Source organism: Triticum aestivum, chromosome 7B (assembly GCF_018294505.1).
Source record: "Triticum aestivum cultivar Chinese Spring chromosome 7B, IWGSC CS RefSeq v2.1, whole genome shotgun sequence".
Lineage (NCBI taxonomy): Eukaryota > Viridiplantae > Streptophyta > Magnoliopsida > Poales > Poaceae > Triticum > Triticum aestivum.
In genome coordinates this window covers 694,517,911-694,589,999 of record NC_057813.1, presented here as the reverse complement: position 1 = coordinate 694,589,999, position 72,089 = coordinate 694,517,911, and the positions used below count along the sequence as shown (strand labels likewise).

The window sequence follows — 72,089 nt, the reverse complement described above, 5'->3', positions numbered from 1 at the left end:
CATTGCTACACACGTTTCCTCTCCTTGAACCCTGTCGGATTAGGATATATATCGCACACGCTGTGCTTTATTAACCGTGTGCACCGTAATAACCTGCACACCATAATTTCACCCTAATTTAAACTTGAAAGTAGGCTATAGCCTTATTCATATCCATCAGGTTCAAACAGCCAATGCATTATTCGATTCACAGGTACATATGTTTAAGAATTACATAAGCACCAAATAAAGAATGATGAACCAGGGTTCTATACTTGTACTATTACAGATGGTAAAGAAAGAGGCGACCGACATTCTGGTTGCTGAACAAGGTGAACCGGAATGGCCCTATTTTGCTCTCCTGGATGCGGAAGGCACGTACGACTCTAGTACACCCCCTTGTGATGGCCGACCGCCAATCATGTAGTTTGAGAGGTAATCTTGAGTAAACTGCTCCAGGATCCACTGTAAAGGAAAAAAGATTCAGACATTGTCATCTAACACAACTCATTATATGCATTAAAAAGAAGGCTACATGGTTCTTACTTACCATCCTGCAGTTCACTGTTGTCTTGCATAAAGTGTAAAAAAATAGTTTGATTGACATTTTTTGACCCATTTAATAACAATCTTTATCAGTTTCCTCACTTGATGCAGGTTCATGAATATCTCATTGCCCCATACGCAGAAAGGGTCGAAGTGTAGATCTTTCACAATGACATATGTACCTAAAAGCACCAAGTTAATATTAGAATCTAACCAACAATTGCAAAATGATGTAGTACAACACTCCCTCTATCCCATCTCTATCCATAAGGCCATCTCTAGCCTTATGGCCATCTCTAGCCATTTCTAGTTGATCCCTTAAACTTAATGTTGCAAACTTCAATTTGATCAAGTTCAAAGTAGGTTCAACCGGAAGTAGCATGCATTCAAACATAAACATAGATAGTTTTGCATAACCGAACATAAAACATAAATTTAAACTAAGCTAAACTACTTTCGGTCGAAGTAGAAGTCAAGCCAATCCTTCCTCGTCAGGTACGGTGTGCCGTGAGCCGGGTCCGAGCCGGTGCTGTCGTCGAGGTCGTTGGGGAAGACACTTGTCCACTCGTCGACGTTGATCTCCTCGTCCTCGCTGCCCACATCGACACCCTCCGCGCCGCCGTACTCGCCTCCTTCGACCTCGTCATCGGAGGAGAGCGGGATAACCCAGCCGCCCTCCGCGCCGGCAAAGATCACCCGCTCCGCCTCCATGAGCTCCGGGTGCTGCCGGCGGAGGTCTTGCATGTAGGCCTCGTCGGCGGCCTCGGCCTCGAGGCGCTCTCACGCCTCGCGGTCCTCCCGTGCCATAGCCAAGCTCACCACCCCTGGCTCCGGCGGAATGAGGTCGACCGAACTTGTGCCAAATGCGAAATTGAGCCTAGCCAGCGCGTCGTGGTAGCGGACCTGCCAGCGGTCGTACTCCATGACCGCGAGCTCGGCCGTGTGGAAGCTACCGATCCACCGGCAGGTGTGGGTGTCCCGATTTGTAATCTCGGTGACCCACGTCCCCCATCGCCTCTGCCGGAACCCGAGGTAGTACTTGTCGGCTGCCGGGTTCGAGGGAGGACGGGGAAGTCCTCGAACCGGCGTAGGGTCATGGCGGCATGAGGATCGGGGGACCGGCGAAGGTGGATCGATAAAGAGCCCGCGGAGGACGACAGGGACACCTCGGCAGACACCTCGCCGGCGTCGGGCGAAGAGGCCGCGACAAACCTCTTTTTGGCCATTGGCTCCTTGATCTCCCTGGCACACAGGCAGAGGTTGAGGATGGAGGTGGCGGCGATGGTGGTGACCTACTAATGGTTTCGGGGATGGTCTGTGTCTGTGTGAGCGGAGGTTTTGAGGAGTGTGTGGTGTGTGTGTGGAAGGGGGGGGGCAAGGTGGTGTTTGAGGAAATACCGTGGCAATTGAAAATTTTACTAGGCGGGAGTTAAAAGGTGGGGCTACTGAAAATTTGGATCAAGGGCGAGCAGATATTTTTGAGATTGTGAGGGATGCAGAGGCAGGACTAAAATGCCGGGTTACTGAAAATTTGAATCAAGGGACTGAAGCAAAGCTGGAGTAACAGACATCGCACAGGGTCCGCACATACTAATCATGTGCTATCAAACATTAAAACCTTCCAGGCAGTAGATATTTTCGAGATTACGAGGCAGTAGATATTTTCGAGACCGAGAGGCAAGCCTCGTGGATCCCAATCTACTATGCTGATGTGAGCGACTGTAGGGCACGAGCGTGGCACACGGGTAGTCTAACCGAACCGTAGCTATTGCGTACCCAATCACAAACGGTTTCTATTTCCAACTCGTCTGCTGTTTATAAATTTGGTAAAAGGAATAACGTGGGAGAGGGTCAGAACACGAACACACTTGCATGTGGACCAAATATATGTATGAAAAGGGTGATTTGATGTTTGAATACCCAATGCACAACTTTGATTTGGCACTTGTCGCACAAAAGCATAGTATTGCTAGTCAGCCACCCCCTACGAACCCCACTTCGTGTCGACGGTAAGGGAATCCTAGCTATCAATGCATGCCCCCAAATAGGTAGGTCTGAAATCTCAGCCTACCGTAATACAAAACCTATAGGAGTCCATATATACTAGTTAAGGGTCGCTAAAATTTTAAGGGTCGCCACAGAACTAGTTAAGGGTCGCTAAATTTTTAACGGTTTAAAAGGTGGACCACAAATGTTGACTGTGTGTCAAACTTCCCCTTTCGCTTTTGCTTCCCGACAAAGGTGGACTGTGTGCCAACCCACAAATATGTGCTTGTGGCGCGAGATGGGTGGGACCACATACAAACCACATGCGGGTGGCCCTACTATATGTATGAATAGGGTGTGGTGTGTGATATTTAAAACCATTCACAACTTTTGATGTGGCACATGTGCCTTGCAAATTAATCGGACTTCCCCGACCCCACAGAGGTTCCAGGTAGGGCGAAGTAGCCCCCCACACACACGTCGGGGGGAGGGCATTTCACCAAGACATACTGTAACACAGACCAAGCAGAATCCCACTTGGTTGTACAACCTCTCCCCGCTCGTTGTTGGTTCAAGTGATGGACGTCCACATGGCCTGCAAAATGGGCTAGCTTGTCGCCGATAACCTCGCAAGGGAGTATTGTATGAAGACAAACCCACTCTATGCATGTGGCCCAAGTATGTATATGGAAGTGGTGTGTGTGGTGTTTGAATACCCAATGCGAAAATTTGATGTGGCACGATGCTTTGGAACCATAAAATCCCCACACCGAGTGAGGGTTCACGACGCATAGCATGCGCTCAAACTTAATTAGGCTTGGAATGGATCGACCTACTATACAGTAACTTGAAGCAAAGAAGAAGAATATATCCATCCTGGTAACCTTTCTCATCGCTGGTCAAAATGATGGACGTCCACGCGGGCCCACGGATATATATAGGCTTGCCGCCCATAACCAAGCGAGTGAGAGTGTGTCTAAAGACAACCATTATTGCATGCGTGTGTCCCGAACATATTTATGGAGGCATGTGATGCATGCATATGTGTTGAATACCCGACCCAATGCACAACATTGATGTGGTGCATGCGTTGAAAATCACAGAGGTCCCCACACAGAGCAAGAGGTCGTTCATGACGTGTCGTGTGCTTGCCCCCTTCCCTTCGATCCAGCGGGATGGATTCATGTGTACAGATGCGCTATTATATATATATATGTAATGTCACATCATGATCTATATCAAGACAAACAAAAAATTAATCCCCTCCTAAGTCAAATTAGTTAACCTCTCTCGTGCTGTCGCTGAAAGTGATGGACCAAGCTGGTCAACCCCCTCGACACGTACTATATATACACCTAGTAACACAGCCCTAAAAGAATTAATCCTCCTTGTTCATAAAATGCGTACCTCTCCCTCGCTGGGTCAAAGTGATGGACGACGAACTCGCAGGCCCAACACAGAAGCGAAGTGCACGCCGCACGCAAGTGATCATCCTATATACACTACTAGGAAAAAGCCTATACACAGGATCTTACCAGCAGCGGGTTTTAAAATAGGGTGCTATTGCAATTTATCAGTAGCACGCTCCACCAGAACACGCTGCTGAAAGGAAAGTAGCAATAGCCCGGCACCTCTAAGACACGCTACTGCTATAATTCCAACGACCCCGCCACAGAGCTAGTTATAGCAGCAGCGCATTAAATAGAAGGGCACTACTGCTAGGTAGTTTAGCAGTAGCGCCTTTACATACACCACGATACTACTAAAACTAGCTATCTCACCACCCACTCTCCTCCCTATCCGATCCACACTCACTCGATCTCCCCTCAACCCCCCCGCGCCGGTCCTCCCCCGTCGGCCATCGTCGCCTACCCCTCCTCCCTCTACGCTGCCGTCACCTCCTCCTCCTCACTAGACTCGATACCACCCTCCTCCTCCGTCCTCCCTGGACTCGCCGCTGGCCGGCCCCTCCTTGCTCCGCCCTTCCTCCTCCGTCCTACTCTCTCCTCCCTCCTCCAGTCGCCCCTCCTTCTCCCTCCTCCCTCCTCCATCCACAACCCCTCCTCCCTACTACATTTTGATTTAGTAGGCTAGGTCATATGCAACATTTTGATTTAGTTCATATGATTTAGTTGATTTAGTAGGCTAGTTGATTTAGAACATTTTGATTTTGTTGATTTAGTAGGCAAGTTGATCTAGTAGGCTAGTTGATAGGCTAGTTGATTTAGTTGATTTATAAAACATTTTGATTCAGTTGATTTAGTATGCTAGTTGATAGCTCTGAAGATTTGGCACCACCTAGCTGTGAAAATATAAGTGAAGAAGAACCAAAAAAAGTCACATGCTACTGTTCTCGTGTGAAGTGGATCGTTAATCCTTTCCTCATATTGCTTTAGGAAAATGGCGCCACCACCACCACCACCATGTCGATTGTGCAAGTCAAGGTGCGCCAGCAGCCTTGCAACTGGCAAGCTGTTCGGCATCTACTTCCAGCCGAGTTTTCGTCATGCGGCGGTAAGAAATTATATGAAATGTAACAACTATTTTATTTTTAGTGTTGGCATTCCTGCATTGTGTCATTTTGCTTTTTTACACAGATCATCCCATGCAATGTGAGGTTGAAACTTAACAAGCTGACAGGAGACACTGTGACATGTTAGGCTCCTGTGTGGCCGTACACTATGGAGGTCGAGAAATGACGCAATATTTCACACATTGGAGGAGATGGATGGGCCCGTTTCCTCGCCCACATGCGTCTTACTGGTGGTGAGTTGATCAGATTCTCCTTCAGAGCAGAAAGACCCAAGCTGGCTATCATTTATATCAACCTGGTGGAAGATGATGAAGATGATGAATATGACGAAGATAATGAGGACCCACTCGATGAAGATGATGAGGACCCACTTCATGAAGCCATCATAGCTCGAAGAACGAGGCTGAGCGAGGAGGAGGTGTGCAACCTATGGGACATAATGCCGCCACATGCTGACTTTGTCGGGGTGCCATTCATGACCCGCCTGACAAGTACCATGGTCGATCGACATGATATGGTATGTTACACTTACAAATGCAAATTATCCGATGACATGCTTAGTGTAGATTCCAATGATATGTTGTGTGGAATCTAGTCGATGATATGCTTATTAGTGTAGAATCTAAGGAACTATTAATAGTGTAGATAATCCATATATACTTATTTGCAAGAGTATGTGCGAGGTATTTATTAATTGATATGTTTTTTCTTTTTCAAAAATTGGCAAAGAGCCTATCTGTGAGTTATGGTATCGAGCCTGATGAAGAAGGCTCAGCTGGACTACGCCTTACCGCAAGGGGCTCCGTCACAATCTGTAATTACCGCGTGGACACGGACGGTCGCACACACTTAAACTCGGTTGGGTGAAAGAGATTCCTCGATGGAAAGAATCTTCGTGTTGGACATGCCATCCTAATTACTATCAGGAACACCAACCGCCCAGGCTTGAGGATGATGATCGTCTTTGATATCATCTAGAACTACATATGTGTGTGTGGCTATATCATCTAGAACTACGTATGATAATCGTTGTCGATATAATCTAGAAATACATATGATGATCGTCGTCGATATCATATAGAACTACATATGATGATCATGGTCGATATCACCAAGTACTGCTTGAGGATGCATGTTGACTATATATGAAATTGTTATCTAGTACTCCCTTTGTTCCAAATTACTCGTCGTGGTTTGAACAACGACGAGTAATTTGGAACGGAGGGAGTAATACCTAGTACCTATCATGCTTTATGAAATTGATATCTAGTAGTACCTACTATCTAGACCGAAACCACCGAAACGGGGTAGGAACCTGGGAAAATGATGAAAGATATAGCAGTAGCGAGGGGCTAGGAAACCGCTACTGCTAACAAATAGTAGCACATTCCATAAAAGCGCTGCTGATATAGTCAGTAGTAGTAGCGTGGGTACGGACAGCGCTACTACTAAGAGTTAGTTGTAGCGCCTTACTAGTAGCGCCGCATCGCGCGCTGCTGCTAGTGTCAAAACCCGAGCTACTACTAGGGTTTTCCCTAGTAGTGATAGGACTACGTACCACCATCTGCATGTGGCCCAAAGATCTATTTGTGTGATGTTTGAATACACAATGCACAACTTTGATGTGGCACCATGTATATAGGAAACCCAAAAGTCCCCACAGAGAGCGCGAGGTTCATGACACATGATATGTGCTATATGTACGCCACTATTCGACGCATGATATATATGTACTTCTACTATATAACACAAACCAAAAAAGAATCATTCCTTGATGATCAAATTAACCTCTCTCTCATTGGGTCAAAGTGATGGAGGAGAACCTCGCATGGCCACAGATGGAAGCGCCACATGCTAGTGAGTTCCTATATATAGGGCAACCACCACCTGCATTGTATTGTGTGATGTTTGAATACCAATATAATGTACACCTTTGATGTGGAACCTGCTTCGGGAACCAAAGAGTCCCCACATGGAGCGAGGTTATGACACACATATATATAGAGTATTCATGTTGCCCCCTCTTTGACATGTACATACTCCTATACGATGCATATACTTAACACAAACAAAAAAAGAACCATCCTTGTTGGTCAAATTAACCTCTCTCACATTATATGTTCAACTGGTCGACGACGACCTCATGGGCCCACAGAGAGAGGCACATGCGAGTGATGTCATAGGACAAAACCACCGCATGCATGCGCCCGTGTGTTATGTGATCTTTGAATACCTAATGCGCAACTTTGACATGGCACATGCTTCGCAAACCGGAAACGTACTACACCATGCTGCGTCTAGCCCCCTCACTTCAAGCTGGTGGGAGTGTCTATGCACATCCTCGAACTTTGATATGGAATCCCACCATGATTCGATCAACATAGGTCTCTAAGAAAGAAGGTCATTTACTAGAATGCAACCTGAATTGGGATAATCAGCTTTAACGTAAGGCAACGCTGCACCACCGGCGAGGGGGAGATAGGTGGGAGGGGTGATTGGGGTGTGCATTTGCTAAAGGTTGGCATTCGCTCCTTTCAAAGTAAGTGATGCTTCCCTGTTTTGGAAAATGTAGCACTACCAAACCATCACATCAGTTGACAATTAGTGTTCTCAAATTCATCTAGTATCATTTGTTCTCGTTCTCTCAAACCAAATTTTAGGTAACAAGCATGATTCCACAAACATCATTGAGATTATCGTTATCCTTACGAGTTGATATTTTTAACGACCGGCCCTTCAGAAAAGATGAAATTCATATCGTTTGGAGAAAATTCATCCTCAAAGTTTATAGTTTACATTTTTCTTGTTCTAAAAAGGCCCTAAACATTCTTTCCTTCCATCTCCACAATATTTTTCCTTCTCGTTTGATCTTGAAGCACTAGTAGAAAAACCACCTTATGTTCACCTCATTAGTGCCGGTTCAATTACGAACCGGCACTAATGTGCCCATTAGTGCCGGTTCCAATGGCTAGGCGGGCGGCACTCATTAGTCCCGGTTCGTGTTGAACCTCTAGTACCGGTTTGTGCCATGAACCAGGACTAAAGAGGTGGTTGCAGGCTGGTGTCAGGCTGGGGCCCCACCAACACCTTTAGTGCCGGTTCGTGCCACGAACCGGGACCAGAGATGCACCTTTAGTCCCGGTTTGTATCATGAACCGGGACTAAAGATGTTCCTATATAAACCATTCGTCGAGCCGGAGCTCTCTGTTCTCCTCCCTTTCCTCTCCTCTCTGTTCTTCCACTCTTCTCGAGCTCATCCTTCATTTTCCCCAAAATTTGTCAAGATTTGAAGGCCTATCATCCATCCAAGTGATCACAAAGGTAGCAACTTTGTCCTTTCATCTCTCATTACTAGATTAGCTCTTGCAATGCTCTATAATTATAGTGGTTTGTGGGTTTAGTTTGGGAGTAATTATTATATATATGTGATAGTTTATTTGATTTATATGCGATTCGAGCTCAAATTAACTCTTAGTTCGCATATGTAGGTGTGGTTTACTTAGTGCCTTCCCGTCCTAACCACCGTCGATCGCCCGCATCGTCCCGTCGCCAGCACCACCTTGGTGATCCTCTTGTTCTTATCTTTTTTATACAAAAAAAATCATGTTTGCGTGATTTAGATATATAGTTACTTGTATAATTTTATTACCCGTACGTTGTTTGTTATACATAGTGCCCGTCGGCCCTCGTCCTGTTTATGATTCGGATGTGGTATATTCTCTTTCATAACTATTTGTTGCATTTCGTGTTTATGACAAATTATGCCCATCAAGTTGACATAGATATTTTTATCTAGGAGGTATGTGAACTGGAAATTCCAACCGACCCTCTTGTCGAGAGGTTAAATTTAGTTGAAAAAAGAAACGAGTATTTGAAAGAAAAATTGAAAAGCATTGAAGAAGACAAGATGAAACTGGAGTTGTATGTTGCCGATGTCGTTGATTATCACAAGATCAAGATGGAGAAAATGCGCTTGAAGATTAGAAAGATTAGAAAATATGCCATTGATAGTGAGCCTTGGTATCATTATGATGTTAGATCAATGGTTACCTTAGTTGCGATCTTGATCGCATTTGTTGTTGCATTTAAATGCTTTAGCTAGAGGGTTTGTATATGTTGTACTATGAGAATAAGTGTGTATGAACTTGTATTAATTTGGTCTTTTCGGTGCTATGTAATGAGGATGAGCCGGCAATAGATTTATGATGACCGATGCTCTCCCCACTTTGTTAATAGCATGCATACTTTTCTGCTTGCAGCCGAGGCAAACAAGCGGGCAAATGGTTTTATGTGTTGTCCATGTGCTGGATGTAAGAATGATCGGAATTACTCTAAGTCAAAAACCATTCACATCCACCTATTTGAGTCCGGTTTCATGCCCCGCTATAATGTTTGGACCAAGGACGGAGAAAGAGGGGTTAGGATGGAAGACAATGAAGAAGAAGAGGACAATGAAAGCTATCCTAGTCATGGGTTCCCTGAATACGATGGTACAACAATGGGGGAAGAAGATGAGCCGATAATGCGGGAAGAAGCTGAAGGAGAGGCATGATATGAGCCTGCTGATGATCTTGGTCGGGCCATTGCCGATGCAAAGAGAAACTGTGCAAGTGAAAAGGAGAGGCTGAAGTTGCAGAATGTTAGAGGATCACAAGAAATCGTCGTACCCATATTGCAAAGCTGACAAGAAAAAGCTGGGCACCACATTGGAATTGCTGCAATGGAAGGAAGAGAATGGTGTATCTGACAAGGGATTTGGAAAGTTGCTGATAATGTTAAAGAAGATGCTTCCAGAGGACAATGAATTGCCCGAGAGTACGTATGAAGCAAAGAACGCGGTTTGCCCTCTAGGATTAGAGGTGCATGAGATACATGCATGCCCTAATGACTACATCTTCTACCGCGGTGAGTGCAAGGATTTGAATGCATGCCCGATATGCGGTGCACAACACTATAAGATCAGCCGTGATGACCCTGGTGATGTCGCGGGCGAGCGCCCCAGGAAGAAGATTGCTGCCAAGGTGATGTGGTATGCTCCTATAATACCACAGTTGAAACGATTGTTCCAAAACAAAGAGCATGCCAAGTTGATGCGATGGAACAAAGAAGACCGTAAGAAAGACGAGAACTTGAGAGTACCCGCTAATGGGCCGCAGTGGAGAAAAATTGAGAGGAAGTGGAGGGAATTTGCAGATGACGCAAGGAACGTATGGTTTGGTCTAATGCAGATGGCATTAATCCTTTTGGGGAGCAGAGCAACAATCATAACACCTGGCCTATGACTCTATGTATGTATAACCTTCCTCCTTGGTTGTGCATGAAGTAGAAGTACATTATGATGCCAGTGCTCATCCAAGGCCCTAAGCAACCCGGCAACGACATTGATGTGTACCTAAGGCCATTAGTTAAAGAACTCTTATAGCTGTGGAATGAAAAAAGGTGTACGTGTGTGGGATGAGGACAACCAGGAAGAGTTTGACCTACATGCGTTGCTGTTTGTGACCATCAATTATTAGCGTACTCTCAGTTACCTTTCAGGACAAACAAACATGGGATACCGCCAATATATATTTGAATAATTGTAAGAAGAATGTGTACCTGGAACATCGTTGATTTCTTCCGAGAAGGCATCCTGTAAGAAAGAAAGGAAAGCATTTCAAAGGTGAGGCTGTTCATCGGACGAAGCCTCGCCACAGTACTGGTGATGATGTACATGATATGGTCAAGGATTTAAATGCAATCTTTGGAAAGGGTCCTGGCGGACAATCTGTTTCGAATGACGTTGATGGACGCGCACCTATGTGGAAGAAGAAATCTATATTGTGGGACCTACCCTATTGGAAAGACCTAGAGGTCTGCTCTGCAATCAACGTGATGCATGTGACGAAGAATCTTTGCGTGACCCTCCTTGGCTTCTTGGGCGCGTATGGGAAGACAAAAGATACACCGGACGCATGGGAGGACCAGCAACGTATGCACGGAAAAGACGGCATACATCAGGGTCATGCCAGCTACGCTCTTACCAAAGAAGAGAAGGAATTCTTCTTTGATTGCCTGCTCAGTATGAAGGTCCCGTCTGGCTTTTCGTCAAATATAAAGGGAATAATAAATATGGCAGAGAAATTTTTTCAGAACCTAAAGTCCCATGACTTCCACGTGATTATGACGCCACTTCTTCCAGTTGCATTGAGTGGGCTTCTACCGGAAAATGTTCGATTAGCCATTGTGAAGCTATGTGCATTCCTCAATGAAATCTCTCAGAAGGTAATCGATCCAGAAGTCATACCAAGGTTAGATAATGATTTGGTGCAATGTCGTTTCAGTTACGAGTTGGTGTTCCCACCATCCTTCTTCAATATCATGATGCACGTCCTAGTTCACCCATGCGAAGAGATTGCCGTTCTGGGTCTTATATTTCTACACAATATGTTCCCCTTTGAGAGGTTCATGGGAGTGTTAAAGAAATATGTTCATAACCATGCTAGGCCAGAAGGAAGCATCTCCAAGGGCCATGAAAATGAGGAGGTCACTGATTTTGTGTTGACTTTATTCCTGACCTTAAGACGATTGGTGTTCCTGAATCGCGACATAAGGGCAGGCTGGGTGGAAATAGCACGCTAGGACCGAATCAAATAACATGTATCGACGGGCATTCTCTCATTCAAGCACACTACACAGTTCTACAAAATTCTTCCTTGGTGGCTCCATATATCGAGGAACACAAGAATATTCTACGCTCCAAATACCCGGAGCAGTCTGACAACTGGATTACACATGAACAAACAGGGACTTTTGCCGGTTGGTTGAAGACACGTGCCATGCATGACAACGCTGTTGAAGATGGCATGTACTTGTTGTCCCAGTTACCATCTTCGAATAGAATGACTTTCAAAGTGTACGAGATGAATGGGAGTACATTTTACACGATCGCCCAAGATAAAAAGAGGACCAACTAAAAAAGTGGTGTCTGCTTTGATGCAGGAACCAAGAGGGGAAAGGACACATATAATTGTTACATAGAGGAGATTAAACCCGGGCATGGGCAGCCCGGCCCGATGACCCGGCCCAAGCCCGGCTCAAAAAACCCGGGCCGGGCTTGACATTCGGGCCGGGCTTGGGCTTTGTTTTGCAGCCCGGAAGATAGTTCGGGCCGGACTCGAGCTTCTATTTTTTTCTATTTCGGGCCGGGCTTTCAGGCTTCAGGGCAGGCTTACACGTGTGCATCCTAAAAAGCAACATTCGGGCCGGGCTTTCGTGCTCCGGGCTTGATTTCGGGCCGGGCTCGGGCTTGAAAATAGGGAGTATTTCAGACTTCGGGCCGGGCTCGGGCTTGAGATATGAAGGTTGGGCTTTTACAAGCCCGATCCGAAACCCAGCCGGGCCCGACGTTTGCTCGGGTTTAGAGGAGATACGGTAACTTGACTATGGAAGTGATTTGAAGGCCCCTTTGTTTCGGTGCAAATGGGTCAATCTGACAGGAGGCGGCGTAAAGGAAGACCCGCAGTACGGAATGACAACGGTGGATCTCAACAATCTTGCGCACGCAGACGAACCATTCGTCCTAGCCAATGATGTGGCATAGGTTTTTTATGTGAAGGACATGTCTACCAAGCCGAGAAAAAAAAGATAAGGAAGCAAATACATCATACGATGAGTCAAAGCGCCACATAGTTCTTTCAGGGAAAAGAAACATCGTGGAAGTGGATGACAAGACAGACATGTGAGTAGATTATGAAAAGTATCATGAAATAGCTCCCTTCACAGTGAATATTGACCCGAGCATCCAGTTAAATGATGAAGATTGTCCATGGTTACGACGCAAAGGGACATGCGAAGAATTTTTTACACCCAAAGCATGTCTCATGCACGCAGAGGAGATAAATAATGCTAATCAGACCAGATGTCCCACCGATAATAGTACCACCTCGCTAGACGGCTGCGACCCCCACCAGCTTATATACCTAGCACTCGCCAATAACTTCGGCTGAGCGTGGTGGTGCACGCTTGTCACTCCATCTACGGAGGGCTAAAGAGTTGTGGTGTGGGCTTGTTTGGGCTAGAAGCATTTTATTATGATGACATACATTGATAGAGTATGAAAAAAAAATATTACGTGGTAGTACTCTATCGCATCTGCTAGTAAAGTCAAGGGCAATAAATGTGGGTATCAAGGAACCATTATGAACTGATCAGATAATGTCGGTTCCTTATGCTTCAACTGTCATAAGCAATATGTGTATTCAAGTATGAACATGCCCTTGTTTTGTGATCGGGATAATTGGCAAATATAGAAGTAAGTCCAGAAATGGACCACTGGAAAAGCCGAGAAATGTCTTCCAGATATGCAAGAAAATAAAGTTTACATGCTCACTAATAAGAAGTCTAATAATTTCGATATCCTGGGATATTCAAATATTGTTTCTACGAGATGTGTGGATCTTAAAGTTTCCACGCTATGTTACATCCTCACTTTCGCACCTGGAGCTATATCGTGGAAAAGCTCTATAATAACACTGATGGCATTAGAAATAATGCACTTACTTATGTGGCATGTCAAGAGGCTATTGGGCAGGTTGTATGTCAAGAAGTTTTATTCCCGAGTTAAGAGTGGTAGACAGCATCTCTAAGCCACTTATTGCGATTATGAGCGTGCAGTTCTCTATGCGAGTAACAACAAGTCAAATGGCGTTGCCAAAACCATTGACAATATGTTTCATGTTGTGAAAGATAGAATCCAGGATCAAGCTATTGAAGTTGAGCGTATGAGTACGTCTAAATGTTTTACGGATCCGTTTATCAAACACTTACCACCCAATTGTACGATTATGTTGCTAGCATGGGTTGCTGGAAAGTCTTATTGATCCTGGAAATTAGGACCGTTGAATAATCCAACTCCCAGAAAGTTATATGTTTTCCATTTCTAGATAGAATGATATACTATAAGTATTGAGGTCCAGTAGCATTTGATAGGTCACTGTGACACCTTACTTTGGTATGTTATTTCTATTACGAGTGGGTTTATAATGTTTGATAACCTTACGATCAAGGGGGAGAATGTTGGAATTTGATCTCTGGTAACAAACCGAGAGAAGGGGGTTTGACCCAATACCTTTTCACGTGGGAGCCTTGATCGGAGGCCTCTAAACCAACTGTTGTGGACCCGGTCCCCAACCCCAGCACCTGATATAAAAAACAAGGAGATAGCACGTATCATGACCAACAAACACTGCCTATCGACCTAACTGCCCGATCCTAAAGAGGTGCTAAGGGGCTGGAAGACCGATGTCCTTCGCCGGCCGCCACGAGGGCAGTGCCCGCGGCACCGCTTCTGCTGATCGTCTTCAAAACGCCATGGTCTACATCATGCCTGCATCAAGCAGGCACTGTACTTTGCTCATACACATCCGTAAGTTCTCATGCTTCCGCTCTAATGAAAGGTGTTCTTATCACGAGATTAGGGTATGATAATGTTTGATCTTAAAGTGTTACTCCAACATTGGTATCTAGAGCACTCCTAATCTCTGTTAGAACCTCAATTAGCCCCTTTAAAGGTATAATCACACATGTCAGGGTCTAATTACTCATGATTTATGCTAATTGCTTGTAATTAAGATCTCAATTTGGTCTGTTGACACCTAAAGAGCCATGAGTAGGGTGAAAGTTTCGGTTAAGAGTCCAATTGCTTCAATCTAGTGCTAATCAGTGAGGTTTGGGACTTATGTTCTCTGTCGCTGTTTTATCACGTTCATGTTCAATTCGTACTAATTGGGCCTGGGTAGAAATTAGAAGGAGGGGAATTTTGGAATTGCAAATTTTGAGAAACCCTCTCATGCCGATTTTCCCCTAAGCCCAGAAATTTCCCATTCGAATTCCTCAAATTAAAGCCCCAAAAGAATGAAATCAAAGAAGGGAAGGATTTGGGGTTCACCTGTTGACGCCACGTCGGTCCCGGAGCGGCTGCAGCCGTGCGCCAGCACCGACGCCGCGACGTCGTCGTCTCTCAGGGCGGCGTGCGGAAAGGAACTGCCGGTGATGCCATCTTAAGGACGCGAACGCTGAGTGGCCTCCGCGCCACGCACGTCGTCGTCAACCCCTAAAGCTCAGGCGCCGGTGTTTGCCTCCCCGGTTTCGCCGCCGAGCACCATGAAGTCAACGCCGGCAGCCATGTTCGACGGAGGAGCGTGCTGGACTCGGTCCGCTGCGCTGCTCTGACGAGCACAGCCACCGCGTCGCCATGGAACCAGGCGGCCGGCGCCGTCGCGCGGTCGTCTCTCTCATTTCGGGAGCGGAGAAATCGGCAGGAGGAAGGAAATGGGCTAGGGCTTCCCGTGTTCGGGAGTGTTGTCCCAGTCGGGTTGGATCTGAACCATCCAATTTGATCGGACGATCTTGAGCGTCTGCGAGCGCTGTGTTGATGTTAACGGGCCTACATGCGATTACGTGATCTACCCCAGGTTAAAACAGCCCACCAGAAATGTTTCTTTTTTTTGTTTTTAAAGAAAATCAGCTTCTGGGCTGGGCTTTTAACCAGTTGCATTGGGCTGGTTTTTAGGCAGAAACTAAGTATTAAGCCCCTTTTTCCTTTATTTTCAGTTATTTTGGTGTGTATTAAAGTTTAGTTTTATGATTTACGCACTGAAAATTATGTGAAAAATAATTTTCATGTTCGAAAAGTTTATAATGGGAAACCGTGTGGTCCGATAATTTTGGGTCATTATGTTAAAGTATTGTGTTAGTGAATTTTATGTGCTTTGACATAAAGTGGCAAAGGAGATGAAGGCTCAAATTTTTGGTTAATTCTCTGAACATGAATATCTTTGTTTGGAGAATCTAATGCGATATCATGGTCACATGTTGTCATTTATTTGACTATTAATGTTTACTAAGTATTATTATTGATGAAGCCATGATGTAATTTAATGTGTTGATTCCCTTTGCAGAATATTTGTGATTAATATTAATGTCATACACACTTTGAATGTCACTCTATTGTTTCCCTGCTTAGTGAGATGGCATTTTTAATGATAAACTCTGACATGTTTGATTCGTGTTATTGAAATTATGGTGTCAAAGTTTGATGGCAAATGATCAGTGATGAATTATGAATCCATGTGTCTAATAACACGTTGAATTGTAGTATACATTGATGCTTTAATGCAATGTTGGCTATTAATTTAGCGAATTCCCTTACTGGACATTATGTAATTTTAAGTTTCTCTAACCAGAACAGAACCAACTTAAAGCTTTGATTAAAGATTTTATGAGCATATGATTTATGGTGCATGACAGTATTTTAACCAACGTTGATTATTGTCATGACCATTTTGAATGAATAATGTTCTTTTTCCGTTTTCAACCCAACGGTGATACGGTTTAGAACACAATTAGCTTGTTTTGATTCAGATCATTCAAGTTTTTTATTATGTTTTTTTTAATAATGATGATCATAAAATACCGTCTTTGTTTTTGCAATGGACTACAAAATGAATTCATTTACTTGATCACCGGCCTGATCTTCACAAATGGAAGGAGTGGACTTTCTTCATGTTTAAGTTTTCCTTTTCCTTCATCATGCACTATCTGAAGAGGCTCCGAGAGTTCCTATTGAGAAGTCTGTTGAGGAGGAGATAAATAGTGCAATTCCCATATTAGTACATGCTTTACAATGTTTTACCCATTGAAGACGGAATTTAAGGAGTTTTCTTATGAGGGCAATAATGAGTGGTGCATTACATGATTTTTTTTTGTTTATTCATATGAATCTTTTGTTCTTTGTAATGCAAACATTTGATGTTAGCCTTGCTAGTGGTGAGAAATTCATGCCCTCAAGAATGAACTATTTGTACTAATGATGTGTGTTATGGCACTCTTAAGACGTAAGGGAAGGGAATAATGAGACCTCGTCGAAATTGTGATCATGTTTACCACATTTCGAGGGGGAGAATGGTATGTCCCATTGAATATGGGAAATGATGAATTTATTAATTCTCCAAGTGAGATGGAACCAATGAGAAGTCTTATTTTGGAGAATGAATGATTATAGTGAATGAAAAATCACATGAATGTCATGACTCCTTTTTATGAGAATTATATGTACTTTCTCCCTTATGATAATTATGAAGCACACATGAATGTTAAAGTGGAAAGCTGGCTAATCTAATGTTGATTATGATGTGATTCGTGGTTATATTTCTAACCAACGTCGTTTATAATCATGTGTCACACTTCACTAAGTGGCAAGTTTTTCATGTGGCTCATGGTTATATTTCTGACCAACGTCGTTTCTAATCATGTGTCACACTTCACTCAAGTGGCAAGTTTGTCAGTATCATGTGGCTCATGGTTATATTTCTGACCAACATCGTTTATAATCATGTGCCACAACTCATGAAGTTCTTTTCCATCATCTGCCCAACGGTGTTGTGGTTTAGAGCTAAGATGATTGTCATCAAGATTTTGGATTTATTTTTTCATCTTCTAAAGTGATTATAGGGAAACTGGAGCATATGAACATGAATCTTAAGGATAACTCCATTAGATCTTTGTTCATATGCATTAGATAAGTTTAAAAAAATCCTAATGCAACACTTAGTGTTGAGCCTTAAGAATTTCTCTCTGATTGATTATGTATGTGAATGATCATCTTAGTGCCTTGTTGCCATATAGGATGAAAATTATGAGCTCTAATGATCTCTAAAACTCAATAGAGTTTTCTCAGTGAGTTGTTGTGACGCTTGTCTTGTTAGTATGACATGCCCTTATGTTGACTTATTTGAGAATGTATGTATGACTCAACCATACGGTTTCGTCATGGGTGAAGTTGACATAAGGCATGCTATCTAAAAAAATGCAATTATGAGATAATACAAGCGTTGGGACACTCATACTATAAGATGAGGGGGAGTAAGATCACTACCTTGTGAAGATGGAACATTTTGGCGAGCCAAGTAATTTCCATCTTTTGTTTGTAAGATGAAGGATCTTGGTGATGATTCATACTTTGCTTGTATTGAGTTTCGCCGAGATATATGTCCAAAAGGAGTATACATTTTATTATGATGACATACATTGATAGAGTACGAAAAAAAATATTACGTGGTAGTACTCTATCGCATCTGCTAGTAAAGTCAAGGGCAATAAATGTGGGTATCAAGGAACCATTATGAACTGATCAGATAATGTCGGTTCCTTATGCTTCAGCTGTCATAAGCAATATGTGTATTCAAGTATGAACATGCCCTTGTTTTGTGATCGGGATAATTGGCAAATATAGAAGTAAGTCCAGAAATGGACCACTGGAAAAGCCGAGAAATGTCTTCCAGATATGCAAGAAAATAAAGTTTACATGCTCACTAATAAGAAGTCTAATAATTTCGATATCCTGGGATATTCAAATATTGTTTATGCGAGATGTGTGGATCTTAAAGTTTCCACGTTATGTTACATCCTCACTTTCGCACCTGGAGCTATATCGTGGAAAAGCTCTATAATGACACTGATGGCATTAGAAATAATGCACTTACTTATGTGGCATGTCAAGAGGCTATTGGGCAGGTTGTATGTCAAGAAGTTTTATTCCCGAGTTAAGAGTGGTAGACAGCATCTCTAAGCCACTTACTGCGATTATGAGCGTGCAGTTCTCTATGCGAGTAACAACAAGTCAAATGGCGTTGCCAAAACCATTGACAATATGTTTCATGTTGTGAAAGATAGAATCCAGGATCAAGCTATTGAAGTTGAGCGTATGAGTACGTCTAAATGTTTTACGGATCCGTTTATCAAAGACTTACCACCCAATTGTACGATTATGTTGCTAGCATGGGTTGGTGGGAAGTCTTGTTGATCCTGGAAATTAGGACCGTTGAATAATCCAACTCCCAGAAAGTTATATGTTTTCCATTTCTAGATAGAATGATATACTATAAGTATTGAGGTCCAGTAGCATTTGATAGGTCACTGTGACACCTTACTTTGGTATGTTATTTCTATTACGAGTGGGTTTATAATGTTTGATAACCTTACGATCAAGGGGGAGAATGTTGGAATTTGATCTCTGGTAACAAACCGAGAGAAGGGGGTTTGACCCAATACCTTTTCACGTAGGAGCCTTGATCGGAGGCCTCTAAACCAACTGTTGTGGACCCGGTCCCCAACCCCAGCACCTGATATAAAAAACAAGGAGATAGCACGTATCATGACCAACAAACACTGCCTATCGACCTAACTGCCCCATCCTAAAGAGGTGCTAAGGGGCTGGAAGACCGATGTCCTTCGCCGGCCGCCACGAGGGCAGTGCCCGCGGCACCGCTTCTGCTGATCGTCTTCAAAATGCCATGGTCTACATCATGCCTGCATCAAGCAGGCACTGTACTTTGCTCATACACATCCGTAAGTTCTCATGCTTCCGCTCTAATGAAAGGTGTTCTTATCACGAGATTAGGGTATGATAATGTTTGATCTTAAAGTGTTACTCCAACAGGTACGTCTTCTTAGTATTACCAATTGCTTCACCCTGTCCCATAATGTAATATACACCGAGATGGAGGGTGTTTGCGTGTCATGAGCAAACGATGGTGTCGGTTGAGAACGCAGGAGGGCTTTCGTTCTTTCCCACTAGCCGCCGGTGTGCAGTGCGCTTTGTGTTTTTACTTGGTAAAAGAAGACCAGGATGGGAGGATCGGCAAGGTGGAAGGAAGATCGCAACACAGGGGGTGGGTGGTGATTTTGCAAGCTAGACTGCCCACAAGCAGGAAGCCCAGGAAGAGCCACGGGGTCTGTGTGTTTTGCACGTTAACGGGTTTGTCAGCGGGGCCGTAAGGGACAGCCGGCGCACAATTGTTACACAAATTCGACCGGAACCCAGAATGAAAATAGATGTTTTTGTTGTTGTTCCGAGTACTCGGCACAAACACGTGTCTTCATGGAACTGGTAGAAAAAAATGGCCCAAACAAAATAAAAAAATCCGAAGGCTGTTACTTAGACACTGCCTTCTTCTATCCAAAGTTGACGAATCCGTTTGCAAGCAAAAGCTCAACCAAAGTTTTGGCAAGCAATTTTTTGAGAGGGCAATCCTAGGCACAAACCAAACGGACCCTGCCTCTATATCTCGATTCTCAACTGCTGGGCTCCAATAGTAGCTAAAGAGGAGAAGACACTGATCAAGTGATCCCAACCTAAGAACAAGTGATCAAATTCCATGAAGAGATGTCTCGCTCTTCCAAAACGGAGAAAATGGAGCACCGCCGGCAGTAGCAGTAGCAGCTCAATTGTTGTGCTCCACTATCTTACATTGTTTAGGCCTGAAGTTGTCCTCCGACAGGAGCGACTCGACGAGCCGCTGCAGCCGTGCAGCTCCAAGGCCAGGATGCAGGAGTGTCGCATCCCCGACGGCCGAGCAATGATCATCGCCGATGCCAGAACCAACATTTCCCATGCACCAGCCGCCTGGGATGAGCATGTCGGGCTGCCGCGCCAGGAGTTCCTCGTCGATTCTAGCGAGAACCACATCGTTGGCGTCTCGACCAAACTTGCGTGCGAAGGGGGCGTCACTGCCGAGCATCCTGCCCCAATGAGTGGCGTTGATGAGCTCTGGGTGTTGCCCCAGGGGTTCACCCCAGGAGATGTAGTGCATGTCGTGGTTCACGGTGGTGTTCCGGAACTCGTTGGCGTTGCAGGCTACCGTTTGGAAGTAGCCCTCCGGGGAGGAGACGAAGTTGCCATAGTAGAGGAGCAGGGTGCGCGGGAGGTTGTCCCACCCCGAGATCACGTACTCCACGAATGGCCGCGACAACACCGTCCAAGCAGAACCTGGTTATTATATCAGACAAAAACTATCAATAGCTACAATAATAGTACATTGATAATAATATCGCAATATATTTTGCTATATTTCATTTAATTATACTAGTTTCATATTTCCGGTCGTTGATAAAATTTTCCGATGAACCAAATCATACTTAATTTGTAGGGTTTCATGTAGCCTAAGCTACAAAGAAACTTTGCGAATTTATATGCATTCTTTTCGAACAGAAAGGGAGTAGTATACTTGCTTGAGTCCTGGCTCCGCCAGGGCACCATGCTAGTTAACAGTACTAATTAAAAACACATTATGGATCCGTAGAGGGAGAAGTGCCGTCCATGCATGTTCCCACTACGAAGCATGAGCAGATTAGTTTATTTTTTGAACATCAGTACACACACAAGCGCTCATATACACACGCATATACTACTGAAAAATGATAACAGCCGGCTACTCTCTTACTACGTACGTACGGCCCTTTGCCGTACTCAGCTCGATCGTGCATATAATAACGAGATGGTGCTTAGGCGTCGCACAGACGACGTGGCCTGCAACTGATCTGCACGTATTTGAACGGGTGTTTTCAACTGAAACCTGAATTGCATGAACCTAACTGTTATTCTTTTTTTTATGAAGAAGAAGAAGAAGGAAAGGCCGTCCTCTTGCATAGATTAATTGATCATGCACGAGCAAGCATTGAAGTTCATGAGCAATTGGGAGCTTGGATCAGCCAAGGAGCAATTGGGAGCAAGAAGGATGGATGATGCAATGCAACCGGAGCAGCGTGCATGAATGATACGTACCGGTGAAGAGCGTGAAGGCGGTGGGCAGCTCCCGCTTCTGGGTCTCGGTGTTCATCCACATCAGATCGCGCTTCGTCTTGAGGTACAGCCCCGGGTCGACCACCAACGGCTTCGCCCTCGCATGCCTGCCATGCCAACAACGTCCGTCGTCAATGCCGCACCACTCAGCAGTTCGCGTCTTCAATGCTAGCTAGCCGCAGATTTGGTAACGAGAACGCGTACGCTTTCCAGCCCATGTCGCTCGTGTGCTCGATGAAGTTGAGGTCGCGCGGCAGCCGCGAAAACACGTCCATCAGATCTGCAGCAGTAGAATTCAGCACGAATGGAGGCATTTATCTATTGCGCCATGGCCATGCAATGCAAGGTGGGCCAATGGAGATGGTACTGACCGTCCTGCGTGACGAGCGGGTAGTCAGAGGCGGAGAGGTTGATGAACCAGTCCCAGCCCGCGGCGCCAGGGCCGTGCAGGAAGGCGGCGGCGGCGTGCAGCGTGGTGGTGACCATGGTGATGCCCCGGTAGGTCACCAGGTTGGCCTTCTCCACCACGCGCACGTTGCCGGCCGCGGCGAGGACCGGGTGCGCGGCCACGAAGGCGGCCAGCTCCGCGCGGTCCGAGTTCGGCGCCTCCGCGTCCAGGTGGAGGATGTAGCGGTTCCGCGGGTGGTAGAGCGCGAGCAGGCAGCGGCGCAGCCTAGCCGCGTCGCCCTTCGAGCCGGAGACGAGGTAGGCGAAGCGCGGTGGCGATGGGCGCTGGGTGGCTGCGGAGTACCGCTGGAGGAAGAGTGAGGCGGAGGGGAGCGCGGCCTGGGACGCCCCGAGGAGGAACACGGTGAAGATGCCACCGAAGACGACGGAGAGTAGGCACCGCAGGTCGATGCCGGCGCAGGAGGAGGGGCGGCCGCGCGGGGAGGAGGAGGGAGTGTCGATGTCGATGTCCATGGTGGCAAAGCATGGCTGCGACTCGGCTGGCTGGTGCTTGATGTGCGGCAGACCGGCGGCAACCATGGCGGCAAAGCACGCAGGGGACGTTGTTGCTGGTGAGCTGCTAGCAAATAAGTTTAAGTTTTGTAGCTGGTGGATGTGCAACGAACAAAGCAAACCACCGGCGGACTTGTGCCTCGCTCGGTCGCCGGATAAAATACCCTATCTTGCCGAGGACTTGACCCCACGGAATGAATGAGCGCTTAATTAGAAATCTGAGATGAGCGTCGACCGGACAAGCAATCGTGGGCAGTGGCACGTCGAGCATAAGCACCGGTGTCGGTGCTTCAGTAGTTGTACGTACGTGGTCTGTTTGGTCAGGAAGATGCGCTTGGGGCACTTCGAGCCAATCAAGGTCATTTCCTACCATACCAGTTAGAAAATTAGAAGTAGTATAGGATTTTGAATCATTACCACAAAAGGGATCCCTTACCACAATTATCCCTTCCAGCTACTCTTTGGGTCGCAAGATCTTCCACACTATTATGTTCCTTGTCTTTTTAAGTCTGATACACCTTCTAAGAGGACCATCACCATCATTCTCACCTCCAGCAGCTAGTTTTCTCCCATGAGTTTTCCCAGCTTGTTTTTTCTTCTTGTTAGCATAAGCACGCGAGTAATTAACACCAACACGCCCTTTTCCATGAAAATAATAATTCATTATTTTTTTGGTCCGCACAAACAACATACATATATAATCTTTATTGCAACCAAGTCTCTAACAATTTGCATCCAGCACCCTCAACTTTTCACCTCCTTACAAACAAGGCCAAAATTTCAACAAGTTGGGCAGATTTCCTCCGGAGATTTCGGCAGCATAACGTGTTCGTTCCGTTGGGTTGGGAACCAAGAAGAACCACAAGATGCATGCACAACAGCCACATCCATTTCTCTGCTTCACTTTCACTTTCACATGGAAGGGATGAAGGAAGGCAAACGACACCACATATGCCAGCCAGTGCAACTTTAGCTAGTCCACCGTCACCATCACCGTCACCGTTGGCTTCCTTATTCATTTCAAACAACTCATTCTTGACAACTACTGACTAACTGCGCATGCAAAGACATCGATCTATGCCCTCTTATCTATTACTATTTCGCTAGCTAGTATACATTGGAGGTATATATGATCTTATAATCAGACCGAAAAATAAATTGTTTCTTCTTCTTCTTGATAAATAAAATTAAGAAGGCGGCAACATCTAGTATGTCAATAAACTGCTTATTGGCATTAATTTGCATGATAAACTCAATACTCTTTTCTAGTGCTTGTACTGCCGTGACTTGACTTCTGACTGAGAAACTACTAGTTAGTACTAACCTAGATAGTGGCCGCTAGCATTTTCTGCCCTAATGTAGCTAGGATGCATCAACCACATATATGTACTGCTGCTCTGCAAGACTTGCTCATTGTAAGAATACTCTAGTAGACACCAAGATGCAGGGAATATATAGCGAGCACTAGTTGAGTTGACCCCGGTTCTTGCTCAAACATTTTTGCTATTAATTACTACTGCTCCACCGTGCATGCAGCAATAAACTGCTTTCAGTTTCATTCTTTCAGAGAAAGGGACTTGTCCGAAATACACATAGTAAATTTATAACTAGCTAGGTACTAACTTCACATAGATAAACGTGATTTCTTTTCCTTCTTATCAAGTTGATGCTTCTTATCAAGTCGGGCTAATTTCCACCGGAAATTTTGGCAGCATAACACATTCGTTAGGTTGGGAACCATGAAGAACCGCAATATGCATGCACGACAGCCACCGCCATTCCTTGTACTTCTGGTTCACTTTCACATGGTAGGAATGAAGGTCGTGCTAAACTAACGGAAAAGGGATCGAGATTGTCCCTGCATGGCATATCGCAATATCCCCGCTCATCCATGTTATCATGCCTCCTGTGCCACACATCACCACCCTTCATTGCCTCCTCCATTCTCAATTGGTGCAGTGGTGCCATCGACTGTTCTCGATGTTCATACCCCCTCTAGCCGGGTGTGCATTATATTATGGGACAGAGGGTGAATGACTCATGGGGTGAAGCAACTGGAATAAGAGGAATTGCTTCACAAACATACTCTCTCCACTACCCTACGCATACCCCCTCCATCCCATGCGAGGCATATTACAAACTGAGGGAGTACTGTGTAGGGAAAAATAAAATCAATTTCAAAAATATCAAAATATTTTAATTTAGTTTGCAAATAGTTGATATATAAGGATTTTAAAATGTGAGTGAATTTTGCAAAAATTAAACTTCAAAAGAATATTTTTTAAAACCGCAAACCACATTAGTTTGATGGGCTCTTTCTTTCGAAAAGGAGGAGACATCTCTGGCTTGCGCAACATTTACCTATTTCTTTCACAAAGGAGGAGGCATCTCCTGCCTGTTTAACCGCAAACCACAACTGACAACCCCACATAGCAACTTTTTAGCCTCCGTAGCCGGAGTGACAACCGCGCTCCCACGCTTGGCTGAGGCGGGAGTGCTAGGTATATAAGCAAGTGCGAGTGAATTTTTTTTCCGAGTAGAACAACCAAGTAATAATTCATAATAGCAGCAACATACAAAAAAATGGCTTCTCTCTGGAACACTCCGGAGAGACAACACATAAGGAAATTTACATCATAATCACCAAAGAATCCAGCTGCTGTCGTCGCTGAAGCGTTCACCGGAGGAGAGCACAAGCCTCCAACTTGCGAAGATCTAACATAGCACTATAGCAACCAAGCTGCATTATGAGCCTTTGAACAAAGGCCGCCACAAGTGGTGACATAGATGTCCATGTGGGTCATCCATTGCAGAGATACTCCACACATCTTGGATTGCGGTCTTGAAGATCTCGAGTGGCAACACCACCTATAACTCCGGAACCGGCAACCATCTTCCATCTCCAAATCTCCCTGTGGACCATCCCTTGAACAAGACCGGCTACAGCATCGGCCAATGCCAAGACACAAACTTCTGTATCCACGACGACACAAGAGGCACAATGCAGACAAAGCCGAAGAAACAAGAACCTGCGCAAGATCTTCATTGCCGTCTCAAGGAACTTGCTCGAACACCTCAATGCCGTTGAAGAACGATGTTGAGATGGTGGCCTGGAAAACTTTATTCGCGGTGGTGACATTGGCACCGACCGAGCACAGTCACCTAACATACCTATCCTATTCCTATACCTATCTATAGACCGGACAAAAGGAACCAGGCTCCCCCACCCTCCCGCCAACGCCGGACCGACGAGCGGAGGGATAGGGAGACGACAGACTCGCCGGCAAGAAAAGCAGCAATTGCTCGCCCGCTGAATCGTCTCTCCTGGGCGGTTGAGAAGGAAGCGACAGAGCAGGTGCAAGTGCTACACGTGCAGGGAGGTGGTACTACTCCCTCCGTTCCTTTATGTAAGGTGTATTTCTGGGGGCACGGTGACCAAGGCAAGGAACTGAGAAGGATTTTGGATGAAAATACTCTTAACTAATTAGGTAGTTAGTAGCTTAATTAGCCGCAACTAGATAACCTTGTGAAAGTTTCTTAGTTCAAATATTCCAAAAATATCCTTTTAATAGAAATACGATTTTAACTAGAGTTTGGGGTTTAACCCAAATTAAGTCATTTTTAACATTAAAAAATAGGGATGGTTCATTTAATAAATATGAGGCTCTATTCAAATTTTCTTGGGCTTGAGAAGGGCATTTTGGACAATTGGCAACATTTTGTTTAGCCCTTTAGGAAAAAACTTGAGGGTTGGTTAGATCCTCTAAAATATGATGCCCATGAAGTAATTATAATGCACAGATCAATTCCGAAGAAACGTGCTAATTGTAAGGTGTTCCAGCACTGAGCTACGCAGATTATTTAGAACGGCTGGTTGTTCATGAGAGAATATTTACTAAGTGGATAGCCCAAGGGTGTCGTGAACAGCGACCCGAACTATGTAGAGAATATGCAAAGAAGGAGGAAATGATCACACGAGAGAAACTATAAATTTTGAACTGTTGGGGTGTAATACTAGGCTTCATAGTTATTTCTAGATTACTTGTGGACACGTTGAGATTCTTGCAGTACAGCTCAAGGGGAGAAGGGCGGAGTCGTAGTGGTGGGTGAGGGGGCAACGAGGATATAGAGACGTAGGAGCACGAGCAGGGGAGGCCGTGGGCCGATGGACATGCGGTAAGCAGTGGAACAATGAGTCACGTGGAGGGGCTGGTCCACGAACAACCAGACAAGGGATGTGTGGGGCAATGGTAGGTTAGGTTGCGATAAATGACGCAAGATGGGGCACCACGCGGCTCCAATGGCGGAGCTATGTGTATCCTTGGGGGGGGGGGGGTGTGGCCTCCCGAGCCTTGATATAAAAAATAAAGAAAAAATTACTATATGATCTTAAATACAAGAAAGTGTAGTAATTAGCCGACCCCAAGCATCCATGTTTTCTCTTTAGCCCCCCCCCCCCCCCCCCCAAGCACTCGAGTGCTCTCCTGTCACACATGTGAGTGGATTAGCCATACGTTAGCGCAACACCAACCACATGCCCTAAGGTTTGACCTGCATCACATGCTATGTTGACAGACTACCAGAAGCTAGTAGCAGGCGCCCATGGTGTGGGTGACCAAGGAAGATGATGAAGAAGTCGACGACTAGGAAGGTGAGCTCAAAGCGAAAGATGAAACCCCCACAGTTGATGACCTGGAAGAAACTTCCCAATTGTTCACAATAAACCATAGCAATGCAGAGAACACGAGAGGTAACAAAAATTGCAACCAGGTCCATGGACAATCTAGTGACAACTACAAGCACTCACGCAAATCTTGTTGTAGTAAAAAGTAGGGATGTCATCGTGCTTAAACCCAGCAGGACCAGCGCACCAGAGCAGCAACCATCGTTGATGAATAGAGTCGTAGATCGAAAGGATCAAACATGTAGATACACGAACGAAGACTACATCCAAACACACCCACCTAAGACCAACATCAACATAATCACACGAGATCAGACGGAGACACACCTCCATACATCCTTCAACAATGCTAGACACACCATCTGAACTAGGATCGAACATGGGAGACAGTATTCCTACAGAGGGACATCGTCGCCGCCACAAAGGCCCAATCAAGACACTAAACTTCTAAACCTAACAAGAAGGATAGCGGGGTCGCACCGACCTGCGCCGGGGGGGGGGGGGGGGGTAGTCCATCCCACCTCCATGTCCCAAAAGCCATCGGAGCCGTGGCGGACGGCAGGGGTGCCTAAGGGAGAAGGAAACCTAAGTCTGGGAGTGTTTTCTTGGGGAGGAGGAAAGTGATGATTTCTAGTGTTTTGTGTGTGTGTGTGCGCTGATTTTGGAGTTGTTTAGGAATTTGTGGAGGATTTCGCATCGTCCCTAGCGTCGCGGCCTGGCTCCCGGCCCCGAGGCAGCTATATTGCAGCTATGGTGACTATTTGGTGGGCGATTTAATTTTGTGTCCTTGACACCAAAAGGGAAGAAGATCTTTTTTAAGAAGATTAATTATTACTTGTTGGAAATACAAGATACAGATTAATCAACGGACACACGAAAATAGATGTGCCTAGCTAGTGATCCACCACATGAGAAAACACACATGAAAAATCCTGTGGGACTACCGAGAAACACAACGGTGGCGGATAATGAAGCTGCCCCTGGCCGTGGCCGACTTCCATGCATATTTAGGGCCTGTTCTGTAGCCCTCCGTGCCCAAAAATCCGCAACTCCTGCGCCGGAAATCTAGCGCCAGGTTCTCTCGAGGGATCCCGGAGCGAGTGATCCGTTCGGCGTGGTGGCTTCTCGCTCGCGCGAGGGAGCGAGCTGGAGCCCATAAAATTGCCCCCATGTGGCCCGTCTGAAGCAAGCTGTCAATGCAAAACACTGTGGAAATATGGACTGGGCCATAGGCCTGGTCGGGTGTAGCTAGTCAGGGGATGGCAGCGGCTGGGGAAACGAGGGACGCTCGATCGAACCGGTATCAGCGATTTCACTTCGCGGTGGCACCCTCGGTGGCGTGCGCGCTCGTCCCGACGCGCTATTTCCGACCGGCCGGGTATTCCCGATTTGGAAAGTGGCCGACAGTTTTTTAGAGGAAAAAGTCAATTTTAAACTCTAAACTTGTAGACGCTCGACGAAACAAACCCTCAAATCGAAATCCCGGTCGATTGCACCCTAAACTATGCAATCCCGGTCTAAATTGAACCTTCGGGTTGTTTGGATGACCGGGATCGGTGGGAATTCGCTGAGGCCGCTGCTGCGCTCACCCCTGCTCCCGCTGGGCCGGCCCGCTTTAATTTTTTTAGAAATAAAAAAAATGCAAAGGGGACTACAGCCTACTGGCCCGGCCCGCTATTTTTTTAGAAAACAAAAAGAAGCGCACGCTGTGGCTCGAAATAGAGACCGATGCTGGTGGTTGGAACGACACTACTAACCACCAGGGACACTACATACGTTGTGGTAACTTACTCCCTTTTTCTTTCGTTTCGTTTTGTCTTTGTTTTTATTTTATTTTTTAGTTTCCTTTTAAAAAAATCATGATTTCTTTTGAAATTGACGAACCTTTTTCCAAATGTGCATACTATTTTTTAATCCCGTAAATTTCTAATTTTTTAAAAGCTCGAGTTTTTTAAACTATATAAAACCCGTGGCCGTTTTACTAGGAAATAGCAAACGAAAAAAATAACCTTGTGAACCAGAATTTAAAAAGATTTTTTTACGAATTTTGAACAAAATGTTCATGGATTTGAAAACGTCCATGAAAAAAGATGTTTATCACAAACGTCCATGAATGTTCAATGTTTATTCGAAAATAGTTCAACATATATTACAAAAATGTTCAATTCGTATTTTCAAAAAACAATCGATGCATATATTCATATTTGTTTTAAAAAATGTTTATCACATAATACAAATGCTCAATGCATATTCAAAAATTGTTCAACACATATATTTATAGTTTTTCCAAAATGTTCAGTGCATAATATTCTCAAATGTTCAAAAGATGTTTGAAGCATAATGTTTCGTGTCGTGAATCTATCAGTTGAACTCACTAGTTTGAGGTCGCGAGTTCGAGTCGCTCCCATAGAACTTTTCCAGAATTTTTTTTTGCGCGCCTAGTATTCAATAGCTCCAAATGGGCCGGTTCACGAATTTAAGAAAAAACAGAAAATGAAAAATAAAATGAAAAAAGAAAGAAAAAGAAAGGCTAAAAGGAGGAAAAAGAGAGCAAATGAACACAACGCAAGTGGTGTCCTTGTGGTTTGTTGCTTCGATCAACAACAAATGATCTTCGGTTCGAGCCACCACCACGCGGTCATTTTTGTGGTTTGTTGCTTCGATCAACAACAAATGATCTTCGGTTCGAGCCACCACCACGCGGTCATTTTTTTGAACGAAAAATAAACTAAAGCGGGCTGGTTTAGCGGGGAGCTGGGTGCGCGCCCCACCACGCGCTCATTTTTTTAAACGAAAAAAAAACTAAAGCGGGCTGGTTCAGCGGGGAGCTATGTGCACGCCATTCGGATTTTTTGTTCTTGAACGAAAAAAATACTCCAGCGGGCCGGCCCATCAGACGAATCCCGGTTCAAACGATGCCAGGGTTTGATTTAGACCGGAATTGCATAGTTCAGGGTGCAATCGACCGGGTTCGACTTGAGGGTTCATTTCGTCTGACCTTTACAAGTTCAAGGTTTAAAATGGGCTTTTTCCGTTTTTTAGATGATTAAACGAAGGATTATGGGGTAATTGCGGTGGGCCCTCCCTGAAAATGGGGGGGGGGGGGGGGGAGATTATATGTTGTTTAATGGGTGGGTCTGAACACTTGCATGTGGTCACTGGACTTTGCATGTACGTGGTGTGTTGACAGATTCGATCGATGCGACGAGCAAACGCGAAGGAGCTTTTCCGCAAATTTGCACCTAGCAAATCGCCAGCTTCTCTCCCGTAACTACAGGAGTTGGAGCGTTCGGCTGGACTTCTCGCCTGGAGTTGAGGAGTTAAGAAGTTGGAGGGCTACCGAACACGCCCTCACTCACACAAGGGAGGGATCTTCCAGCGTTGGTTCTCTCCTTCACACCACTCCCAGAGGACGATAGTCGTGCCGTCGTGCACGCCACCCAGGCCCTCGCCGGCGTCGAGGGCGTCAAAGTTGAGGTGGATGTTGTTCACCATGCGGACGCAGCGGAAGCCGTCGTCAATGTGCTCGCTCTCCGTCCACAGCACCGACTCGTCCAGGAACTCCGGGTCATAGCAAGGATTTGGATTTCGTTTTGCAAATTTTACCGTTCCCTGACGAAATGGGCGAAATTAGGTAATTTCGGATTTTTCAGAAAATTCCGGACGAAAAGACTGAATTAAAAGTTGAATTTTTGAACGAAAAAAGAACGAAATTTGGACGAAAAACGACCGAAATTCTACCAAAAATTGAAATCCTGGAGCAAAGGAAACAAATAAGGATCTTACATAATCGCAACTACCAATTGATTGCTTGCACGCATGATTCGCTTCAGTTGTAGCAAAATCCAATCACGCTGCTCACTCCTGGTCCCGTTCCGGCCGCACGTAGCTAGGGCCATACTTGCACTCGTTGCTGCACCAAGCTGCCGGATAGAGGCATATGGAACGGTCAGCTAGCCCCCTGTGGCCGAGGCCATGCGCTCAGGAGGCGGCGGCACGAGCACATCTGGATCGGGACCGAGGAAGGCGCCGCCGCTAGAAGAGATGTGGGGAATTTGTTCCATTTAGGTTTAGGAGTTTATTCAGGCCTTTTACTTCCTGGGGAGGGTTATCCAGGCTGGGCCGGACACTGGAATGGGCCAAAAAAATCAAATAGGGCCTAAAATTTTGGCCGGCTAACATATCTACCGGGCCTGAATTTCGTTTTTCCCGGACGAAATCCAAAACTCTCTCGTAGCGCACAAGCCGAACCTGAGGTACAGTATATATTCTCAGTTTGCAGTATTGCAGTCGCAGAAACCTAATTAGGGAGTTCATGGCTTCGCCGGTGAGCTTGTTCACCAGGCGAACGCAGGGTACCCATCCGCGTCCTTGATGCTGGTGCTGCGGCGCATGTCCTTCACCCAGTGCTACACACATTTCGTTTCATATTTACTAGCCGGGTCACCAATTAATTAAGATCGATGAGATGGTGATGTTTTGATTATCTGTTGTCACCTGTAAGTCGTCGCCGGGGTCGGTAGGAGCGAGGCACACGGTAACGTTCCTCGCCGTGACGCTGTACGCATCGCCGCCGGCGCTGCAGAAGATGCGGACGGTGCACTCGGAAGACAGCGCAGGAGGCAAGCCACCGTCGTACCCTTGGCCTTGGTCCTGTGGCGCCGCATCGTCTCCGCCGTAGCTGAAACGCGTAGTCTCCTGGTCCTGGCCGCCGTGGTACCCGCCATACTGGTCGTCGTCACCGTCGGCTTCGGCCTGGGTGCCCCACGGCAGGATCTTCCAGCACTGGTTCCCCCCCTCGTTCCACTCCCACAGCCCGACGATGGTGCCGTCCTGAAGCTCCGGCTCGCCCTCGAAGGCGTCAAAGTTGAGGTAGATGTTGCTGACCATGCGGATGCAGCGGAAGCCGTCGCCCACGTCCCTGCTCTGCGTCCACAGCACTGACAGGTCCATTACCGCTGGGTCGTACTCGTACGGCACCAGATCGACCTGCAAAGATTCATGTGATTTGAGCACAGACTGATAGTTCGGCAGGGGCAACAATTATAGAAAGATCCAAGAAAATTCAGTCAAGAGCGGCACTGAATTATTGGTTTGGTTGGTGCTCACGGGATGGGACTGGCCGAGCGAGTGCTTGATGGCGAGCCCGGTGGCCTTGTTGACGAGCGCGAACGCCGGGTACCCCTCCTCGTCCTTCACCCTCGTGCTGCGCCTCATGTCCTTGTACCAGTGCTGCAACAGCCCATATGCATGATCCGTGAAATGAAATACTAGAAACGTCGATCCATCGATCGAGCTTTACAATTGAATGGAAATTAGCTAACTAACGAACAGGGTAGGCTGCCTTGCCTGGTACTCGTCGTCGGGGTCTGCTGCCGCCATGACGACGGCGGCATCGCCATCGTCTCCGCCGCAGACGGTGACGCAGTACCCCTCGTCGGCGCGGCACAGGATCTTGAACGTTTTTTGCCCCGGACCAGACATGCTTCTCGAGCAACGCATGGGGAGGGAGGAGTGATGCTGGGGTTTTATATTGAACCAATGAGGAGGGAGGCCGGCCGTCTACAGCTCTCTCAAAATTGCGGTCATCACGTACGGTTGACTTATAACTTCACAAAGCTGCCAATCTACGTAGCTCTCTCTTTCAAGCTAGGCTGTATGGTAACATGGATGTAACATGTGGCGCACGCGACCTCGTATGGGAACCAACCAAACTAGGAGAATATGGTAACATGGAGAGCATCCATCATTATTTATCTCACATGCGGCCGGCGCATGAGGGAACCAGGTAAGTAGCCAGTTAAACGCTCTAGATCTATTATACCAATCTAATAAATTTATCGAGCCAAGAAATTTGTCTTTCTTGTTTGCAATGGGCAAAGCCTTAGCCACTAAGGCAATCAAATTTAATACAATTAGATGGGCAACCAAGTTTACCGCTAGATTTGTCTTTTCTTCCAAGTGTTGCAGTCCCCTCTATTCTCCGTAAAGGGTAGTCCCTCTCCGTGAAGGGTAGTCCCTCTGTAAAGAAATATAAGAGTGGTTAGATCACTAAAATAGTGATCGAAATGCTCATATATGACACTAGGGAGGGAGTATCTCTCTAGCTTACGTCTTGTTGTAATCCGATGATATCCTATATTCTACTACCTCCGTTTCCAAGCAGATGGTGCATAAACTGAATCCAAAAGTCAATGTCTCTAACTTTAACTAAGTCAATGTTTGGTGGGTTGAGTGTTCCCAAACTTAGAGATTCTAACATGGCTTTGTTGGTGAGGGAGTCCTGGACTAGGGGATGTCCGGATAGCCGAACTATCATGGTTGGCCGGACTCCAAGATTATGAAGATACAAGATTGAAGACTTCGTCCCGTGTCCGGATGGGACTTTCCTTGGCGTGGAAGGCAAGCTTGGCGATACGGATATGTAGATCTCCTACCATTGTAACCGACTTTGTGTAACCCTAGCCCTCTCCGGTGTCTATATAAACCGGATGGCTTTAGTCCATAGGACGAACAACAATCATACCATAGGCTAGCTTCTAGGGTTTAGCCTCCTTGATCTCGTGGTAGATCTACTCTTGTAACACACATCATCAATATTAATCAAGCAGGACGTAGGGTTTTACCTCCATCAAGAGGGCCCGAACCTGGGTAAAACATCGTGTCCCTTGTCTCCTGTTACCATCCGCCTAGACGCACAGCTCGGGACCCCCTACCCGAGATCCGCCGGTTTTGACACTGACAGTTGGCTTCTTGGAGTAAAATATTTTCTGATGATAGGAACAATGATTGGAAAAAACTCATGTGCTTCTAGTATACCATTGATAAACCCAATTTATTGTGGGCTAGAGCTGGGAATGGTTCTCCATTCTAGAAAAGTATCACTTGGGCTTTTGCTGCTGCCAATGTCTTTTGTAGATGGGTTCCCGGGAGTGGAGAAAATGTGTCTTTTTGGCATGATAGTTTGGTAGGGGAGTGCTCTCTTAAAACTAGGATATGGGATCTTTTTGTGATCCGTGAGCAACAAGATGCCTCCATTGCCCAAGTGTGGGACGGGGTGGATCTTCATCTTACCATGAGAAGGTGCGTGGATGAACAAACCTTGACCAGATGGTTTGAGTTAGTGGATTTGGTTAGAAACTTCTCTTCAACAAGTGATTTAGATATGCCTGACTGGACCTTGGAAAAATCTTGTCTGTATTCTGTTAACTTCTTATATAAGGAAATCAACTTTGGGGGTGCTTCCTCTGATCTGAAAGATTTTATTTGGGAGATCAAAGTACCTCCCAACATCCATGTATTCTTGTAGATTATTGCTCACAACAAAAGTCTAACAAGAGATAACTTATCAAACACAGACATATTGATGATGTGTCATGTGTCTTTTGTGATGAACCTAAAAGTATCCAACTAAAGTAAATATGCCCTAGAGGCAATAATAAAGTTGTTGTTTTATATTTCCTTATTCATGATAAATGTTTATTATTCTTGCTAGAATTGTATTGATCGGAAACCTAAATACATGTGTGAATACATAGACAAACATTGTGTCCCTAGCAAGCCTCTACTTGACTAGCTCGTTGATGAAAGATGGTTAAGGTTTCCTAACCATGGACATGAGTTGTCATTTGATAATGGGATCACATCATTAAGAGAATGATGTGATGGACAAGACCATCTGTTAGCTTAGCATATTGATCATTCAGTTTTATTGCTATTGCTTTCTTCATGTCAAATACATATTCCTTCGACTATGAGATTATGCAACTCCCAGATACCGGATGAATGCCTTATATGCTATCAAACGTCACAACATAACTAGGTGATCATAAAGATGCTCTACAGGTATCTCCGAAGGTGTTTGTTGAGTTGGCATATATCGAGATTAGGATTTGTAACTCCGAGTATCAGAGAGGTATCTCTGGGCCCTCTCGGTAATACACATCATAAGAAGCCTTGCAAGCAAAGTGACTAATGAGTTAGTTCCGGGATGATGTATTACGGAACGACTAAAGAGACTTGCCGGTAACGAGATTGAACTAGGTATGAAGATACCGATGATCGAATCTCGGGCAAGTAACATACAGATGGACAAAGGGAATAACATATGTTGTCATAACGGTTCGACCGATAAAGATCATCGTAGAATATGTGGGAGCCAATATGAGCATCCAGGTTCCGCTATTGGTTACTGACCAGAGAGATATCTCGGTCATGTCTACATATATCTCGAACCCATTGGGTCCGCAAGCTTAACGTTCGTTGACGATATAGTATTATATGAGTTATGTGATTTGGTGACCAAATGTTGTTCGGAGTCTCGGACGTGATCATAGACATGATGAGGAGTCTCGAAATGTTTGATAGGTAAAGATTGTTATATAGGACGATGGTATTCGGAGTACCGGAGGGGTTACTTGAGAGGGGAGAGGAGCCCACCAGCCCACAAGGGGTGACGCGCCCCCGTATGGCAGGATGCCGATTGGGAGAAGGAAAAAGGGGGGTTTGGCTCCCCCTTTCCTTTCTCTCTTCCCCTTCCCTTTCTTCCCCGGTGAAAAAAGGCAGGGGGTGCCACTTGGGGAAACCCCAAGTAGGATTCGGATCTTACTTGGGGCGCCTCCTGGCTGCTCCATCCTCCCCCCGTGCGCGGCGCCCCCTCCATAGTTTACGCCTCCGGTCATAACTTCGTAGTGCTTAGGCGAAGCCCTGCGGAGATCACTTCACCGTCACCGCCACCACGCCGTCGTGCTGACGGAAGTCATCTACTACCTCGACATCTTGCTGGATCAAGAAGGCGAGGGACGTCACCTAAATGAACGTGTGCAGAACTTGGAGGTGTCGTACGTTCGGTACTTGATCAGTGGATCGCGAAGAAAGTTCGACTACATCATCCACGTTGTGAAACGCTTCCGCTTACGGTCTACGAGGGTACATAGACATACTCTCCCCCTCGTTGCTATGCATCTCCTAGATAGATCTTGCATGAGCGTAGGACCTTTTTTGAAATTGCATGCTACGTTCCCCAATAGTGGTATCCGAGCCAGGTTTATGCGTTGATGATATGCACGAGTTTAACACAAAGTGTTGTGGGCGGTGATAGCCATACTGCTTCCCACCAACGTCTTATTTTGATTCGGCGGTATTGTGGGATGAAACGGCCCGGACCTACCTTACATGCCCACGCACATGTGACTGGTTATTCCGAAAGACGTGCAACTAGTTTGCATAAAAGTGGCTCGCGGGTGTATGTTTCTCCTACTTTAGTTGAATCAAATTTGACTGCAGCCGGTCCTTGAAGAAGGTTAAAACAACAAACTTGACGAAACACCATTGTGGTTTTTATGCGTAGGTAAGAATGTTTCTTGCTAGAAGCCCGTAGCAGCCACGTAAAACTTGCAACAACAAAGTAGAGGACGTCTAACTTATTTTTGCAGGGCATGTTGTGATGTGATATGGTCAAGACATTGATAACCCACAAGTATAGGGGATCGCAATAGTTTTTGAGGGTAGAGTTTTCAACCCAAATTTATTGATTCGACACAAGGGGAGCCAAAGAATATTCTCAAGTCTTAGCAGCTGAGTTGTCAATTCAACCACACCTGAAAGACTTAATATCTACAGAAAAGTATTTAGTAGCAAAGTAGTATGGAGGTAACGGTAACGGTGGCAAAGGTAACAATAGCAGTTTTTTAGTAATCGTAACAGTAGCAACGGAGAAGTAACTAAGCAAAGTTCAGCATGTGAAAATCTCGTAGGTAATGGATCAATGATGGATAATTATGTCGGATGTAATTCCTCATGCAACAGTTATAACATAGGGTGACACAGAACTAGCTCCAGTTCATCAATGTAATGTAGGCATGTATTCTGAATAAAGTCATACGTGCTTATGGAAAAGAACTTGCATGACATCTTTTGTCCTACCCTCCCGTGGCAACGAGGTCCTATTGGAAACTAAGGGATATTAAGGCTTCCTTTTAATAGAGTACCGGACCAAAGCATTAGCACTTAGTGAATACATGAACTCCACAAACTATGGTCATCACCGGGAGTGGTCCCGATTATTGCCACTTTGGGATTTGCCGGATCATAACACGTAGTAGGTTACTATTGACTTGCAAGATAGGATCAAGAACTCACATATATTCATGAAAACATAATAGGTTCAGATATGAAATCATGGCACTCGGGCCCTAGTGAAGAGCATTAAGCATAGCAAAGTCATAGCAACATCGATCTTATAACATAATGGATACTAGGGATCAAACACTACTAGGGAAAACCCTAGCAGTAGCGCGGGTTTAAGGCCTATCAGTAGCGCGGGGAACCGTGCTACTAGTAAGGCGCTACAGCTAAAGGTTAGCAGTAGCCTGGGTTAGACCATGCTACTGCTATATCGATGGACATCCACTTAGTAGTAGCGCTTTCTACAATAAGCGCTACTGGTAATTAGGAGTAGCGCTTTTCCCAGCACGCGCTACTACTATTATTCTGTATTTTACTTCTTTTTTATTTCATCTTGTATTCATACACCTTTATACAAGTTTTCATACCGCAGCAATTTAGAGATTTTTTACATCATAATGAGTTATTACATCACTGGGAGAAAGAACCGTGGACTAGTTTCAACTGGATGGACATCCACTTGAAAATAATCCGCGGTTCTTTCACCCAATGATATAATAAATATCATCATCATCATCATCATCATCATACCATTAACAACTTATCATCATAATACATCATTGTCATATAACACCTCCTCATGATCATCATTTTCATCAATGAGACATCACATAGCAAGTTGGTCATTAGTCATAATCACAACTACTCGTAATCATCAACTCTCACAAACATATTGTACCTCATAGGTCCTACTACATTCTCTTAGGACCTACTATATTCTCTTAGGTAAAATATCATAAAACAAGATAGCCCCTGACTCTCCATTATGGAGAATGGAGATTATCCTGTCTCCAATTCTTACCTTACGCACAATGTTGCTTCCAAGAACCTCCTTACGACTATCCATACATTTTTCCATTCTTTGGTTATCATGTGTTCACCGGTTTTAGAAATCCGGTATGGACAGGTGAGATTCGTAGGATGACCTGGCTGTATGTTCAAAACATCAAGGCGACCATTCTGATACATCAAATGCGGCACACAATCCATCGGGATTTTCGGTTGAAAAACACAGTAATAACTTCGTAGTTAGCAATGTAGTTTAGTTTTAGAAGTATGCAAAAGATGCACGGATGTCGTAATAGTAAAAAATCTTATCAGGGCATCTCCATGGAAGTTATCATGGTTCAACATGTGCACTAGTGGCACGTATTGACCATAATGTGGAGGAGTTTGATAATAGGCATTGTCATTCTCAAGGTCGTTACAATATGCGACCAGATAATTCTTCTCCTGATAAGTTAACTCAGAGCCATCGGTGTAGTAGGTTCTGTCTACCATCTTCCGCACATTCTTTGAAGAATGAAAATAAGCTTTCAATGGAAATAAGCTGTTAACTATTTTGAAATAAACAATATAAATTAGTTAATAACTATGTTTGGGAAACTCACATAGCGGTAGAATTGGAAGCGTATCAATAAGGACCAGATGTCCAAATTGTCCACCTCGATGTCAGGATCACCAAGATCCATGGTGAAAAACATACCCTCTTGAAAATCATACATCTTGCAAAGTGCTTCCCAACCCGGGAAACCAAAATGGGATACGCTCTCAGAATGTATAGATTTACCTCAAAATCCATACCATGAACGGTCCTTAGGTTAATTTTCTTTGTTTCATTCCTCTCATGATCTTCAAAATCCATCCTCTCCAAGACATAGCGTCTTGCATGGCATGGGATAAGCTAGTCAAATTGTAAAAGACGAAAATTACACGTTGAAGTAGTAGAAGTCGAGCTTAATTACGAAAAAACACTTTGCATCGTAGCTTACCGTATCACAATCGAAGGCCTCCTCGAGCTTAATGCTAAAGCGCCGACCTTCTACCAAGTGAGGCCTGTCGCAGAAACCCCGGTTGTCGCTGCACCAGGAGCACTCCCTGGGACATTCTTCGTCCGACGACATTTCCTATGTTCATATTTCAAAGATTTAACTTGTACAATTAAATATATGTACTACAAAACTAAAATAGATCATTATTATTCATCACGGATTGACTATCGGTCTGTCGAGTCTTTTCTTGAAAACTCTCAGCTCACGTGGTGTATATATTCGACCGTCGGTGATGGTAGCTCCTCCTTTCCTTCCCGAGTGCATTACACCAAATTGTCTAGCACACGGGAATTAAGGAGAAGCTACCCCCACGACAACAGTCGGATTCTTCATCCTCTCATATATGGTGGAGACTCTCCCTCATTGATTCCTCTCTGACATTTGCGACCATCGGTGATGGTCGTTACTCCTTCTTCCCCTAGTGCATAACAAAGGTCTAGCACAAGGAGAAGAAGGAGAAACGACCCCCACTACAACAGTCGGGATTCTTCGGCCCCGACAGACTTAAAATCAACCTAAAATATCGTTTAATTATCTTTCTAGAAAATCCAGGCCACTCGATATTTCCGACATATTCTAGCACAAGTCATGCCAAAAATCACGGAAAATTCCGGCATGACATTTGCTAAAAAAAGGACATATCGAGTGCCTGAAATTTGCCAGAACAGAATTTAATCAACACTCCGGCAAAACATAGGCCACTCAGAGGTGTAATCTGCAAACATGACCAGCCACTTGGGCAACCACATATCCTATTTGAGCAACACAAGATATACATGTTTTTATCTACATCATATCTTACTGGACTCATATTGACATGGAGATTTGGCTGGTCTCACCTCGAGGTCGGAGGGGGTCGGTTATGGGGACGACGATGGGGATGATGGAGGGGCTCCTAGATTTCTGCAAAAACAAAAACCCTATAAGTTATCACTAATACATCCCAAATAGTATCATACATATAAAATCACTAATACAATTAAAACCCTAGCGAACGACGGGTATCGACGACGAGGATGCGGGATAGGCATCGTCAACGTCGATGCGGGAATAATTGCTTAAACTAAAGAATCACAACAAATGTGACATGTTCAACTAGTTCTATTAATTCAACTAGTTCTTACTAAAAATAAACTTACTATAAATAAAAAATAAACTAGTTCTTTCTAAAAATAAACTAGTTCAACTAGTTATATTAATTTTCTTACTAAAAATACATTAGTTCTATTAATTCAACTAGTTCTTACTAAAAATAAACTAGTTCAACTAGTTTTATTAATTTACTTACTAATTATTTTAAACACTTACTAAAAACAGTAAAAAAACTACATTATACAATAGTAAAAAAACTACAATAAAAAACAGAAAAAAAGAGATGGAGGGAGGAGGGGAAGGGAGGAGGGGGAGGAAGCCGGTGGGATCGGAGGAGGGAGGGTGGGGGGAGGAGGGGGCGGCCGGAGGAGGAGGAGGGAGGGGCGGTGGGAGGGGGGCGGCCAGAGGACGAGGGAGGAGGAGGGAGGGGAGGAGGGAGGAGGGAGGCGGAGGGATGGAGGGAGTACCTCGGTGGAGGCATTTTAGTTCCAAAAAATAAAAAATGATCAGGAAAACATGAAACCTTGCTCGATGTAATATCATGCCACCAAGATGATGTGGTACAAAAATTGGCCTATTTGACGAAAGTTTGGACACACACCCCTCACAAACCAGAGAACCTCACTAGAATGCTCGTGGTTCCGAGAGGGAACCCCACTCTGGAATGTGACCAGCTTCACTGTCATCACTTTCTTCTCTAGTGATCAAGTTTTCGGATTTATATATCTAGAAAGTCCCACTATGGACAACCAGAGGGAGTCTTTGTAACAGTTAGAGTGCTTATGTGTTTTGGCATTTGAAATGTGTATTTATGTGCTTCGGACAAAAGTCATCAATTTCCAATCCTTTCTGACTTCATTTGCTATTTTTCAAGAATTTATTGATTTTTTTGACCTAGAAGACCATAAAATTGAAAAGCACTACAAATGAACTCTGAAAGGTTGAAAGTTGGCATGACATCATCATTTCACCCACATAGCATGTTCTAAAAAGTTGAGAGGGTTACGGCAAAAACTGGATGCACTTCGTGTACATAATGGAGAATCTCTTTCGAAGTATATATTAGGGTTTTGGGAGAAAACTTATCTATTACAAAGGCATTCCATTTTTTTGAAATTATTTCAACTCAGAACTTTTTGTGCGTTCAGTATGCACCATTCGAAAAAGCCATGTCATCAATTTTCAATCCTTTCTGACTTCATTTGCTATTTTTCATGCATTTATAGATTTTTTGAGCTAACTGACCCTAAGATTGAAAAGCACTACAAATGAACTCTGAAAAGGTTGAAAGTTGGCATGGTATCATCATTTGATCCACATAGCGTGTGCTAAAAAGTTGAGATGGTTACGACAAATAGTGGATGCACTTCGTGCACAAAATGGACAATCTCTTTCAAAGTATCATGATTTCGGACGAAAACTCATCTGTTACAAAGGCATTTCATTTTTTGAACTTATTTAACATCCAGACTTTTTGTGCTTTCAGTATGCACCATTCGAAGCCACATCATCAATTTTTGAACCCTTTCTGACTTCATTTGCTATTTTTCATGCATTTACTGATTTTTTAGGTAAATGACCCTGAAATCGAAAAGCACTACAAATAATCTCTGAAAAGGTTGAAAGTTGGCATTGTATCATCATTTCATCCACATAGCATGTGCTAAAAAGTTGAGAGGGTTGCGGCAAAAACAGAATGCTCTTCGTCTACAAAATGGGCAATCTCTTTCCATTGGTACGCGTCGGTGCTCTACAAACGGTTTTAAACCCCTTTCCGCGACGACATTTGGAACCGTCGTCAAGTGAGTGTGGGCGATAGGGGGTCGTTCCCACACGTCCAAAAACCGTTGGGGATATGGAGCCATGATCCAGAGGCCTTGCAAAACGTAATCATGTGCGATGCAGCACACACTAAAATCTTTCACATGTGTAGGATCGGTGATAAACGTTTCTAATGACACAGTGAAACCAAACGATGTGTCATAATAAACCATTTGGGAAACAGTATGTAAGGCACACGGTCCAACATATGAACAGTGTGCGATATGTGCCCTATTACACACAAGTTTTCTGCAGAACCCATCTACCATGCAAGACTCCATCGCACACGTTCTCCCAACATTTACTGTCTGCAATAATGTTCTATCACAAACGGTTTAGGAGCCCCTTCGCACAAGTACAAGTGCTGCAGCAGTTTGTGATTTGTTGTGTATCACCGACGGTTACGGCTACAGTGACGTGTGCTTTTCGTTTGGGATCACACAGGTTTCCTGAAAAAATTACGACTGGGATTATATTTTACATTGGGCACGGTTTACTCTGAGTTCTCTTGTGTGATAACTTGATATCAAAAATTGTTTCGGAGAGCCTACGCACACGTAGTAGCACTGCAAATCATTTGCGATCTGCTGCGTATCACCGACGGTTCCGCTACGATTGACGTATGCTTTCCGATGTGGATCACACATACTAATTCAGTTGAACCGTGTGCGGAGCAATTTTCCAGGTTAAAGCAAACATATCCCATTTTGAATCGGCATACAAAAAGTAAATTTGCCACAATATTCAATTGAACAAATAAACAAAAATATGCCATTTTGAATCGGCACGCATAAAGCAAATTGCCCACAATATTCAATTGAACAAATAATCAAAAATATCCCATTTTGAATTGGCACGCAAAAAGCAAATTCGCCACAATATTCAGTTGAACAAATAGTGTCCACAGGAAGAATATTCATCAGATTTCGCAACAATTGCAATTGAACATATGGTAGCTAAATCCCAATGATTTGTGCACACATATATGCATTACATAATTAATCATAGTGTACGAAATACGAAGACCTCATCAGATGGAAAACAATGGATCCATGCGTATATGTTTAGTGGCTAACTCTTACTCAATGTTTCAGGAGAAGGCACGCTGAAATCTTCATTATCATCAGTGGGATTGATGTAGTGATTCAGGAAGAAGTCACTGATACATTTCCAAACCATCAGCAATTCACCAGCCGGGAGCGGTTCAGGGGTCCTCATTTCTAAGATGAGCTGCAGTATTTTTAAGACCAAAATGTGCCATATGAGTGGAGTGGAAGAAATTAATTAAGATAGACTTACTGGAACTAATTCGCAAGGATCATCACAACTATCAACAGGTTTGTAGATGGAGTTCATGTGTCTGCAAACATAGTATCCACAAAGGTTGGTCCGTGCTTCATGCTGAGGATACTGAAATTTTTTGTACATAATTAGTCATGTATTTGTCCTGTTAGAAAAAACCTAACCGGTGTTAGATGTATTATTTTTTCTTTGGACAAAATAGAAAGAGGTTTATTTAGAAGCTTGAACATTTGACTAGTGTAAGAAAAGGTATTTGCAGACTATTGGATAAATTTTCCGAATATAACGGATTTCGGTGTGTTACCGGAGAAATGATCTCGTGCTGCAGAGGTAGTTCCCTCCTGAACAGGTTCCCTGGTTTAGTTTTCCACAATGCGAGCACACTGCAAATGAAGATGAATTTTGATAACATCAATTATTGAACCAGATACGAATGCAAATTAATTTCAACATCATAGAATTCAATACCTATCCATGAATTGTTGAAGATGCGTCAGATCCTGAGCGTTTGTTGACTCACTGAGAGAATGGATGTAGTAAACCGTGTTCTTGTTTGGAGCAATGAATACCAATATCCAGTGACTGCTACATATTAAGAAAGCCATGAACTTACGAATTATGTCAAAATCTGGAATACAATCCGTGTATGCGTGGTTGTTTACTTGACTCACCTTTCATGATATGGCCAGAGAAATGATTCTGCATGGGACGTGGTTTCGAGGATATTGACAACCGTGTTAACGGCCCAGTCCTGTACCTTACCATGTAATGTTGTGCCATTTTCTAATGCATGTTTTATCACTACTGGAATCAGGAACTTTGCCGTTAATCGATTCTTTGCCGTCAGCTAACTAATGGCAAAGACGGTCTTTGCCATCAGCTTGAGAAAAACAGATGTCAAAGAAGCAGCTAACGCCAAAGAAATTGTTTGTCGTCCACAATATCTTTGCCGTCAGCTAGCTGATGGCATAGAACCTTTGCCGTCCGCTAGCGGACGGCAAAGAGGCATGGTGGACCGCTGGCGAGAGCCACCTAACGGCCACTTTGTTTGCCATCCGCTAGCTGATGGCAAAGAATCTTTGCCGTCTGCTAGCGGACGCCAAAGAGCCGTGCCCTATCTAACAAAATGCCCAGCCCTGCCCGTCTCTCCCCACGTGTCTCTCCCCCCTCGTCCCAACCTCGCACCGCCGCCCCATTCCGCCTCGCCGCCCCGTCCGCGCTGGCCCGCCTCGCCGCCCCGCCGTGCTGGGCCGCTCCGGCCCGCGGCGCCGCCCCGGCCCCGCCGCGGCAGCACAGCCCCTCCGCGCCGTCTCGCCCCGCCGGCCCGCCCCGCCGACCCGCCTTGCCTCCTTGGCCGGTCCAAGGTGAGATTTTTTTTGTTTTTTAGATTTAGTTTAATTAGGTTTAGTATAATTTAGTTTAGGTTTTATTTAGTTTAGTTAGTTTAGTTTTCATTTAGTTTAGTTTAAATTAGGTTAAGTTTTTGGTTTAGTTCAGGTTTAGTTTAGTTAGTTTGGTTTAGGTTTAGTTTAGTTAGTTTAGTTTAGGTTTAGATTAGTTTAGTTTAGGTTAAGTTTCTGGTTGATTTTGAACATGTGAAATTTGTTGTTATTATTTTAGTTAAATCATTTATTCCCGCATCAAGGTCGACGATGCCTATCCCGCATCCTTGTCATCGACTCGACGGAGGAGGCCTGCTCGATCAAAGGGGCCATGTCCGAGAATGGGCTCCCTCGGGCGGCTACTGGGAGGTTCTACCTTCCGGGGGCGCAGTTTTGTGAGGAGCCAACTCGTCGTTGACTCGAACCTTGTTTGGTGGCGGTCGCATGGGCCAGTGATGGTGCCGAGGCTTTCGGACACCGCGGAGGTGGTACGTCACCATGTCAGCGAGGAGGACGAGCATGTCCGTCGCAACATGGTTGCGTTGGAGGGCAGGTTCGACAATACCTGACAGGTTCTTCAGGGACCTCACTAGAGCTATGATCCTATGATGGTTCCTTTTCTTTGCATGTCCACCGCCCGCGCCAATACCCGTCGTTCGCTACGGTTCTAGCTGTATTAGCGATGCTATATGTACGATACTAGTCGAGATGTATTAGTGATAATATTCGACAATGTACGGACGCAACAGATGATGTAGTTTTGCTTATTTAATGCATGCTAATTTAGTTTACCCGGGAACAAGCAAGTTAGGGGGTTCCTCGGTGTTGATGGTACCCTCAATATAAAGTATCGTTAGTGCGAGATACATGTGGCCATCGGTGTCGAATACTACATCAATGGCCCACAAGTGACACAGGGGTCCTGTGTCTCCAACAACAGTTCTCGGTGTCGATGGTGGTCAAACACCATCGCGAATTTTTCTGGCAGCCTCTGAGATGACGATTGAAAGCTAAGTGTTGAAACTTGAAACACCCAAACTGACTCAACTCAGTTTCATTGTTTTAACTTTCAAAACATGGCTTTAATCCTCATTGCAAAGGCTACCAGACATATTTGCTAAGGTGTTCGACCGTCATCGGCCACCAGAACTATTGTTGCGGGACACCGGGCGTCGGGTCACTTGTGGGAGGTGGATCTAGTGTTCAATGCCGAGCGCCTCTTGTATCTTGCATCATTGATACTTGCTATTTAGGGTTCTATCGATGCCGAGGAACCCCTAACCCTCTCGTCCTATTGTAAATATTTAGTTATGTTGACGGAAAAAACAATATTGCTATGAAACTCATCTTTCGATTTATATGTGCAATTTTTTCGTTGCTGCGAGGGTCTAGTGTTTGACGAGCTCCGCCCCTGCGTTCGTGGGTTAGCACAAATGACATCTCCTTCCCCCCCTTGATTTGCTCTGTTCCAGTCTTCGTGCCGATGAAACGTGCTAGCTATAGGTGTCTTCAATCATCAGTATGCGTGACCACTATGCGTCTCCCGTTCGAAAGAGTTACATCTATAAATATGCATGCATTTGCATATTTATAATCGTGATTCTTTTGAATTGTCCAACGTTATCCATGGACAACCTGAGTATGTGTAGATCGGTTTCCTTTTCCCGTATGCTCTGCTCCGGATCCGATGCAGAATTTCGTCAGTGCCTCCCTGTTGTTCTCCAGGTACACATCCTCTCTGCTTATTGTCGATATGTGTATCAGGAGAACAGTGGGGAGGTGTTGCCGAAATTTTGCGTCGGATCTGGAGCAGAGCATGGGAAAACGAACCCAATCTACACACACTCTGTTGGGATTAGGACCTATCTTTACCTATTAGCGTCTAGGTTGCATGGACGTAATAAAAGTGACAAACTCTATTAACTGATGAATATATACATGCTGATTAATTTATATATATATATTTCTTATGTGTCCAGTAGCTAGGCAAGATGAGTGATCATGCATGGATGTACACAGGTCACACTAGTCAGAAATACATGACAATTGAATGGTTAACAAAAACCAAGGGGTTTCTGAGAACTGCATTTGCAAATGGCCAGAGGACAAACTGGTGCCCCTGTGCAGTGTGCAACAATTGGCACAAGAGGACAGATGATGAAATGGGAAAATACTTGCAGAAGAGGGGTTTTATGCCATATTATACGATGTGGACATTTGATGGCGAGTCTGACCAACATGCCAGAGCTGAGGTGCTTCGTCGTTGCACCGACGAGCATGGTACCGGGATGCAAGACATGTGCAAGAATTTGATGATGCTCGGGACTCCGACGATGAGATGGAGGAATCTGCAAAGGCCTTCAATGAAATGCTGGAGTCTTCAAAATTTCCTCTCCACAAGCACACTGAGCTTTGTCAGCTGGATGCCATCTCACAGATAATGGCTCTGAAGTCTCAATTCAACTTGGGCAGAGAATGCTACGATGCGATGATGATAGTATTTGGACATTTTCTACCCAATGGCCACGTACTACCTACAAACCTGTACCAGTCAGACAAAATCCTCCGTGCTCTTAAGATGCCATATGAGAAGATACATGCCTGTGAGAATGGATGTGCCTTATTTAGGCTTCAGTATGCGGACTTGAACTATTGTCCCATTTGCAAGTCATCCAGGTATGTTGCGGTAGACAACGTTATGGGTGAGAAGACCCAGACCAAAATGCCCATTAATATTCTTCGGTATATGCCAATCGTACCAAGACTTCAATGTATTTTGATGGTCGAAGAGACGGCAAGACAGATGACATGGCACAAAACGGGCAAAAGAACCTAACTTGATGCAGATGTGAAGCTGATGATGGTGCACACGTCAGACGGTGAAGCGTGGAAGCACCTCGATGCATTACAGATGACAAAGCTGCATATCCGAGGCATCCTCGAGTCGCCATCAGCACGGATGGTTCAGTGTGTTTGGTCTGACGGAAACCCAATACAGTTGTTGGCCCATATTTGTCATTCCACTCAATCTCCCCCCCCCAGGGCAGATTATGCAAAGAAAGAAAATTTTTCTGACGTTGATAATTCCAGGGCCGAACTATCCAGGGAAGATTATGAATGTGTACATGCAACCGCTGAAGGACGAATTGCAAGAAGCCTGTGATAATTGGTCCAAGACATACGACGCCTTTAGCAAAAAGAACTTCATAATGCGTGTATGGTACAGGTACTCGACGCATGACTTGCCGGCGTATCCGCTATTCGTTGGCTGGTGTCGATGGAAGGTTCTTGTGCCCCACATGCAAGGGAGCTCTTCAGTTTTGTTGGCTTGAGGAAGGTCACAAGTTTTCTTGCATAGACATGCATAGACCGTTCCTCCATCCTCGCCACAAGTTCAGGAAAGACAAGTAGAACTTCATCAAAGGTAGATTTTTGAAAGACTCTGCACCACCTCCGTTGATAGGCAAAGAGATCCTTGATAAGTTAAACGCTCTTGAGCTAGATCCAGAGCACCCAGGGTATTTCAAGGGGTATAATTCAGAACACGCCTCGACTCACAAGACATGGTTGTGGGATCTTACTTCAAAGACCTCCTTTGCCCACACAACATCGATGTGATGCACACTGAGAAAAATATCGCCCATGCACTTGTTGGTACATTGTTTGGCATAGATGGGAAGTTGAAGGATAATCCTAAGGCAAGAGTCGATCAGGAGGCGCTATGTCATAGACCACCGAAAGGAAAGAAGAACTGGACAAAGCCAAAGGCATGGTTCAATCTTGGAAGGCCAGTTATGAGGGAAATTATCTTGTGAGTGAAAATTCAGTTGATGTTCCGCGATGGGTATGCAACGAATCTAAAGAGGGTAGCGAGTCTTGATAAATTTAAGATATTTGGCTTCAAGAGTCATGGTTGGCACATATGGATTGAGCTGGTAATGCCGGTGATGTTGTGTGGTTTCATCCCTGAGGATGAATTGCTAGTACTGGCATAGCTGAGCTATTTCTTCCGTGTTCTTTGTGCTAAACAACTATCGCCTGACCTGGTATAAGAAATGGAAGAGTTGCCGCCGGAGTTGATCTGCAAGTTAGAGAAGATATTTTCGTTGGGCTTCTTTAATCCAATGCAGCACTTGATTTTTCATCTCCCAACCGAGGCAAGATTGGGGGGCCTGTGCAGAATCGTTGGTGCTACACAACTAAGAGGATGCAGAAAACGCTTCGAGCAAAATGTAAAAATAAACGTAGAATTGAAGCATTGATGGCCGAGGCATTCATTACTGAGGAGGCGACAAACTTTGTGACAACACACTACAAAGCCAAAAATTGTCATTTGCATAATCCGAGCCCCGGTACAATGCCGGCGACCCTAAAAAGGGTCGATCAAACCTTAGCCTATGCAAAGGGGATCTGGCACCAGCCGGTGCTTCTAATTCCTTAACGTTGGATTTTGAGGAATGGCAGAACATTTCGTTGTATATCTTCAAAAACCTAACAGAAGTGCGTCCATAGATCGAGTAAATTCTTGGTACATTGTTTCACAACTTCTAATTACTTTGAACCGCTCTTATTACCGGATAAATACAGTCGATACGTCACCAAATTCTCGGATGGAGTGGTGCTCCAAAAGGATTCCGTCGAAGTGTATGAGCTTCTGGCAAAGCATGGAGGCGGCTATCCCGGTTTCATCTCTTGGTTCAAACAAACGGTAATTTCCATTAGACCATTTAATTTCCTCATCTAATTTGTGGCTAATGCAACAATCCCTTTTGTATTAAACTTGCAGGATAATTCAGAGCTTATGGACGCCGAATTGAGACAAGTCGCTAATGGTTTTGACTATAGGGTCCGTTCATTTGACAAATACGACATCAATGGGTATCGCTTTTGTACCTATGGCAAAGAGCTATCTATGGCCGACCGAAAGTCTACAAATTGTTGTCTCTCTGCTACCGGCGAAGGAGATACTGAGTATTATGGAAGAGTTGAAGCAATTTATGAACTTCAATTCTATGGTGCAAACCCACCAAACATCGTAGTCTTCAAATGTTATTGGTTCCAGCCGAAGGAGACTAGAAGGACTCATGAACATATAGGGCTAGTGGAAATCAATCAAAGCACCCATTTGGATGTTCCCGATGTCTATATTATGGCTCAACAGGCAACTCAAGTTTTCTATCTATCGTGGGCCTGTGAAAGTGATCCTAATCTCAAAGGTTGGGATGTCGTTTATGAAGTGCCGCCACGTGTCAAACCACCTCCCCCCAATGATGATGATTATGAACCTCACATTAACCCAGACACATATGAAGGAGAATTCTTCCAAGAAACACGTTTTTCCAAACAATGTTTCAAGAATCGCTCTACTTCACCCCAGAACATTGAAGTAGACAGCATAGTGAACCCGACTTCACCCCTCAGAAGGAACAAGAAGAGCCTGAACTAGAAGAGGTTACTGCTGCGGATGACCTATCAATGCCTGACAGATTACATAGAGGTGGCCTTCCACATGATGATGCATTTATTAATGATGATGATGAGCACGTCATTACTGATAGTGATGATGATTATGCATTTATTGATCCCAAAGCATTTATTGAACCAGATTATTACTAGTTATTAGATTTTTTATGTTGTACTTGATTTGTATAGTTACTTGTATGATTTATATAGTTACTTGTATATTTTTCTTACTTTCTATGATTGTTTGTTATACATTGTGCATGGTCTTGATATCCGTCCCCTTCAGTCCTCGCCCGTTTTATGATCCTGATGTGGTAAATCCTCTTTTATAACTATTTGTTGCATTTCACATTTATGACAATTATGGCCATCAAGTTTGACATAGAGATATTTTAATCTAGGAGGTATGTGAACCGGAATTTGCAACCGACCCTCTTGTCGAGAAGTTAAATTTAGTTGAAAAAGAAAATAAGTATTTGAAAGAAAAAATTAAAAGAATTGAAGAAGAGAAGATGACATTGGAGTTGTATGTTGCCGATGTGGTCGACGATCACAAGATGAAGATGAATGCAATGCGTTTGAAGAAGGATGCAACGCGCTTGAAGATTAAGAAGATTAGAAAATATGCCATTGATAATGAGGCTTGGTATCATTATGCCCTTGGATCAATTGTTACCTTAGTTGCGATCTTCATCCCAGTTGTTGTGATGAGGGTAAGTTTCCTCTAATGTTTTTCTTAACAAATGCATACTTAGCTACTTTCCTCCTAAATGGCATAACTACCTAAGTTAGACAAAAAAAGAGCTATACTTAGCTTTATTTCCTAAAAAATGTCATGATAATCTTTGTTACCTCCAAAATGATATAGACTTACCTTACTTTCCTCAAAAATGACATAATAACCTTAGTAAGATCTAAAATGACCTATTTACCTAGCTTAGCTCTAAAATGACCTACACTTAGCATTTTTACCTAGCTTAGCAAAAAAATGGCATTATTACCTACCTTAGTTAGAAGAATAAGAAGAAGATAAAAAAGAGGAGACGAGAAAAAGAAAGAGAAGAAAAAAAATCTTCTTCTTCTTCTTCTTCTTCTTCTTCTTCTTCTTCTTCTTCCTTTTCTTCCTTGTCTTCTTCTTTTTCTAGCTAGTCTTCTTCTAACTTGCTTCTTTCCCAATTTGCACATTTGCTTTAGATGAGGAAGCTTGCGTTGATGGAGTCTACTCTTCTCTTTATGCTTCCATCTTGTTTTGATTTGCTTTATATAAGGAAGCTTGCTACCTATATATGTATGGATGGATGAAACCATTGTATGCTTGTTGTTGGATATGTTCGCTATGTATATGTGTTGGATGGAACCATTTGCTATGTATATGTGTTGGGTGATCATATCCATATGGCAGGGATATGATTTGCTATGTATATGTGTTCGTATGCTTGTCGAAAGTATTTTCACATGTGTGTGTATATATATATGTGTGTGTGTGTGTGTGAAATTCTGTCAAATTGAATGAAATCAAAAAAAAACAGGGGATGTATAGACTCTTTGCCGTCTGCTGGCGGATGGCAAAGAGCTTTGCCATCAGCTAGCGGACGGCAAACATGCCACGTGTCAGCCACCCATGCAACTTGGGGCAGTAGGCTGGCTATTTAGTAGATTTGCCGTCAGGTAGCTAACGATAAAGAACATTGCATCTTTGTTGTCAGCCAGCTAACGATAAAGCTACCAAATAGGCTAGCCCCCCAGGCGCTGCCATGTCGCATGCTATGCCGTTTGTTGGCTGACGGAAAACAATCAATGTTCTTTACCGTCCGCTGGTAGACGGAAAATATGCAAAGGTCTTTGTCGTCCGCCAGCAGACGGCAAAGCACACCGTTAACCCCTTAACGGACCTAAGCTGACATGTGTGCTGTCCAGCCTCTTTGCCGTCTGTCAGCGGACGGAAAATCCCATTGCATCTTTGCCGTCCGCTAGCAGACGGCAAAGAATTCTTTGTGATAGCCTGTTCAACCGGACGTGTTGCCGTCTTCTGGCTGACGGCAAAGTTCTTTGCCATCCGCTATGTGTGCCTTTGCCGTCATATGTGGCGGACAACAAAGTTCCCGATTCCTGTAGTGTATGAAATACACACTCTCCCTTTTTCTTCTCTGTGCGTTCAATCCCCTGAGAGGAATAAAATGCAGTTAGCTATTTATCATTTACAGCCTTGTATGGAGAAGTTGATCAGAGTTTCTGAAGTACTTACAAAATCAGGCATCTAACAAGAGTGGCATCGAGCTCGTTGAAGTTGAAGAAGAGATGTAAGTCCTCAAAACTCACATATGAACCAACATCGTTTCAGAAATGATCTCTATTGAAGTGGACTAGCAAACCATGAAGACCTGCTGACATTTGATCCATGCAATATTCATGTATAACTTGCGGCAGTTGGAGCTGCACTCATCAAAGTATTTGCCAACAAGAAATGGCTGGCCATGGACGTAATTGCGTACTTCAAGTACGTCTGCTTTACTTTTAGCAAGCACCAATTCTACTTCTTCATCATCCATGTCGTCAGAAATAATATTACTCCCCGATTCATTCAACCTGCTATTAATTTGGTTCTAGGTGATGAGTGCTTTAAGCAAGAGGCAATCGTTCTCTTTCCTCTTCACTCTCCCGCCGTGCTTCTTCATGGGTGTAGGCTTTTTGGCCACTTCCTTCTTGGTACTTGAAGCATTTCTGGCAGAACATCTGGTTGGCTGCAAGGTAGACTTCCGAGCAGACGATGAAGCTTCAACGAGTTGCTTAGCAGACAGTTTATCTTTGCCAGACCGCTGAGCTGGCGGTGCTGATGTGACGGACTGTTGGGCTGTAGGAGCAGAGGCATCGGACTGTTGACCATGCATTGAAGCTAAGTCCAGTTTCTGCGCAGGTGGTGCCAACTTGTCGGTGTGCTGAGGAGGTCGTGCCAATGCGTTGGTTTGCTGAGCAGGAAGTGCTGACGCATTGGTATGCCGATCACGCGACTGTGGACCGATGGACTGATGAGCAGTCGGTTCTGGACCTACAGACTGCTTAGCAGGCGGTTCCGAAGCATCAGACTGCTTAGTACTCTATTCCATCAGGTTGGTCTGCTAAGTATGTGCTGCAGCTGGGTCTCCCCCCGCTGCTTCAGCGGCTGGCATATGAACTGGTGGTGCATCTTCAGCAGTTGTAGGCCTTTCCACTGGATGATTTGGGGCAGAGGATGACATGGCCTGTACGCCACAAAGTCAGGCCGACTGATCACAGGTTGATGCATCAGCCGTTACGAGTATTAGGTTCTTTGGAGGAAGCACGCGAGAGCTTCTATGGCAAGGAGAGCATCACGGGTTGAGGGGCGACATTGGTTGCTCTTGGCGGGGCTTCAGGGATCTCATCGATGAACTCTATTTCCTTTCGTGGCCACTAGATGTGATGTAACTGTGTTTCTCCCAAGGTCCTTTTCTCATCAAAGTCTCCTAGGACATTCTTGAGGGCAAGTTCATTGAATGTACGCTTTACTTCAGTCACGTAGCACTTCACACAACCCAGCTTCAATGGCACATTGTCCAACAAGAGTTCCTCTTCGAAGAAGGGTGGGAAAACCCAGGCTGTTGCATATTTTAATGTAACTTCATAATGTGTAAGCACGCCTTCAGTCTATCTTTCGTTTCAGATAGACCAGATATAGCATCATCATGAGCAGCTGCAGTCTCAGTGTCACTGGGGTCAACTAATGCACATGTACTCTTGTGTTGTGTTGTCGCGCAATAAGTAGCATCCTCCATGCCCGCCTCCCCTCCCATCTGCTGACTATCTGTCAGTGTTAGAGGGATTGCGAGGAAATATGCCTCACCGCGATGGAGAGTAGTAACTAACAGGCTTCTTAATGCAAATCTGGCTGGACCACAGGAGAGGCGAGGATTACATCATCGATATGCTCGAGGGTGGCTGGCGAGCAAACGAAGATGGCGAGGTGCGGGCAGCCGCGTGTTGGGAACTACAGTGGAGGTAGGCTTGACGCCGAAGAGCGGGCACATGGCCGGGGTGAGCATGCCGGTGCCGGAGAGGGTTCCGCTGTGGATCTAGAAGAGGGGGAGCTGGCGATGGAGATTGGGTGGACTAGTTGAGTGAAACGCGGGCGGGCCGTGGTGGGAGGGGGGGGGGGTGTTGGCGGCCTAGGTGAAAAGGGTGGAAAATATCCCCGGTCGCCGCGTGGAAAGGCCTATGCAAACAGTTGCCTCTAAGTGCTCGTGTGCACAAAGAGAATAATTTCATTTGAAATGAAGACGTACTAATTTTGAAATGAAGACATGAGTTCATCGTTTCACCGCCTCTAAATTTTTCTCACGTTAAGCAATCACCATTATACCACGGCTTTGATTTGCAGGCGCATTTTAGGTCTCGTGTGCTATATGTAAGACATTTTTTGGCATTTACCGTGCATTTTGGCTTATAAATCAATTCCTAGGTGGACTGCATTTCCTGTCGAAAGAGATGAGGATTGTCGTTCGATCTGGAAGCATCCAACGGTGCAGACGTTTGATCCGTGGGGGTTGGGTTCTGGCCAATCATAACGCACGACTCAGATCGCGCGGGCAGCAAAGGGGAGGGCATCAGCCACGGTTTGGCAGGCACACGGCTTTCGTGAGTGAACCGTGTGCTATTTGAAAACATTTACATTAACTAACAGCATACCCGGGTGGTGAAGAAGTCGTCAGAGGAGGAGGAACCTCATAAAAAAATCACAACCGGAACTGCATCCGTTGTCGAAAGGGATGAGGATCGCCGTTGATCTGGGAGCATCCAACGGTGCAGACATACGATCCGTGGGGTTTGGGTTCTGGCCAATCAGAACGCACGACTCAGATCGCACGCATGGCGGGAGGCATCGGCAACAGTTTAGTGGACACACGGCTTTCGTGAGTGAACCGTGTGCTATTTGAAAACATTTACATTAACTAACAATTTTTTTTGTTTGAATGAAAACACGAGTTCATCATTTCGCCACCAAATTTTTTTCCTACGGTAAGAAATCACGATTGTACCCTATGTTTCGATTTTCTGGTACATTTTACCAGGCGGCAGGCCTCGCTAGCAACCCCAAACTTTGAATATGCAAATATAAAAGAGATCTCATTTAATTTCTATATATATATATAGCGCATAGTATAATACATAGAGTATATATAGTATCATAGATCATATTTATTGCCATGCATGACACAAATTAGCATCGCATTTAACATGATATCGTGTCTACCTATATGTTACTCTAACGGTAAAACCCTCACTATATTTAATTCTATGCCACATCAGCATACTTGCTATTTTTTCAAGTGCATGATATCGTTGGCTATGATATATACCACCACTATGGGCATCCTTTGTATAGTAGCTAGGGAAGTATCAAAGACACTATAGTATCATGCATATGATACTAGTTATGATACAATGTACGTACCTTCATATAGTGCATATATATAGTATCATATAACTAGTATATATATACCATAGATAACTGTATTTGTGGCCATGTGCATGACACAAAGTAGTATAGCATTTATATTATATATGTTACAGTATCTGTGTTACTGCTTCTTTGCCACACATCATCATATTTGCTATTCTCAAGTGCATGATACCGGCTATGATACCCCACTATGGCCACCCTAAGGTTGGTCATAATGAGAGTATCAAGCGGTATCATATGCATGCCAACTAGACTTGTTGGATGATATGGCGCAGAGTTAAATGAGGAAAGGGAGGATGTGGGACGGCTATCATATCATGATATAGTGTACTACATATTAATTGTCATACTACTTTGTGTCATGCATGGCAATTAATAAGGCAACCTAAGATACTAAGACTAGCCACAATGGGTAGAAACATAGAGTAGTAACATGCCCATGTTACTACTCTATGTTACTACCTCTATAGTGGGGAGTAACATATGTGTGGTCACATGCAACACTTCATTAAGCTATAGACTCATCTTGCCTTGATATGTGTGATGTTACTCATACTATTAGTAGCTAGCTATATTACCACATGCCTCTCTTTCTTCATTTATTGCTTGCCACATCGTCTATTTTATCTAGATATGTGTGATGCTACTACCTATGTTACTCCCATGTGGGTAGTACTTATGATACTATCCGCACATTACATAGGTAGCTAGCTAGTATCGATCATATACTAGCATCTTGCATGACATATAGTAGCATACATTTATTATGACACACACTAGTAGAAAAAGGGCCTAATGTGAAGCACATTAGTCCCGGTTTGTATCAGAACCGGCACTAATGTGACCATTAGTGCCGGTTCCAATGGCTAGGGGGCGGAGCTCATTAGTACCGGTTCGTGGCGAACCTTTAGCACCGGTTCGTGCGACCAACCGGTACTAAAGGGTGTGCTGGCACGATGTTGTCAGACCGGGGCCCCTCCAGCACCTTTAGTACCGGTTCTTGCCACGAACCAGTACTATATGTCATCCTGCATATAAACCCTTCGTCCAGCTTGCTCTGTTCTTACCCCTTTCCCCTCTCCTCCTCTCTGTTCTTCCTGTCTTCCCATCAAGCTCATCACACATTTTGCCCAAATTTTGTCAAGATTTGAAGGCCCCCATCCATTCAAGTGATCACAAAGTTTAGCAACTATGTCCTTTCATCTCTCATTGCTAGATTAGCTCTTGCAATGATTTATATAGTGATTAATTTGTGGGTTTTAGTAATTTGGGAGGAATTATATGTGGTAGTTTATTTGATTTATATGTAATTTGAGATTAAAATAATTCTTAGTTTGCATATGTAGGTGTAGTTTACTTAGTGCCTTCCCGTCTCCGTCGTAACCACCGTCGATCGTCCGCACCGACTCATCGTTGGCACCACCTTGCAGTGAGCCTCTTGTTCTCATCTTTTTTATATAAAAAAAATCATGTTTGTGTGATTTAGATATATAGTTACTTGTATAATTATCTTACCTATACGTTGTTTGTTATATATAGTACCATGGTTTTGATATCCGTCCCCGCCGGCCCTCATCCATGTTATGATTCAGATGTGGTATATTCTCTTTTAAAACTATTTGTTGCATTTCGTGTTTATGACAAATGCCCATCAAGTTGACATAGATATTTTTATCTACGAGGTATGTGAACCGGAAATTCCAGCCGACCGTATTGTCGAGAGGTTAAATTTAGTTGAAAGAGAAAACGCGTATTTGAAAGAAAAATTGAAAAGAATTGAGGGGGAGAAGATGGAATTGGAGTTGCATGTTGCCGATGTCGTCGATGATCACAAGATCAAGATGGAGAAAATGCGGTTGAAGATTAGAAAGATTAGAAAATATGCCATTGATAGTCTGGCTTGGTATCATTATGCTGTTGGATCAATTGTTACCTTAGTTGCGATCTTGATCGCATTTGTTGTTGCATTTAAAATCTTTAGCTAGAGAGTTATTTGTATGTTGCATTTAAGTGTTGTATGAACTTTATGTATGAACTTGTATTAATTTGGTCTATTAGGTGGTGTGTAATGAAGATGCGCCGGCAATGGATGTACGATGACCGATGCTCTCCCCAGTTCATTGATGGCATGCATACTTTTCTGATTGCGGCTCAGGCAAACAAGCGGGCAGATGGTTTTATGCCTTGTCCATGTGTTAGCTATAAGAATGGTCACAATTATTCTAACTCAAGAACCATTCGGGTCCACCTGTTTGAGCCTGGTTTCGTGCCCCACTATAATGTTTGGACCAAGCACGGAGAAAGAGGGGTTATGATGGAAGACAATGAAGAAGAAGAGGACGACGATAGCTATCCTGGCCATGGGTTCCTGAAATACGATGATACACCAATGGGGGAAGAAGCTTAGCCGGCCATGCGGGAAGAAGCTGAAGAAGAGGCATTAGATGAGCCCCCTGATGATCTAGGTCGGGCCATTGCCGATGCAAAGAGAAACTACGCAAGTGAAAAGGAGAAGAAGAAGTTGCATCACATGTTAGAGGATCACAAGAAATTGTTGTACCAGAATTGCGAAGGTGACAAGAAAAAGCTGGGCACCATGATAACCCACAAGTACAGGGGATAATTGTAGCCTCTTTCTATAAGTAAGAGTGTCGAACCCAACGAGGAGCTAAAGGTAGAACAAATATTATCTCAAGTCCTATCTGCCACTGATATGACTATACGCACGCTTAGTGTTCGCTTTACCTAGAACAAGTATGAAACTAGAAGTACATTGTAGGTGTTGTTGGATAGAATTGCAAGATAATAAAGAGCACGTAAATAAAAAGTAGGGGCTGTTTAGCTAAAGAAGTAATAAAGTAAATATAGCGAGTGTGGAAAAGTGGTGGTAGGAGTTGTGAAATTGTCCCTAAGCAATTGACAACTTTACTAGACCGATAGCAAGTTTTATGTGGGAGAGGCCACTGCTAGCATGTCATCCCTGACTTGGAATTCCATGCACTTATTATTGGAACTATTAGCAAGCATCCGCAACTACTAACGTTCATTAAGGTAAAACCCATCCATAGCATTAAGATATATTGGTCCCCCTTCAATCTCGTATGCATCAATTTCTATGCTAGGTTGAAGCTTCTGTCACTCTTGCCCTCCAATACATAGTCCTATCAACAGACAATTAACCCTATGGTGTGATCCACTCACGTGCTCATATGATGGGAACCAAAGGACAGCAACATAACAAAAAGCAAATTAATCCAATCATAGCAATTCATCAATCACCGATAGGACAACGAAAATCTACCCAGACATCATAGGATGGCAACACATCATTGGATAATAATATGAATCATAAAGCACCATGTTCAAGTAGAGGGTACAACGGGTTGCGGGAGAGTGGACCACTGAATATAGATGGGGGAAGGTGATGGAGATGTTGGTGAAGATGGCGGAGGTGTTGGTGTAGATCGTGGTGATGATGATGGCCCCCGGCAGCGTTCCGACGCCACCGGAAGCAAGGGGGACAGAGACCCCTTCTTCTTCTTCTTCCTTGAACTCCTCCCTAGATGGGAGAAGAGTTTCCCCTCTGGTACTTGGCTCCCATGCCGTGGGAGGGGCGAGAGCCCCTCCAAGATTGGATCTATCTCTCTGTCTCTCTCTGTTTCTGCGTTCTGAGATTCTGCCCTAGCACCGTTTCTTTTATATCCTGAGATCCGTAACTATGATTGGATTGAAACCTTCGCCCAGATATTTTTCCAAAAATTAGCTTTCTTGCGGCCAAAGAAGAGCAGAAACCGCCTTACGAGGGGCCCACGAGGGTGGGGGCCGCGTCCACTTAAAGTGGTGGTGTGGGCCACCCTCGTGGCCACCTCGGGCACCGTCTCGCGTTGATTCTTCCTCCCAAAAATCAAAAATATTTCAAAATAATTCTCCGTCCGTTTTTATCCCGTTTGGACTCAGTTTGATATGGGGTTTCTGTAAAACATAAAACATGCAACAAACAGGAACTGGCACTGGGCACTGGATCAATATGTTAGTCCCAAAAAATAGTATAAAATGTTGCCAAAAGTATATGAAAGTTGAATAATATTGGTATGGAACAATCAAAAATTATAGATACGACGGAGACGTATCACCCCAAGCTTAATTCCTGCTTGTCCTCAAGTAGGTAAATGATAAAAAAGATAATTGTTGATGTGAATGCTACCTAGCATAATCTTGATCATATGTCTAATCATGGCATGAATATTAAGACACGAGTGATTCAAAGCAATAGTCTATCATTTGACATAAGAACAATAATACTTCAAGCATACTAATAAAGTAATCATGTCTTTTTAAAACAACATGGCTAAAGAAAGTTATCACTACTGTCGTGGAATTGTCACATCAGATGTCCTAGCGTAAGGACTTATTCGTGGAGCCATCACAACTAGGAAGCTTAAGGGGGTTAAACGGGACAAAGGACACAAGGTTTATACTGGTTCGGCCCCTTACGGTGAAGGTAAAAGCCTATGATCCAGTTTTGGGTGGGATTACTTATGAATCGATAACCAGGGAGCGAATCCGCTTGACCTAGTTCTCGATCCGATGTTACTTGCCCTGAACCGCCGCCGGGTTGTCCCTTTATATACAGAGGTCGACGCCTAGCGGCTCTACAAAGTCCTAGCCGGCTCATAAACAGTGGCCGGCCCGGTCTCTTAACTATTCTTGGCTTACCATACAAATCACGCATACATGGCGGTTTATCACTACGGGCCTTAAGTCGCCTCGGGGCTTTGGGCCCTTGCTTGAACCGCCATCTCTATCCTGGGTCTTGGGCTTCAAGAATATTTGTAAGTATAACCCGGCCCCTCCTGGGCGGGTCATACCAATAGTTATATCCCCAACATTATGCCCCAGATTGATTTGAACTTGTTCATGTCAATCTTCGACACTTAAGAAAAATCTTCTGCACTTATAAATTTTTTTTGTAACCCGCCATGACATCATCATATCCTCTGGATTTGTTGTAACCTGCCATGACATCACCTGCCATAAATGTATGCTTTGTTCAATGTATCCCAATGGATCTTTATCTTGATGACCATCTCGAAAATCGAGGTGATCTTGTAGTTGGATAACTTATGTTTTGGCCTCCTCATTTTTCGCGCTCTTTTAGTGGCCCTTCCTTATAAATAGACCCGACTAGGTCTTCTTCATTCTTCCCTTTCCTTGTCTTCTTCCTCTCGCCCCCTGCTGTCACTCGAGCTCCACCGCTGCTGCAGCGCACCTTCGTCTCCGTCGACTTTGGTCGCTGCGTCTACCTGAAACCGTCCAGAGAACGGCGGCGCATATCCGCAACAGATCCATCGCTGTAAGTTTTCCCCTTTTTGCATATTAGATCCATGCTAGGGTTGGCGAGTTCCTCTGTACAGTTCATAGTTCATCCCCGTTCTTCCTGTTTCCTCTGCTATGGCTTCTTTTGATCCAAGAGTAGCGTATATCTCATGTGGTAGCTATTCCGCATCCATTTTATGCACTAGCAGATCCTCTTTCTTTGTAAGGAATCCTCATTAGGACGCATGAACTCCTCTGTACCATGTTTTTAGGTCTAGAAACTTTTTCTTTTCCGAACAGCCATTTGATCGAAAATAATAGCTGCAGTTTGTGAAACCTGTTTATGCAACACTTGGGCAAAAATCTGAATTTGGTAGATCCATCTAGCCATGGCGAATCTTGTCACCGGCTTTTTAAAGAGGCAATGCTCACTTGATAGCCTTGACCACTCATGGCGGTTTAATTAATTTTTACCGTCTTATAGAACCTATGGCGGCTTAAATAACCTTGACATAATCATCCTTATACCATTAGGCCCCTTCATAAGCCGCCATCTTGAATATGCACTGTAATGCTTCCGTCCGGCTTGAATTTAAACCGAAAATTTTTACTCCTTAGGATTTTGTCACAATTGCATCAAAAGCACCCACTTCCTGCAACTGGGTCAAATCGATTGTCACAGAGACCACACTTGATGACTTTGTGAAGACCGGCTATCTTCGGAAAAAAGAAATCATGTCCTATTGTGCCCCAAACCCGGAAGAAAAATTTCCCCAGCCCAAAGAGGGGGAGGTTATTGTTTTCACGGATCACATGAACCAGGGTTTCTCTCCACCCGACTCAAAATTCTTCAAAGATGTGTTGCACTTCTTTGATCTTCGCCCGCGAGACATCGGACATAATTCCGTGTCTAACATCTGCAACTTCCAAGTATCCAGTGAAGTATATCTTGGAGAAGAACCCAATATATTGCTCTTCAGAGAGTTATTTTACTTAAACTGCCAGAATGAATGCGCCAGCAGCCAGAGCTTGGAACTTGGTGGTGTCTCAATCCAGTGTCGAAGGGACGTGCTCTTTCCTTATGCCAATCCGCTGAGTCATCCCAAAGACTGGAATCAGACATGGTTTTACTGCCAAGACACCTCTCCGGTTGGTGAAAATCCTCTGCCCGGCCTTCGTGCTCTCCATCTGGACTCCACACATCTGCTCCCTGACAATATAACAGCCGTCGAACGTAAAACGCTCGCCCCCACCCTGGCTAAGATCAAGGCTCTTCTGGGGAACGGGCTAAATGGCATAGATTTAGTCCGGGTTTGGCTCGCCTGGCGGGTTATTCCATTGAGCCGCCGCCCCGGTTTGATGTGCACTTATATTGACAAAAAGGATGACCCTCGGCGGCACAGCCCTGATGACTTGCCTGAAGATGTCATCAACGATATGACAAAGTCACTTTTGGACAAGAGTTTATCAGACTGCGGTAAGGTGGGTGGCGGTGTCCTGGACTAGGGGGTACTCACCACGTCATCTCCCGATCTGTTAGATTGGGCCGAGGACCCCCATGGCTGTATACTCATGGGCCAGTCCGGACAGCTGCCGCATACAAGGAAGATTCCGCAAGACTTGGCGATCAAGACAAGGACTCCTCCCCCACCGGTGTATTCGGCTAGGACTCTTGTTATCCTAGGCCTCTGGTGCATTATATAAACCGAGGCCAGGCTAGTCGATAGAGATATACAACAATCATACCATAGGCCAGCTTCTAGGGTTTAGCCTCTCTGATCTCGTGGTAGATCTACTCTTGTACTACCCATATCATCAATATTAATCAAGCAGGAGTAGGGTTTTACCTCCATCGAGAGGGCCCGAACTTGGGTAAAAACATTGTGTCCCTTGTCTCCTGTTACCATCCGCCTAGACGCACAGTTCGGGACCCCCTACCCGAGATCCACTGGTTTTGACACCGACATTGATGCTTTCATTGAGAGTTCCGCTGTGTGTTCGGCAAAAGGTCGATGGCTCGCCTGCAGATCAACTACGACTTTGGCATCTTCGTCACTAGCTCGACTGGTCACCTTGGTTCAACCAAGGACTGCACCCTACCACCGATCGTCATGTCCGGATGAGGGCCTTCATCAACATCAGCTCCGATCTCTATCAAGATCATGGAGGAATCATCCAGGGAGCCCGGGGGCTCAACGTCAACATTGCCCTAGGGCAACCGTGCTATTTTTCTGGATAGAGAACTTGTATCCGCCGTCACTGCCTCCTCGAGCGTCGGTTTGACGATTGCTTCGGTGGAATAGTGCGGAATTACGTCTACAACAGCCACGAAAAAATTTCGTCGAGTTCCGATGGAGGAATCTCCGACAATCTACGATATAACGGAGCCCTATCAAATCTGGACGAGAATCGGGACGAGTTTAGGGCGTTGTGTCCAGCTTCTAGCTCGGACCTCCTTTGGAAGATCCAACCGTTGATTGACTGCGTAATTCCTATATCTACCACCCCTCAAAATTTCAGCTCGATCCGACTATCCAAAATTCGGGAACCTTCCGATTAGTGCATCACTTTTCAGATCTGTTTTCTGCGCGAAAACAAATCCGACCCGAGTTTGTCCTTTTTACGAACAGGATTTCGGACATCCTTTTTGAAGGAAGTTTTGTATGGGGTATTGTGTTTTGTTCCCGAACAGATCCCACTCACTTTAAAATCTTTTGAACATGATCTTTAACATCATGCTGGTGTCAAACTAGTCTGGCATTATTTCTCCACGGCTGCCGACCTGCGCTAGACACGTCGTCACTCTGTTGAGCGGAGCTCAACTTCTTCGGACATCATCTCGGAAAGCCGAACAAGAGTCCGGCATCGCGAAGGATAAATCATCACCAACATCGCCGCCCCACGGATTACACGGAGTGGGCATACCGGCATCGCCGCACGATCGCTTCATCAAGCCGGCATCGACCACGTCACGACCTGCATCGGTAGGGCCACACTATTGCTTCTTCAAGCTGGTGTCCATCACGCCGACCTACTTCGACATCTCGGCTGGACCGGGGGCTCCGCCATCTCTTCATCAACCTACTCCGGTCACTTTAGCATCACTAGCCGACCAGCTCCGTCACATTAGCTGGACCGAGGGCTTTGCCTCGGCGAGCCAACCTTTGCCAGCATTGCCATGCCGTCGTTTTATCGTCCATCAGGCAATGGGTGCGCAGATCGAGTCCCAATTTTGGGAATCATGTTTCTTCAGATTGCTACAACAAATAAACCAGGTGCTATTAATCCCAGTATTTTTTGCTTGTTTGGGTTCATTTTTTCCTAAGAAATTATTACTCTGGTTTGTCCATCATATGTACACAGGTCTATCAAATGGTGGCCGCATTAACAACAGTCGCATGGTGGTTCGGTCAGTTTCCGTACATAGTCTGGCGAATGCCGCATCCGGAGCTCAGACCGACCTGTGAATTCAGGCTTTGCCACGCCTTTACCGCATCACGCCGACGCCCTGCATCGACATTGACTTCGGCACCAGGCCATATTTCTTTTATTACTCACTTTGCATAAATTATTTATTATGCAATGATTTTTTTTAATTATCATTACTACTATTATCTTCGGTTTGCACAATTTTTTGTTCACAGGAAAATGATTAGGGGACTTCAGCGTCACTCTGCCGGTCTGCATTGACCGTGCTATGTCACCATTTCGGCATGTCGAGCTCTCCGCTCTGCCACCTCGGGACCGGCTTGGGGGATGGAACCTTGTCCCGTATCAAGCTCGGACCGCGTCATCAATACCGAACACATTAACCAGCTAAGTCGCTTTCATGCTCAAAGCTTTAATTTCTAACTTGTGTTCGGTTCGACCAAGCATTATATTTTTTTGGAAAAATGTTGCTTGTAAAAAATTTTCTTGTCCAAACTTTGTTTGTGACGCATAAATTCAAATACCCAATTCATTTGGGGGCTTCCTTCATTAAGCTTTTCCTCTTTCATATGATTATACTTGTACGGCTTCGTTCCTTGTTCATGTATTATGCCACAATATGCACCATATTGACTTAAGCGATTTGCAAGCTGGGTTGCCTAGCTCCTGTGTTTACCCCTACGTTCCCGATTGTTCGGCTAGGCAGTAAAGGGAGCACCTGTGCGATTGTCACGATCGGGTCATCCAAGCCGGACCACAGACTGGGGGAAGCCGAAAGCTAGCGCTCTTATAGTTTCCAATGATGTTCGGCACACAATGGAACTCATGAGTACAAAAAATCTATTGCACAAGTCTCATAATAACAATGAGCACCAAAGAAAGGTATCGGTGGCGGTACTATTTTCTTCGAAGATGCTTCTTACACTTTGCAGTATTATAGCATAAGTTCCCTGAGCGCGCTTTGTCTGTTACAGCCTTATGGCCTGATTGCCTCGTTATTGGAAACACCATCGATATTCTCGACAGATGGAGTACATAACACTTTTCGGTCCTTGACCGAAGAGGGAGAAGCCGACGGTCTGTTAAGACGCGTTTAAAGTTCGGTTGAACATAGATATGATATAAGTACTTCAGTACATGCAATCATTCTTTTACCCAAGTCACTTGGGGGCTCTTAAATGTATATGAGCCGTTTTATGATAAGTGTTCTTCTTCTTAGTCGTTGCAAAGTTTTATTATTATTATTATTATTATTATCTATCACTCCTTTTTTCGACACGAGCGTGTGGTCACTAGCCGGGGAGCCTAATTTCTCTCTCAAAGCCGCTAGAGTTTAGTTTGCTAAACTGGCCTAATGAGAAGTACTCCGCCCTCGGGATAGGAGGTTGAAGCCGTAGGATGACCCGCTTGAAGTCTTGAGATAGGATGTATCATGTTAAAGCACGACAGAAGCACTTCTTTTGCTAAGGCTAATTTTCGAATTGGCACCGAACACTTGATATCATTCGGACGTCAAGTTTTTACTGACGTTTTTTTGGTTTTCCAAGCTTATGGCACTTTTTAAACTATTTGTGTGTTTTCAGCACAAGTCTCGCAGTGCAATGCCGGACACCTTTAGAGATTCGGCAAAAAGATTCTCGGATATTGCTATATATGCATCGGTTTCGAATTGTGTCTTCGGTCAATAGTTGGGTTGCCCGGCTCCTGCGCTTGCCTCCTACGTTCCGCTTTGTTCGGCTAGGTGTGCAAAGGGAGAACCACTACGATTGTGCTTCCATCTCACATGGTTAAGCACCTCAGTGGAGAAAGCCGAAAATTGACTGTCACAATATGTGTAAACTAGTCAGCGATCCGATGACGGTGTTAAACGATGGGCCATTCATAACAATGGCCGAAGTGTTTACGGCTTGACCTCGACTGTCGCCGAATACTACCGGGGGCTATTAACTGGCCTCCCAAACTAAATCCTCGATATTTTGCTCTTACATTGGAGCTGAGGTTTCATGATCATGCTTAGGATGACAACCCAAAGAAAGGAACCGATAGCGGGACTATTTTCTTTGGAAGACATTTCTTCTGTTAAACAGTAATATAACATATCTCTCTGCGTACCATTGTTTATCAAACTGTATGGCCAGATTGCCTTGTTTGTTGTAAATCTTTGCCCTCATATAGGCTTTATAAAGTAGGACAAACACTCCTCGGCTATTGGCCGAGGAGGTGGAAGCCGATGGTTGGTCAACAAAGTTTTGTACAATGCGGATCCGAGCATTAATGACGTAAAGTACTTGGATACATAGAGTCATTCCACATAATTTGTGCTTTTACTATGGATATCAATCCTTAATTCGGCCACCCGTGCCCGCATTAAGGCTCGGGGGCTACTGGGCTTCGGGCTTATTATTTACAAATATTAAAGGGGCACATCGATCCCCTGAACTGGCGTTGCCACCCGACCAGTGTGTCGGGGCCTACTGCATTGCCTGTCCAATGCAGAAAATTTTAAGTGTAATACAGTCTCCGAGGAGATTTTGATCCTCAGGTTGGTTGGCCGCATCCAACCTGAGTCTTGAGGACTGAGCATGCTGCTTTTTGTGTCCCGAAGTATTCTGCCGAGCTAGGACTTGATCCTCAGATCGATTTTACAAATCAACCTGAGTCTCAGCAGCTACAGGGATCAGCGGTCTTATGTCATCCTTCATGTGCATCTCGGGTTTTGGACCGATACCCACCTTGAGGGCTACTAGCTATGTATCTCGGCAGAGAATAAATTGCACCAATCAAAAATATTGACAAAAATCGGCCCACATTCGGGGTGGTGCACCACCTCGAAAGCAGTCCGGCATAAAGCTCGGGCGCTAGTGGCTGGCTCCATAGAGGAAATTTCGGCATTAAGCTCGGCTAAACTCCTTCAAACTTCTTTGAACCAAGGTGATTTACGAGACCTCGGATACAGTCCGGCGTTGGAGCTCGGATACATAGTTCGGCGTTGGAGCTCGGATACTAGTCCGGCATTGGAGCTCGGATACATTCCGGCGTTAGAGCTGGGAAGCAGTCTGACATTGGTGCTCGGCTGCAAAAGATACCTCGAATGCAGTCCGATGTTGGAGCTCGGACGCAAGAGGATGCTGCCGCTCGGGAACAACTTCAAACCCGAGGTGTGGCATAAAAATAACAAGGCATTGATAAAGGCTGGAAACTTAAAGGGGCTCCTCGGATACCCGGCGTGTAAACTCATCGAATGCATTTCGGCGATCCTCAAGATCGAAGATGAGAAGATTTGTTGAACCAGTTTTCAAGACCGACGACTGAAGATGAAGAACGGTTCGAAAGAATCGAGGAGCATCCCTAAACTTGAAGACTGGTTCAGGGGGCTACTGACGGTGTCCTGGACTAGGGGGTACTCACCACGTCATCTCCCGATCTGTTAGATTGGGCCGAGGACCCCCATGGCTGTATACTGATGGGCCAGTCCGGACAGCTGCCGCATACAAGGAAGATTCCGCAAGACTTGGCAATCAAGACAAGGACTCCTCCCTCACCGGCGTATTCGGCTAGGACTCTTGTTATCCTAGGCCTCTGGGGTATTATATAAACCGAGGCCAGGCTAGTTGATAGAGATATACAACAATCATACCATAGGCTAGCTTCTAGGGTTTAGCCTCTCTGATATCGTGGTAGATCTACTCTTGTACTACCCATATCATCAATATTAATCAAGCAGGAGTAGGGTTTTACCTCCATCGAGAGGGCCCGAACCTGGGTAAAAACATTGTGTCCCTTGTCTTCTGTTACCATCTGCCTAGATGCACAGTTCGGGACCCCCTACCCGAGATCCGCCGGTTTTGATACCGGTAGTGGGCTTAGCTCCCTTCTGTGAAGCTAATCCGGCTCCAGCAGTAAGCTGCCCAACTGAATATATTACTTTGATTTTTCGATGTTTCACCCATACTCATATCTCTGCTTAACTGCTCACAGGCAGGTGATAAATTCTGGAAGGCCAACTATGATCATGAGGCCGCAAAGAAAGCCAGAAAGCTGATGAAAGCCGCCAGGAAAGATGCTGCGAAGAAGAAGGGCAAGAAAGCCACCGCCTCTGACTTACTTCGACTTGAAGATTCTTCTGAGTCGGAGGTAGCCCTTGACTCTCTTGGCTCATTTTTTAATTATCTTATTGACACTGATTATCAGCAGGAGGACACAAGGGCAAGCCGTAACAAGGCTGACGAGGTAACTATCCTTTCCTCCGACTCCGAGCATTCGCCAAGACGGAAAATCCATGGAGTGACCCAGAAAGTAAGGTTTTCCCATCCTTCAGCTTATCACGATCCTCAATTTCTTTTGAAGCGGCAGATTCATGAGAGCCGGAGGCAGATCCGGACCAGCAAGGATGCAGAGCTCTCCTCCAGCTTACCAAACACGCCAAGGAAGCGCCGAAATGAGGTCACCTCCGTTTTAAATATTTTTTACCCTTTGGCGGGTCTTACTCGTCAACCACTCAACTCTTCTAACTCGGATTATCAGGAAACTTCCCCTTCCTCCGGCGACTCAATGCAGTCCAATCTGCCGGCTTTGAAGACTGCACCAGGGTAACAATAATTTTCTTATCTTGTATTTACTTTAATCCCTTGCATCTGTATTAAACTTTGTTCTGACGCAGTGGACAAGCCAAACCCAGCAAACAGGTTAGAAAGATCAAGCCGGCTGAAGACACAACCGTGACTGGGCCGGTTCTTGAAACAGCTGCACCGAACTCGTCAACTCATGATCCGCCGTCTGAGCCAGCTCAAAACATACCAACTCCCATTGCTGACTTGCCTACTGAACAAGCCGTTGATGACTCAGAAAACCCAGAATTCATTAGCCCGGTCCAAACAGATGACCAGCAAAACACTGACGTTCAGATTACTAGAACTGGCTTTGTTGAGCCGGGAAGGCCAACTGTACTGGCCAAGTGTCCCGCCAAGGAAGAACATCTGGACCATCGCCGGGTCAAGCTAGATGTTGCAAATTATGCTCACGTGAGTATTGGGGACATCTTTTCCGGCTACATGAGCCAAGTGCATAGTAGCCGCGGCGTTGAAATCGACATGGTGAAACAGATGCACCATAAATTTGAGGTATGACTTCCTCTTTCCCCCAAGTCTATTGCTTATGAAGAATGTGTTGTAGACTTAGAGAAACATCAGACACTCATTAACAATACCTTTAGATTAGAAACCTGTAAAAAATACGCTTTAATCCATAGCCCCAAGGGCCGGTTTAATCAAAATGAATGAGCCTATCCTTCACATGCTTGCATAGGTCATGTTTAACTGTGTAATTTTGAACTGCAATATGCATTAGCCCCCAAGTGGCAAGTAGTCTTGCTTGCAAACTACTTGGGACTTTAATTTTGTGGATCACCAATCTTTATGAACCGCCATTATAAATAGACTTCTGCGGTAGACATTAGCCCTCAAGTGCCAAGTAGTCTTGCTTGCAAAGTTCTTGGGACTTTCAAATATAAGATGGTAATGATCATGTTTTTGATTCGGTCCTTGTGCAGGTTACCACTAGTCAATTGCAAACAGAAATTGCTGACTTGAAGAAACGCCTGCAAGCTCAAGAAACAAAGACCCAAAAAGCTAACTCCAAGTTTGAATTCAGTGTTTCTGAACAAGAGAAGCTGAAGGTCGACTTTGAAGCAGAGAGAAAAACTTGGGCTGATGAAAAGAATGCTTTAACTCAACGGGCTGCTGATTCAGAGGCGGCTCTTGAAAAGGCAACCAATGAACTGTCCATCTTAAACCGCCGTGTGACTCAGATGGTTACCGCAATCTTTGGTAAGTCGCCCTGCAAGTTAGAGAAACTATACTTTTCAATGATCATATAAATTTTGTTTCTTAACGCACCTAACATTGCTATGCAGGCCCCAGGGTCTCAAATCCGAACCAGGACTCTTTGATAAAGCTGAAGGCGGTTTATACCCTGGTGGAGCAACTCTACACCGGGTCTCAGCGTGCTTTAGCCAGCGTGGCTCTGTCCAATGAAGTTCCTACCCTGTTGGCGGACATGTTAAGAAAGCTTTCTGTGTTGCCCCAACGGATTATAGAACTAAGGAGGGCATTTGCAAGATCTGGTGCTGTAGCTGCGTTGAGCCAGGCCAAGGCTTGGCTTCCGGAACTAGACCTGGCTGGCATTGCCATTGGGTATCCGAACCTCAAAGAAGACGGTGCGTCCTTCGAACAAGAAGATTTTGCTGCCTGTTTGAAGGCAATACGCCCTGTAACCACCGTAATTGCTAAAGAAGCGGATCTCTCCAAGTACCAGATGGGTTACGATGCGGACAACCGGAGAATCCCAACACCACAGTATACCCTGACAAGCTTGATTCCGCCAACTCGTAAGCATACCTTCGCCCTTGAGATTGACCCGGTCGGGCTAGTTGGCGACGAAGCTGAATTTAAAGCTTTGAGTGCCATTGACTGGTCGTCGTCAACCTTCCAAGCCTAGGAGCAAGACGAAGAAGTGGAAAGGGTTGATCCGGAAGCTGCAGGCAATCAGGGGAACTAATCCGTCTGGTGGCTCATATTTGTAGCCTTGCTGAAAAACAATGCTTAATCATTTCGACTCGGGGAGTCATGTAATAGGAGTAGAGATGACTTTTGCTGCACTGTGCCTTCGTGCACGTTTTGATGCCTTAACATTGCTTTAAATCGCCACGATATTTTTACTCCGTCTAATGCTTTTTGATTTCCTTTGTGCATAAGAAATCCTGTAATTAACTCTGCACAGAGGTAAATCACAGAGATCCTCGGCGGCTCAACGCAGGGCGGGTTATAATTATCCCACATAATTATAAATGTAAAATATGAGTTATAAACAATTCTGAACATAACTAGTAATATAACTCTGATAACTTCATACCTGAGATATCAAATTTTTACTGCCGGTTTAAATGACCTGGACAGTAAGAGTGATGACTCAGTTTATAAACCATGACTCTCTTAGAACTTGTAATAAGCCGGGCCACTGACCACTTCAAACTGAAGACGACTCAAAAAATCTTATCTGTCTTGACTCATGGACAAAAAAACATCATAAAACAAATCAAAGACTTTAAGAAAAAAGACAAACTTAAGGTTTCTGATTCGAATACGACCAATAAACCGTCCCGAAGGGGTTAAGCTAGGGTTCGAATACGACCATGTAGCCCCCAGTGGCTTTGGCATTGCGCCGATCAAGAGGGTACCGACAGCTATGTTCTCTTTGGTTCGAATATGACCTATGTTTGAACAGGAAGCCCCGAAATGACATTAAGAATATTTAACAACTCTGATTCGAATATGATCTGGGTCGAACCCAAGAGAGGTTAAGCTATGATTCGAATATGATCAAGAAGCCCCCAAGTGAGTTTTGGCATTGCGCCGATCAAGTGGCTACCGACAGCTATATTTTCTTTGGTTAGAATACGACGAATGTTTGAATAGGAAGCCCCCA

At 44.7% G+C, this 72,089-nt stretch overlaps 1 protein-coding gene and 1 pseudogene across 1 annotated transcript; both read right to left on the bottom strand.

Annotated features, from left to right (window-relative positions):
* Nucleotides 1–19,982: 19,982 nt before the first annotated feature.
* On the bottom strand, nt 19,983–22,722 carry LOC123160039 (beta-glucuronosyltransferase GlcAT14B-like). The gene is made up of 4 exons (XM_044577865.1): nt 22,037–22,722; nt 21,870–21,945; nt 21,648–21,772; nt 19,983–20,852 (listed from the first exon to the last, which is right to left on the bottom strand). Exons 1-4 carry the CDS (start codon nt 22,650–22,652, stop codon nt 20,308–20,310), a joined length of 1,362 nt encoding a protein of 453 aa, XP_044433800.1. The 5' UTR covers nt 22,653–22,722; the 3' UTR covers nt 19,983–20,307.
* A 7,938-nt stretch (nt 22,723–30,660) lies between these two features.
* LOC123158496 (ricin B-like lectin R40G2) lies at nt 30,661–32,793 on the bottom strand (annotated as a pseudogene).
* Between the last annotated feature and the right edge of the window lie 39,296 nt (nt 32,794–72,089).

Bases quoted from the DNA above. Each gene is read 5' to 3' on its own strand.
- LOC123160039 (XM_044577865.1), bottom strand. From the start codon at position 22,652: ATGGTTGCCGCCGGTCTGCCGCACATCAAGCACCAGCCAGCCGAGTCG. The intron at 21,946-22,036 runs GTCAGTACCATC...CTACTGCTGCAG, and splicing joins CCCGCTCGTCACGCAGGACG to ATCTGATGGACGTGTTTTCG. The intron at 20,853-21,647 runs GTACGTATCATT...TATAATAACCAG, and splicing joins CGCCTTCACGCTCTTCACCG to GTTCTGCTTGGACGGTGTTG.